Source organism: Panthera leo, chromosome A1 (assembly GCF_018350215.1).
Source record: "Panthera leo isolate Ple1 chromosome A1, P.leo_Ple1_pat1.1, whole genome shotgun sequence".
Classification (NCBI taxonomy): domain Eukaryota; kingdom Metazoa; phylum Chordata; class Mammalia; order Carnivora; family Felidae; genus Panthera; species Panthera leo.
The window spans coordinates 44190556-44262644 of NC_056679.1; the positions used below are offsets into that span (position 1 = coordinate 44190556).

At 33.8% G+C, this 72089-nt stretch overlaps 1 long non-coding RNA gene across 1 annotated transcript; it reads left to right on the plus strand.

Moving 5' to 3' along the window:
* Positions 1–18348: 18348 nt before the first annotated feature.
* On the plus strand, positions 18349–56151 carry LOC122213563. Its single transcript, XR_006199589.1, has 4 exons — positions 18349–18407; positions 44128–44195; positions 54602–54775; positions 56015–56151. It is a non-coding gene; the product is annotated as an uncharacterized LOC122213563 (long non-coding RNA).
* Positions 56152–72089: the final 15938 nt, after the last annotated feature.

Below are 72089 nucleotides of genomic sequence, written 5' to 3' on the forward strand. Positions count from 1 at the left end.
AAATTTTAAGTTGTTGCCAGAACATTTCTTATTGATTTTAATATGATTATAAAAGCTTATTTAAAAATACTGAATCTTTGATTTATAGCACATAATAGACTTGAGGATATTTTATATTAAATGTGTGCAATATTTTGTTTTCAATTAACTAAATATAAATATGAATGCTCTAAACACAGAAAAAGTTGAAGTTTATAAGTTAAAATTTCTTGAATTGTCACTGTTCTTATTTTAATTGTATTTTTCACATAACGTGAATTCCCATCATCTACTCCCTGCCAGGCACATCCATGGCACCTTCTCTAATGTATTTAACGCACACATCTAAATTATGCTAATTGGGTCTTTTAAAATGTCTTTTAAAGATTATATAGATTTGTTTTGAAATCTGTGTTTTCATTCTTGGAAACAGTATTGTCCTATAAACTATATTATATTCTTTTTCCATTCATCATTAGTTTTTTGGGATACATCAAGCTCTTATACAATAAAATAGAATTCATTCTATTCAATATATTCATTTATCATATCACCAAATAGATAGATCTCACAATATAAATCCACCTCTCCAGTAATGGACTTGTAATCTGCCTATATCTCTATGCTACCCAAAACTACGACATTGTGATGACTATCTTTATTAATCTACAAGTCCCTGTAGACTTGTCAGAAAGATTTTGGGGAATATTTACTCTGCTGTGATAGTAATTGCTAGATGTGGGGTATTTGCAAATATGTTTTTACCAGATGTTACTAAATATCTCCAGAATGCCTTGAACAAGTTTATATTCCCATCAGCAATGCTTAAAGTTTCCAATTTCCCCACATTCTTACATTTCAGTGTAGTGCCTTTACATGTTTTGCCAATCTGCTCCTTGCAAGAGGGTATGCAATTTTTGTTTTAATCTGTATTTCCACATTTACTGGTTAAGCTGACTGTGAATATATCAGCTATGTGGGTATTTCCTCAAAGGAAATGTAACAAACCTATAAAGAACACAAATCTTGGACCAAGACAGCTTGAGGGCAAATCATGCCTCCATCACTTACATGGACAAATATAAACTTGGATATATATTATTTACCTTTCTATGCCTCAGTTTATTCATCTCATATCCTCATATGGTAATGAGGATAACCACAACTCTGTGAATGTTAAATAAATTAATATATATATAATGCTTAGCACAGGGTCTAGTACACAATAATTGCTATACATTAACTATTATTTTTTATTCATGTCTTCAGCACATTTTTGCAAATATTTCCTTTGGTGTTGAGCTAAATTATTTCCTTCATAATATAGACATTAATCATTTGCGTGCATTTCACATTGCATATATCATCTCCAGTCTGTTATACAGCAGTTAACTTTGCCTATAATGAAGCTATTTAATTAAAGATCTTTCACTTTTACTTAACCAAAGTAAAAATTATTTGCACATTGTTTATAATATAAGGGTTTGTTTAAAAATAATCTTCCTAACCCTCTGGTCACAAAAATACTCTATTTTTTATGTCATTAACTTTAATTTTACTTTTAACATTTGGGCATTTGATCCATGTAAAGCTATTTTTTAATCCAACTCTGTAATCCAACTTTTAAAGTCCATATACTGAATCAAATTTCCATATACCATCGACTAAAAAAATGAGGATTTTCTCATAGTTGAACATACTACCTACCTTTTATTAAATATGAAGCAATCACATGTTCATGGATTTGTTTCTAGGCTTTCTCTGGTCTATTTGTCAGTTCTTAATCAAAAACTACATTTTTTTACTGTCAAATCTTTGTTGGGTGTCTTAATGTCTAACAGTGATATATATGATATATATATGTATATATATATCATATATATTATATATATAAATATATATTAAACTTTTCCTTTTAGAATTATAATGGATATCCTTACATTTATCTTGAGATATAAATTATATAATAGGCTTAATTTCTCAAAAGTTTCTCTTAGAAATCTGTTGGGATTTCATTGCATGTATAGATAAATTTAAGTGGAATTGACACATCTAAAACTAAGTTTGCCCATCCATGAACATGTTTTGCCTTTTATTGAGGTTCTCTTTATAAGATTTTTCTATAACACAAAGGATCGAATTCTCAAATCTGACTCGCTATAATTATAGTTTTTCTTATACAAATTATAGATTTTTTACCAGTAATTTAAAGGGTCCAGGAAATCAGAAAGCACAGATAAAACATGGCTATGTCTGAGAATTCTTCAGCTCCCTGGGTCCTTTCTTAATATACCAGAATGCACCATATTTTAGAATTCACATGTGAGATTTCAAATGATTAAAACAGAACATAACTTGCAAAAAGTGAGATAAATCAATTGTGAAATATCTTCCTCGTATATTCCCATAAAATATATTCCTCATATATTCCAGGGTGTGAAGTTCCATAATTCATAATTCTGGCTTTATTTACAGTAAACATACTGCAAGACAAGATACATCCTGCTGAAATATCATACAGTTTAGGACTCTCCATTATCTTTCCACTAATTGCTTCTAATTGCAATCTTTCCCTATTGCTCCTTCTTACTTAATAAGTTCTTTATATTTTGAGCAAAAAGTTGTTATGCATTCTTGTTAGAGTAATTCTTAGGCAATATTTTTGTATTTGGCAGCTTACCTGAACTTTTGTAGTAATTCTAATTGTTGTATACTGCTTCTGTATCAATTATCATACTATGTCTACATGAAGGCAATTTTGTCTCCTCTTCCAATTTTTTAGATCTCTAATTTTGTTTTTAATCAAATGTCACTGGCCAGGACTTCCAGTAAAATAGGAACAGTACTGTTAACAGAGATTCTTTTTTTTATCCATGTCATTAATGAGAAAGCATCTAAAATTTATCTATTAAATATGATGTTAGATTTTGTAAATATCACTTATTAAACTATAAGAAAGTTACTTTCTAGTCCTAGTTTCTTGAGTTTTGAAAATAACAAAGTGTTCAATACTTTATTGGGCCAAGTAGACTGTTTAAGAAAGAAAAAAGAGAAGACACAAGTTACTAATACCAGCAGTGAAAGATAGGACATCACTACAGATTCCATGAACATTGAAAAAAAAAAAGATTATTATAAACACCTCCATGCCCACAAATCTGATAATCTAGATGAATTGGACCTATTCTTTTAAATATATAATCTAGAAGACTCATACAAGGAGAAATAGAAAATTTGACTAGACCTATATCTAATAAAGAAATTGAATCAATAATTAACAACCTTTCAAAAAAGAAAGCACATGGCCTAGATGGTTCACTAGAAAATTCGACTAAACAAGAATGAAATTATACCAGTTCTCCACAATCTTTTTCAGATATAAAGAGCAGAGGGAATACTTCCTAAATAATTCTGTGGGCCCGCATTACCCTAATACCAAACCCAGGCAAAAATATTACAAGAAAAAAAAATGTAGACCAATATCTCTTACAAACATAGATGTAAAACCCTTCAACAAAATATTCGCAAATTCAATACAACAATTTATGAAGAGTATTATACAACATGACCAATTCAACTTTTGAAGTTGAACCAAATTGAAGACCAATTCAACTTTCAAAATAATATAATCCATCAGATGTATAGGCTAAAGAAGAAGAATCACTTTATCATATCAATAGATGTAAAAAAGCATTTACAAAATCCAACACCCATTCATGATAAAATCTGAGCAAACTAGGAATAGAAGAGGATGTCTTTAACATGATAAAGACTACCCATAAAAGCCTACAGCTAACATTATACTTAATAGTAAGAAACTGGAAGCTGTCTTGGGAAGATCAGGAAAAAGGCAAGGATGTCCCCTTTCACTACTCATTTTCAACATTGTACTGTAACTACTAGCTAATTATATAAGAAATGGAAGTGTAAGGTATACAGATTGGGAAGGATGTAATTAAATTTTGTTCCCAGATAACATTATTGTCCAGGTAAAAATTCCAAAAGAATTGACAAAAAACCTCTAGGAACTATTAAGCTATTGTACTTAAGGTTGTGAGATACAAGGTTTATATTAAAAAAATCAATTGATTTTCTATATATCAGTAATAAGCAGGCACATGATTTTTAGAGCAGTGAAACTTTTCTGTAAGATACGATAATGGTGGATACTGTCATTATACATTTGTTAAAACCTATAGAATGTACACCAATTATGGAATCCAAATGTAAACTATGTGCTTTGGGTGATTATGATGTATCAATAAAGGTTCATTAATTATATTTATTTTTTTAACATTTATTCATTTTTGAGAGACACAGAGAGACAGAGCATGAGTTGGGGAGGGGCAGAGAGAGAGAGGGAGACACAGAATCCGAAGAAGGCATGGGGCTCGAACCCAGGAAGCACAAGATCGGAACCTGAGCCGAAGTCTGATGCTCAACCAACTGGGCCACCCAGGAGCCCGGAAGGTTCATTAACTATAAAAAATGTTACCACTCTGGTGGGGAGTGTTGATAATGGAGAGGATCATTCATATGCAGGGGCAGGAGATATTTGGGAAATCTCTACCTTCTACTCAACTTTTGCTATGAACCTAAAACTGCTCTAAAAGATAAAGTTTGTTTTTATTTTATTTTTTTCTATATTTAATAAAAACTAATAAATTGTTAAAATTTATAGAAAAATTTATATTGAAGGTAGTATTAACTTATTCATTATGATTCATTGCATACCAACCTCCAGATAAAGGTTTTATTTTGCCCTCCTGAAAGAATCAAGGAAAACAACTACAATCCACTGCTTAAAATAATAAATTTTGTTAACCATAGGCTTTGACTCTCCCTGCCCATTCATGCATTGTAAAAGCCTTATAACTTAAGCACTGAAGTTTTTCTCCTGGAACATGATATCCAGCCCTCTTGTTTTCTACTGCAGAATGGACAAAGAGGAACCATACAACGGCAACTACTATGGCTTTCATAAGTTTTTAGTAGCTTATGAAATGAAATATAAAGTAATACAATTATTAAACGATGACCAAACAGGTCCAGTTTGTGTGCTATTTGACCATTTACTCTCATTTGTGTAATATAGTTAATAAATGTTTGATAATAAAACAATTTTGCATTTTGGGCATAAGCGTCACTTGACCATAGCTAGTTTTAATTTCCCATCAGATTAAGGGACATGTTGCATTTACATATTTTGCATCTTTGTCAATATATGAAATTAGCTTATAACTATCTTTCCTTGGTTTGCCTTTACCTTATTTTACTAAAATATACTATAATGTTTTCTTTTCCCACAATTTTGAAAATTTCTATAAAATAGTAATTATCCGATGCATAGTAGAACTCCCATATAAAAGCCCATAGAATTGAATTATGGGGGTTGATTTTCTCTAACATTTCATTTATGTAAACAGGTATCCTTCCTTTCAAGTTTTCTATTACTTCAACTGCCAATTTTAGTATTTTACAATTGAAGAAATGTGTCTACATTAACTTTGTTTCCAAACTTATAGACATAGATCAAATAATATTACTGAACAGTTCTTTTAAAAACCTCTGTAGCTATTAGTATCATGACACACCTGAATTCCACTTAACTATCACCTGTCTTTACCTTTGAAAAAGAAAACTTTCTGAAGGATCCCAGAAAAGTGCCATATGATTGAGAATGAAGACATAAAAATCACTTAATTTCCATGAATAATAAAAGTAAAAAAAAAAAAAAAGTGAATTTTCCAATCTAGGGAACACACAGTAGTAAATGTTTTGAAGAATAAAGATAATTTTAGACACAACTGAGTGAAACTATTACACCAAAAACAATGTGAAATTTTGTTGAAGGAGCATCACTGAAAACTGGCCGTCAAATTTGGAAGCACAGAAGCAACTGGTAAATTTATACATTTATTAAAATAATAGCAACTATACTTTAAAAATAAGCAAAGGATATAATTTTGACACTCAGAATAGGCAGAAGTAGTGGTCTTATTTGTTTATAGTAGGTATAATAGCAGGACGGGTCACTATACAATTTTGCAGCACTTCTAATGTAAGGGACATTAGAATGTCAGGATTAGAGGAAAGGGAGGTGGACTTATTGAAAACATTTTGTTCCATGAGCTGTTACGTAGTGATTTTTACATAAAGATTCCTTGTGTAAACTCAGTAAATACTTTCCATAAATCTCAAAACAACTAGTTTTCATGTTTGATATGAATTACCAGGCTGTATGTGATTGTGGGGAAATATGTATTTGTAATCTTTGGAAGTATATCATATGAATGCATTTTATGTATAAATAACTAGAAAATTAGAATATATACTTCAATAAAAACATCTGGTATGTTACACGGAAAAAAGTCTAAAGTTCCAGTATATGCAAAGATAGAGAGTATAATTTGGGGATATGCTATATCTAAAGGACTAACATAAAGATAACAGCTGACGGCAAAAGAAGGTGAAACAAGTGGCAACATGCATATTGACAAGAAATGTAGAAATTTATGACAAATGAAAGGAGATAGAAAAAGGGAATTGTGGAGATAAAAGTTATCATTATCAAATACCACACAGTCCCATTAAAATATATATATATTCTCGGGGAACCTGGGTGGCTCAGTCGGTTGAGCATCCAACTTCGGCTTAGGTCATGATCTCACATCCCGTGAGTTCGAGCCCCGTGTCAGGCTCTGTGCTAACAGCTCAGAGCCTGGAGCCTGCTTCAGATTCTGTGCCTCCCTCCTCTCTCTCTGCCCCAACCCACTCGCATTCTGTGTCTGCCTCTCTCAAAAATAAACAAACATTAAAAAAAATTATATTCAATGACCTTCCCTAGAAAAAAGTAGTTGGGCCTGAAATCTATACTCTTGATTTCCATGTTACAATGTTTTAATTCTAGACCTCTATTAGGAGAGACTTTTCAGGGCTACTTCACAGATCAGTTGTATTATAGAGGTTGTGTGTGCCATTAACACTCTTGGATAGAAAATGGTAGAGAAAAAGAAAGCAGTCTCTAGGGAAGAAAAGCAGACAGTGGGATAGATAAAAATAGGCTACCAGAAGGCCAATCTTACTCTCTTATCTGGTATCATTGCCAAACTCACTTATCTTCTGTTTCCTTGAGTTTCAGCTGCCTGAGGCTTGAAAGTCACTTATCTGAGGCACCATAGCCCCCAATCTAGACAGAAAAAAAAAAAAAACAAAAAAAAACAAAAAACTGGAATCCTACTCTCCCTGGAAGCTGTTTGCCCTCAAAGTGTCATATGCAAAGTCACTTGTCATTGCTGCCAAATCACTCTTGTGCACAATGCTACAACTCAAGAAAAATAAGTATTCATTTCTACCCTTTGGCATGTTTTTGGAATTTGTACTCACCCTGTTAATTTAAAGTTTGTGAACCACCTTAAAATCCTTGAACTTGACACACACATTGTAAAAATAGAAACTACATAATATAACAAGGAGATTGTTAAGGAATACCTTAGGTAACTGGCATTCTCTGGAGGATACCTATCAATGACAAAGTTGACCCAGAGAATACATAGGGGTCATGCTGAAGACCTCCAACAAATTAATCTGTGTTCTTAATTCAAACACATATAGTTCTTTACAAAAAGAGATCTTTAAAGTTTAGTAGCAAATATTAATTTTTGAGTTGTGCTGCTGTTTTGAATTTTTCCTGCTTCTCTATGTAGAGGTTGTTTACCATAATTCCCCAAATTACATTATTTAGTTTAGGTAGATTTTATTTTAATTATTGATACAATATTTATTTACTTATCAAGTAATTAGAGAGATTAAAATGTAATGACAACTATAATATTTTAATTTTTACTTAAAAATCAAGGAGGGTCTGGCACCTGGGTGGCTCAGTCAGTTAACCATCCGACTTCGGCTCAGGTCATGATCTTGCAGTTTGTGAGTTTGAGCCCTGGGTTGGGCTCTGTTCTGACAGCTCAGAGCCTGGAGCCTGCTTCAGATTCTGTGTGTGTGTGTGTGCGTGTGTGTGTGTGTGTGTGTGTCTCCGCCCCTCCCCTGATCACACTCTGTCTCGCTCTCAAAAATAAATAAACATTAAAAATTTAAGAAAAAAACAAGGAGGGTTACATGAAGGGTATATAACCACATAAAGGTATTTTTATGATGTTTCTTTATAGAGAAGGATATAGTGTTAGCCTATATCAAGATGTGGTGTATGATGTGTAAGTCTATCAACAGAATATTTCAATTCTAATTTTCATATATTAAAAACTGGTAATTATTTATTTAGACATTTCAATTTTATATCGGGTCATTAGCAGCTATTAGTAAATAAAAATGATGAAATGCTCAAAAGATTTCAATTTGATTTATAACATAGTGTTGCCTTTACAATTCAGTTCTAAATTAAAGTACTTCTAATATAAAATTATTAAAACATTTAAAACAAAGTGGTGCATTAATAGAAAATTGCAATATATTATGAGTAATCGACATCGATAACAGATTATATCATTTAAAACTTCGCACCTTAGGGGATTTGAAATTAGGAAGAACGTACTAATTAACACTGCATATAGTTGCCATCATTATATATGAATCAGTCTTTTATTCTATCTTAATGACTGATTCCCTTACTAGCTGTATTTTTACTCCAAAGAAAGATACCATGTAAGTGTTGAATCACTAAATTGTACACCTGAGATGAACATTACATGTACGTTAACGAACTGGAATGAAAATTAAAACTTAAGAAAAAGAAAGGTAGAAAACTAATATAATGATTTCTCTTAAAAACACAAACCAGCAATCAACCATAATATTCCCGTAGGTACTCTGGTTTTAGATCATGTTCTCCTACATTGGTATAACATAGTTAAAATGATTACCATTCCCTAACCTGTGATTTTCATGTTGCTGGAGGGAGACAAACATCACTAGGAAAGGTAGGACACTATTCTGCATGGAGGAGATGACCATCATCTTCCTCTTCCTTATTTGTGTACTCGTTCTCAGTCCTCAGAAAATGAGGAGGCATGGTGGCACACCCAAAATCCATGTATCTTTATATGCTGATCATTCAATGGTACAGCTGAGGACTATGCCACCAATATTCACAATAACTTAGTGTTTTTGTTCTATATCACTGCAGAAAGCTCTCTTTCTAAAAGAAGGGAAAGAACACAACGGAACATTTCTAAGTTGCAGAAATGAAGATATATACAAACATATTGATCTTTCCCTCTTTGTTACCCTTCTATTTTCTCCTCCTCCTTTCGGTTTATTCTCCATCATCCTTTTTATCTTTCTGCTCTTTAACTGAAACTTCTTATTATTTCCCTATTTTTCACATGTCCCTTCATTGGCTATTCAGCTTTGTTAGTACAGTGCTTCTGGAGTGGTTGGATAAAGAAATTTTATTTGCAATCTCCCCACCAAGAACGGACAATTTTTTTCTCTACCTACTATACATAACACTATTATACTACCTATTATAGTATATCTAGTACTTTCAAAATAATGTAAAATACATAATATATATGTATATGTATATATAGATATATATATATATAGATATATATATATATATCTATATATACTAACATCTCATAAGGCATTGATCTTAGGCAAATAATTAAATTATTTTAATTTTAATAATTAAAATCAGCATTTAGGAATGAACTGGGTTCATTGATTGTGTCTTCACCTTCAGATATCTATATATTTACCTGTCTTTACCTTCAAATATGTACATAACAATTAAAGTTAGGAGCATAAAATCAGCATTCACTACTTTATTTAAATATATTTAAAGTAATATAGAATTCCATATCCCAATGCTTAAAATAGAGTGTGATAATTTACAATGCCATCCTAGTTCTTAGAGTGTTAGAACCACCTTAAATATATTTGTTAGTGCATAAAGAAATTGCAATCATACCACTTCCCTGTGTCTATTTGAAACAATGCACAAACCATCCCACTTCCCTTTGCTCATTCCTGAAACACGACATAAATATACATACATACACCCACTCCTAACAAAGCAGCCAAATGAACCAGGCAACAGATGGGAAACTGAGAGTCCATGTGTTCACATTCCTACTATGCCAATAACTTGCTGGGTGATCTCAGGCAAGCCACATATCTTCAGCTAATTGCCTTCTCTATAAAAGAACAGAGCCATAGGGCCTGAATATTAGCTCTCAGAAGCCAGTAATGAATTTGTCCCATCATCCTTCTTAATGCGGAAAACATATTCAAATAATAAAGAGCTAGAATTGATCTTATTATTATTGCATAATCTCACCAGGTCTTCCCTGCTGTTCTGAAGGCTATAACCAAATGCTTTGCAAAACCCACTTAAATAAAAAAGAAATTTCTTCACCACTACTACTGTAAAAATAATTTTTTTACTAACACAAGCAACAAAAGAAAAATAGGTATACATACATCTAATTTGTTCAAAGAAGATATACAAATAAGCAATACAAGCATGAAATAAACCTCAACCATTAGGGAAACGGAAATCAAAATCACAATGAGATTTCATTTCACAGCCACTAGGATAACTATTTAAAACAAAACAAAACAAATATATATTATTAAGTATATATAGATATATATAGATACACACACACACACGTATAAAATAACAATAATTGGTAAGGATGTTGAAAAGCTAGAATGTTCATACACTGATATTATGATTGTAAATGTTACAGCCACTTTAAAAAACCTTGAATGTTCTTCAAAATGCTAAATGTAGAGTTAGCAGAAATTTCACTATTAGTATATATCTAGGAGCACTGAAAATACTTGTCCACATAAAAACATATAAACAAATGCACACAGCAACAATATTAATAATCACAAAATTTAAAAATCCAAATGTCTATCAACTGATAAATGGATAAATGAAATGTAGTATATTCATATAATGGAATATTATTCAGCCATAAAGAGCAATGACATACTGAAACATGCTACAGCATAGATGATCCTTGAAAGCATGCTAAATGAAAGAAGCCAGCCATAAAATGCCACATATTATATAATATCACTTATATACATGTTCAGAATAGGCATATCAACAGAGAAAGAAATTAGATTAGCAGTTGCCAGAGACTGGCTGGCTCAACATTGCTCAACATCACCTCAATTTACCCCCATAGACTTTAATAACTGACTTTCAGGAAGATATTGGGATGTCCCAGGCTGCTTTCTTTATTTTTTTTTTTTTCAACGTTTTTTATTTATTTTTGGGACAGAGAGAGACAGAGCATGAACGGGGGAGGGGCAGAGAGAGAGGGAGATACAGAATCGGAAACAGGCTCCAGGCTCCGAGCCATCAGCCCAGAGCCCGACGCGGGGCTCGAACTCACGGACCGCGAGATCGTGACCTGGCTGAAGTCGGACGCTTAACCGACTGCGCCACCCAGGCGCCCCAGGCTGCTTTCTTTAGATAGCAGAGCCTAAGAAAACATTTTTGTGCAGGTTGCATTTGGGCAACACGCTGGGCAACTACCGCCCAATCCTGGGCGGGAGGGAGCACATGCAACCCTCCACAGTCCCTGTAATGATCTATGTAAAATGCAACTCAAGGTATCTGTTGAAGGGATAAAAGAACATAATTGACCTGCAAATAACCATTGACCATTGGTCAACTGAGGCTTTAAAGAAGCACCTACTCAGAAGCAAGTCATATAGGCTATAGCTGAGATTAGGCACTGTCAAGTTACACATGTTTGAAACATTATGCAGCATTGGCTAAAGAAAAAATAAATTGAAAGGCTATATATCATGCCAAGCACAAGGAACTTGTAATACCGAGTTTCCACCTACAGAGTTCTTTCTTAATTTAACCCAAATATGTGTAGTGGTGTATTAGAGCTGTGTGTACCAACTCGTGAGAGTTCACTGTGTACATCACTTGCTAACTCTGCATTCAGCAGCATCCTTTTGGTAGCTTGATATTGACCATGATGGGAGTATTTGCACAATAGAAATGGGCAAACACTAAAATTCAGCTTTTAGAGGGACATTAACCATTTACCAGCGTATCTCCTATCCATTATTCTTCAAAGTTTCTTCTAACTAGACACTATGTTAGGGAAATCATATATTTATCTATCTGAGAGATAAGAAACTACCACTGGCCTCCTTCTTTGTTCTTATTGAGACAAAAGGTAAGGAATATGAGGGGAGGAAGACAATGGCAGTATATATTAACAGCAACAAAGATGTTGACAAATCTGACGTATGCATTTATATATCATGGATATTTAAGACATGTATGTCACTATTTAAAAGTAAATAATATCTATAGAACACTTAATATATACAAAGCACTGTACTAGATTTTTTTTGTTTTACTTAAGCTATTTTTTGTTGTCCTCATGATGACCCTATGCGATAGGTAGTTTTATTATCCCCATTTTGCCAACAAAGAAACTACGAATAAGAGAGACAGAACAATTTACACAAGGTGACAGAGTTAGAAGTTATTTCACAACAATTTCAGATTCCGAATGTCAGCAATTTTCCTACTATACCTCAGACTTCACTTTTATAACATATGATTATCAAGAATTAAGGTAGTGTTTTATTAAAGGAATTATTCTTGTATCTTTTGCTAAACAATCATAAAGATATTTGCCTATTTTTTTCCTTGTATGTGATGAACTCCATGGATAAGTTTAATTATCAATTTCACTGATACGTATGAATTATTTTTGGGTCTGCAAGAATAAATTTTTAGGAGAGCAAGGTGGTTACTTTCTGTTCCCTTTCCTCATGAGGAAGAACAAACATTGTTATCCATACTCTGTGCTGCTCTTACTGCCTTATCTACATTTTATTTATTTATTTATTTTAAGCTACTGTCAAGTTCGGAACTAAGTATACCAGGATCAGAGGTCAGACAACTTACACCCAAAGTGGGGGAAAATATGGTTTTCTTGCTATATATTTGTAACTGGGGCTGCACATAAGGCTGGCCTTCTCATTCATTGCAGTGGTATAAATTTACCTTCAGTTTGGGGAGTTAAAAATGCAGGGATTCATGGCACCTGGGTGGCTCAGTCGGTTAAGCATCTGATTCTAGATTTCATCTCAGGTCATGACCTCATGGCTCATGGGTTCGAGCCCTCAAGTCAGGCTCAGTGCTGACAGTGTAGAACCTGTCTGAGATATTCTCTCTCTCTCTCTCTCTCTCTCTCTCCCTCTCTCTCTTTCTCTGGACCTCCTGGTCTAAATTAATTAATTAATTAATTAATTAAAAAAACAAACTTTTTTTTAAAATGCAGGGATTCAATGAGTGAAAATAAGTCTTCCTACAGGCCAATGGGCAACTCAATCCACAGAATCCTGAAACTAGGGGATTGGGGCAGGGAGGGGAATACAGAGGGAAAAAAGATCAAAGGTTTGCCAAGCCATTTAAAAAATCAGCCTTTGTTCTCCTCTTGACAAGGAAGAAAGAAAATAATGAAGAATATATTCCATCTGAACCATTTATATATCACAGGTTGATTTGAAACCATATGAGTGCATTTAAAAAGAAACTTTGAAGCAAAAGTTTGTGAGAAGAGCCTGAAGATCTTCAAGTGGCAGAGGTGATACCATAAACATGTCTGTTGCTGCATTATTGATGAAAATATTTCCATGCCAGTAAGGTTCATCTCAGAAAAGGCAAATATAGGCAGATTCTGTGACAGTCATAAGTAGAAAAATTTGTTTTTTGTCTTGTTTTGTTTTTCTTGCTAACTCTGTTTTAATTTTTCTCATTCAGGTATGCAAAATGAGACTTTAAAAAAATAAAAAATTTTAAAAAAGCAATGAGTACTCATACATGACTTTAGGGATATGTAAAGATTAAGACATTGATCTATAGCAGCATGGGGTGAGGCCTGCTACACAGTTTTCCTCTATATTTTGAACAACATTCAAGGCCCAGGAAAGCATTGTCTTAAATTAAATCTCTGTGGCACTCCTAGAAGTTCTTGTAGTTACCTCCCTCCTGGTTTTCAAACCAGCTCTGACATCCACCCAGATTACAATTGTAGATTTCAGGAAACCACAGTCTGTGGATAAATCAACATCACAGTGGGATGGATTTGTTCAGTGAACAGAAAATGCACATGAAGATTTGATACCATGAGATATCATACTACTAAGATGAGATCGAGAAAAAAAATCATTGTAATTATTATAAACTTATGGGTTAAGTGATAATTTAAAACTGTTCTCATAACACTTTGTCAGTTGGATTTAAGAGTGTACAGAGACATAGTGAAGAATGAAATGAGTTTAAAAACCAATTTGTTTGTTTTTAGTCAGAATTGGAACTGTGTTGAAAATGAAAAAGAAAAGCAAAGGAAAGCATGTTGATTTAGCAAAAGAAGAGATTTGCTTAGAAAAATGTGAAGGTCTTAAACAAATCTATAAATTAGGGAAAAATAAAGATAATATGCCATACTTAACTACTTTTGAAATTAAAACTAGGAAAGTTGAAGCTACACTTGCTTTCTGGATGAGGATTCAAAGAGATATCATATATAATAAAGAGTCAAGATGTTAGAAACAATAAGAAAAAAGGTGAAGACTTCCATAAGAAGGTTGGGAGGCATAAAAGTATAGAGTTGTATCCTCTAACTGTTCATTACTAATTGGAACAATTGCACTAGTTTATTAGGTAAGATGTGGACACATTTCAGAAAGAGACCATCGGGGCACCTGGGTGGCTTAGTCAGTTAAGTGTCCAACTCTTGATTTTGGCTCAGGTCATGATCTCACAATTTACTGAGTTTGAGCCCCACGTCAGGCTTTGCGCTGACAGCGTGAAGCCTAGTTGAGATTCTCCCTCTCTCTCTGCCCCTCCCCTACTTGCACTCTCTCTCAAAAACATAAATAAATAATACATTTAAACTTTTTAAAAAGATAAAAAAAAATTTGAGAATATCAGCATGAAATTCAAGCATTTGTTGAGTTTCTTGATTAAAATAACAGAATCCTAAGTGAAGTAAAATAAAAATAGAATACTAAGTAGGAAAGCAGGTAATTCTTATACTGTAAGAGACTCTAAATGGGACTTGATGGATGATGAGATGCTAAAGTTAAGCAAAATATAAAAATAAATTAAATCCAGCTTTTTGGAATTCTGAACAAGTAGTTGGTAATCTTTTCAGTGGAATTACCCTATTTGGGGAAGCAAGAAATTTTTTGAAATAAGTGGATGCTTTTGTAGTCAAAATACATATAATAAAGAATCATGAAATATATTAGCAAAACAAATATCTGGATTCAAAGCGAATTGAAAAAGAAGGAAAAGATAATCCTTCAATAGCAAATAGTGTTTTTCCTTCATCAGGTAGAGAAGGATGAAACTAAGGTTGAAAGCAAGTTAATTATTAAACATTTTGCCAGGTCTTGCTTGAAAGGTATAGGAAACTAACAGAAAGTAAATAAAACACACAGAGCATTCACTTGTAGGTGTAAATGTGTCCTGCAGCTACTATAACAAAGCACTACAAACTCAGTGGCTTACACAACACAATTGTGTGTGTGTGTGTGTGTGTGTGTGTGTGTGTATTACAGTTTTGGTGACAATTAAAAGTCTGAAATGAAGGTGTCAGTAGGATTGGTTTCTCCTAGGGCTGTGATGGAGAATCTGCTCCATGACTCTCCTATCTTCTAGTAGCCACAAGCATCCTTATGAATGGCATTCTCCCTCTGTCTGCATATAGTCTTCCCTCCACTCATGTCCATCTCTGTGTCCAAATTTCCCCTTGGTATAAGGACATCAGTCACACTGTATTAGAATCCAACCTAATGATCTCATCTTAACTTGATCATTTGCAAAGAACCTATTTCCAAATAAACTTGCATTCATAGGTACTGGATGTTAGGGTGGGCAATTTTTGAGAAAACACAAATCAATCTGTAATGCCAGGAAAGGATGTAATAGACGGGAATGTTTCTGATGTCTTTGAAACAGCTCAAATTACTCAAGTCTTGTCAACTTATTTATTTTTATTTTTTTACGTGTATTTATTTTTGAGAGACAGACAGAGACAGAGTGCAAATGGGGGAAAGGCAGAGAGAGAAGGAGACACAGAATCCGAAGCAGACTCCAGGCTCTGAGCAAGCTGTCAGCACAGAGCCCGATGCAAGGCTCAAACCCGCGAACCATGAGATCATGACCTGAGCCGAAGTAGGACATTCAACCAACTGAGCCACACAGGTGCCCCATTATGTCTTGTCAATTTAAAAAGAAAATACTGAGGAAAAGAAAGATTTTGCTGTACATATTACAGTACAGCCTATAGAGGTTCTCATTAGAACTTTGCTTCTTCAAGCTTCTGAAGCCAAGCAGTTTTAATTAAGAACAGTGTTGAGGGCGATTCTGAAATACAGAAACGAAACGATTAGGAAGAAAATATCTTAGGAAGCAGAATTATGGACTGAGAATTATCTTTTTGGAATCTGCAGCAGACTTGTTAACACTGAGACAAAACAAGAGTGCTATGGAATGCTTCCAGAGAAGGAAATACAGAAAACCCTAGATATGAGAGGTCATTGGGACTTAAAGGAGTACTACAGTTTTATGTTTCATAGTGGGGCATCTTGGTAGTAGAATTAAATACAGTCTGTTTCCCTATAAAATCCTCACACATATTTCAACTGTGCAGTGCCTTAAATTCACGGACTATTTCAAAGTACAGGTTTGTAAATACATGAGGTGAGAACCAAGAGAATGCAGGAGCCTCAGGGGAGCACAGGAGACAAGCATAGTGTCCCTTTATAAGTTCACATTTGGGCAAAAACAATCACTTCAAATGCTAAGAGAGAATCGAGTTATGGATGGATGCACAACTTTTTAAACAAGATGTCATAATTGACATTTTGATGGGTGATTTTCCCAAGTATAGTATAAATTCTAAACAGTGGGCTGGCATCTTGTAAAAGCTGAAGCCTAAATAATTGTTTTCTTCTTTCTTATGCTTTTTGTCTATACCCACTTTTGAATAACACTGTGTCATCGCTTTTTCTTTGAAATATATTATAGTGGTTGCACTGAGGTTAACTTTGGAAGAATGGTGTTGTCGTCTTAGAATTTTTGGAGTGTGAGAGATGTGAAGAACTTGAAGTTGGTTTAATTCAAATTTTGAGGTGTTATTCTTAGAAAGACAAAAGCTGGAGAAAGTACCCAGAAATCTCACAAGCACTGAAATGAGACCTCTGTGACTGCCTCATGAAGTGAAGCAAAACAAAACAAAAAAATAAGAAAAAACTTTTTGAAGTCTTAATTGCATTAAAAAGAAAGTTTGAGTTAGGAAATATTGGGAATCAACTAAAATGGGAATTTAACTTTGACATTTTCTACTCATGTAACATAGGGGAAGGCAGTTATACGTTTAAAGCATTTTAATTGTTTTGTTATATTCACTGGAAAATTTCAAATGATCTATATTGAGAAAGTTATCTTCTTAGAATATGACATGGGAAGCAGAATCGACTAATCCTTGGCAAAAAGTTAAGGTACTGTCCAATTTGGAACCATTTCAGATTCTTATGAGAAACAGGTGAAATATTTGCTACCATATATCTGGATAATAAACCTACAGTGCTGAGGAAAGAAGTTGAGTATTATTACAAAGGTATTTATTTTTAATTTTTTTAATCCAGACACTATCTTTTTAGTATACTTACATAATACAGTATGTGCACACACAGCAGTCTACAAACCTATTCTAACCTAAAGACATTTTGGTATCTTTTATTTAGTCTTGTAACTATCTGATTTCATCTATTTTGACAAATTATAAACAATAATCTATTATAATACTTTATTAGAGAAATTTATAGAGGTCTAGGGAAATACCTTACCACTTATGCCAAAGTTAAAGAAAGTTGAAGTTTGCATACTGAGTTTTTTTTTTTTTTAACTTTTTTAAAGTTTATTTATTCTTGAGAGAGACAGAGACAGTGTGAGTGGGGGAGGGCAGAGAAAGGAAGAGAGACAGAATACCAAGCTGGCCCCATGCTGCCACCACAGAGCCCCATGTGGGGCTTGAACCCACAAAACCATGATATCATGACCTGAGCCAAAACCAAGAGTTGGACAAGAGTTAACCGACTTGAGCCACCCAGGCACCCCAGCATATTGAGTTTTAATTAGACTATTTGCTTTGACTGTTTTCACCCCCAAAATCATAAAATATTTCATGTATTAGTCAACTATTGCCGTATAACAAATGACCCCAGAAATTATTGGTCTACAATTAGAAGTTTTGGGTTTTTTTTCTGAAAAGTTTATAAGTTAGCTGTGATAATTCTGCTTCAGGCTACAGATCAGCTGTTTTTGACTTCAATTTTCAGATCAGATCCATGTCAGCTCTGCATGCCTCCATATTCTTCTGGCTCTGGCTGCTACCCAGGTATATTTTCTTTATGGCAAATCTCATGAGAACCAGAGCACAATATAAACCAAATAAGCATATGTCAAGACATTGCCCTCCCCCACCAGCTAAAGTAATTTATAAGACCAAGCCTAAAGTCAGTGGGACAGAGATGTATGTCACCTATTGCAACATTATAAAACTCTGTAAAACAAAGTTTTATTTGTGACTAACATCATTTTATTATTTTCAAAATTATAATTTTCTCACCTTAATTCCAGGTTTATCTCCACAGGTTATTTTTTATTTTCAATTACATATATAATAACCAATTTGTTTTACAATCTTTAAAACTTTACTACCCATAAATTGCTTCTCACTGCTTTAATTTGTGCTTTTATAGGTACCACTATTTTATGGTTCACATAGACCCACATCCCATGTTTTTGAGTTTCTATCTTCTGTAATCAAATGCTCTGACTCAAGTTCCCGCCCCCCCCCACCCCAAGTATTTCTCATTTGTACCTTTTGGTCATCTTGCTTCTGCTTTTTTTTTTTTTAATGCTCATTTATTTTTGAGAGAGTATGTGTGGAGGGGAAGAGACAGAGGGATACAGAGGATCTATCTGTGGGCTCTGTGCTGATAGCAGACAGCCCAAGATGGGGCTTGAACTCACCAGCCATGAGATCGTGACCCGAGCTGAAGTCGGACGCTTAATCTACTGAGCCATCCAGGAGCCCCTCATCCTGCTTCTTTTAATTTGAATATCCTTCCCATCATTCCAGAATCCTTGCTCATATGAATTCTATTCACCCATTAAAATCTACCTCATCAAACCTTCTAACAAGAAATGGTGTCTTCCTCTTTGGTGGTGAACTCCCACTACACATGTTTTTCATTTTTTTTTTACACTTTACTGATTATATTTTGCTTCAAAGCATAATACAGGAAAGTTAATTGAGTCTGGGAGTTATGCCATTAATGACCAAAAAATCATAATGAATAAGAATTATTAACAATTGTTAACAAGAAGTCATAACAATTATTCATTGTTATATTATAACAAGCCTTACCAATTAAAATAGTATTCACCACATTTTTATTATAAGATATGCAATATTAAATAACTCCGACTATAATCAAGAGACAGATATTTGCATTAGTTGGTTTAACAGCAAGAATTTACTACAAAGGATTCTAGATACTGAAAAACTGAAAAGGCAAAAGGGATCACTGAGATATAACAAAAGTAGCAAATTCCAGAAGCAGATACTGCTCCTAGGGTTGGAAAATAGAGGGAAGAATTTTTGATGATTATTAAAATTTAGAGGCCTATACAAAGGATACAGTGGAGCTTCAACTCATACTTTGAAGAAAGTAGTGTTGCTGAACTATACCAGTGCCTCTGAGCTGAGAAGATGGCGCCATGGGGTTAGACCAAACATTGGAAAACGGGACACTAGCCACCTGGTGCTGATTTCTCTCAGAGGGCACAACAAGACTAGTTCTGTGAGAGGTGGTAAACTGCTCAGTGTAACAAACTACTGGTTTAGGGATGAAAAGGCAGGACTGGTGACATTCACAGGAACAGGAAGCACAAACAGAAAATTCCAATGGAAAGTAACCTATCAATCTCTCCTCCAGCCTTGCAGACTTCCTTCCAGAACACCTTACTGGAAGAGCCTAACTGGGAACAAAGTGACAAAGCAGAAATATAGGTTTTTCAGCTATAGGTCCTGTGCCACAAAGCCAACTTTAGAAGGGAAGATTTTGGAATCATCATTTTTTCCATCTATAGACATATTCAAATATGAAGAAAAGGGCTTAAAATTTGTTTTACCTTGGGGTGCCTGGGTGGCTCAGTCGGTTTAGTGTCTGACTTCGGCTCAGGTCATGATCTCATGGTTTGTGTGTTCAAGCCCCACATCGGGATCTGTGCTGACAGCTCAAAGCCTGGAGCCTGCTTCGGATTCTGTGTCTCCCTCTCAATCTGCCTCTCCCCTGCTTGCATTCTGTATCTCTCTCTCTCAAAAATAAATAAATATTTTAAAAATACTTAAAAAATTGTTTTATCTGATTTTACATTTTCCAGAAAATATGTAGTCTTCATCACTGTAGATATTTGAAAGCTATCAACATTTATTAATATTAATGTGATTAACAGTAATCATTTACTAACACTGTGCTTAAACAGTATAATAATTTACTTATATTTAGGGATAAAGAATACCATTCTATCAAGAAGTTGCTGAATCTGTTGAGATATGAGTCCTCCATATCTCTTAGCCTTCTATAATTTATTGTTTTTTGTTAGTTTTCTAACAAGATATAAAGAACAAATAACATTTTCTTTTGTCTAGCTTACCTTCTTGTAAGAACACAGAATATAATACACAAAACATGCAAAATATGTGTTAATTAACTTTTATGTTATTTGTAAGGCTTCTGGTCAACAGTAGGCAATTATTAGTTACGTTTTTGGGAAGTTGATAGTTATACAATGTCGCTAATTCCCACATTGTTCTAGAGTCAAATCTACATTATAAATATTGAAGCACAAATTTGAAAAATGAAGCAAACAGCAGGGTGATATTGAGAAATGTGTTCATAAATGTAGAAACTGATGGTCAGGTTAGAGATATAGAAGTAAGAGACAGAAATAGTATTCTATATTCTTCAAGGTTTTGCTGTTTATTTTATAAGTTTCAAAATGGGAGACACAATTCTTTTAAAATTATTTTAATTCACCATCTCTTATACAGTGTGCACAAACTTATCTTAGATTCCAAAGAAAAGTTCATTCAATTGTTTATCATATATAATTTACTAATTATGGGAAAAATACTTTATTTTTAAATAAATGAAGAATGCCATGAGTTACTGGTTGTACTATTCTTTTCCCACCAAAATTAGATCACTTTAGGCTCAAAAAAAATTGAAGATATGTTTTATCTCTTAAAGTCCTTATATGAGTGACAAACAGATGAATATAAGGTAAGGGAAACAAAAATAATATAAAAACAGGGAGGCGGACAAAACAGAAGAGACTCATAAATATGGAAAACAAACTGAGGGTTACTGGAGGGATTGTGGGAGGGGGGATGGGCTAAATGGGTAAGGGGCACTAAGGAATCTACTCCTGAAATAATTGTTGCACTATATGCTAACTAATTTGGATGTAAATAAAAAAATAAAAAATAAAAAATAAAACAAGTTAATAATAAAAAAATTGAAGATATATGTATAGGTTTTTTGAGATCATCATTATTAATTTAAGAAGACTGAGAGTCATATTTATCAGCATTCAGTTATATAGACAATATGTACCTACTTATCAATGTGAAACACTTAATGCTATGGTACCCACCTTGGTACATTACATTTCAAGTACTTACTTAACTGGCAGAAATTATAACATTTAAAAGTGATGGAATGAGTACAAAATATATAAAGGACAATGAATGATAAAATTTTGGACCAAGTCAACATATAAAAAAAATTATAAGATATATTAATTATTAATGTTTTCAAGAAAAGTTATAAAACAAACCTGCTGACATCCTAAGACTTTTAGAGTTAAAAGATTTTTTTTTATAATTTTCTACTTATACACTACACCAAATATTCAATATTGGTTGAACTAATTAATGGTTCAAATTATGGATGAGTTGCTATAATAACCTCAATCCTTCAGAGCTGAGAAATAGTATGTTTTAAAACTAGAATATTTATAAATCTAAAAGTCTTGAATTCACTATAACCCTATAAGCAAATTCTAAAAGTACAACAAAAATTCATAAGAACATGTACAATTCCAGAAGAAGCTAACTGACTCTGCATTCATTTGAAGGTCAGTTCTCTCTTACTGATTAAGTCTTGTTGCTGATTCTGGCCCCATGAAAACATTCTTTCACACAAGTAAATATTTACAATATGTTTGGATAAATATTTCAATTCTAACCTACTAACCAAAATTATTTAGTTCAAATAATAACCCTTTCAACTCTTTCATACTCTTCCTTCAACTGTGAAAAATTCAATAAAAAACATGAATCAGTTTTAAATTAATTTATAAAATTATTGATTTTCTAAATAGTTTTGATGGTTATTTTCTTCATGAAACATCACAAGGGATTAAGTATAGTGTGCACAATGAGTAAGAGAAGAAAGTATTTACAAACTTGGAAAACTTGGGAATGGAAGAAAGGGATTGAGACCATAGCCAGTTAAAGGATTTAGTATTTTCTTACCACAAATTAGAATGTATGGTTAGGCACTTGTAGCTTTCCTCTCAATATATTCTGCCATTTGTCTTTAGTAAAAGAACTCGTATGTTAAACTTAGCACTCTAAAACCTGGCTAAATCATTGCACCACACAATCCCCTATAGCTAGATGTGGCCTTGTGCTCAAGTCATCCCAAATGAGATGCTATTGTTGAGTGATATTTGTATCTCTGTCACATCTTAAGAAGATGGGAGTGTCTTCTCTTCTCTTTCTCTGCCATACTTCCTGGAATGTGAATGGAATATCTCAAACAGCATCATGAACATAATGTGACCTCGGGAAAAGAAGCCATACACAGAACACCAAAAAGAAAAAAGGAGCCTGAGTTCCAGACATAATAGAGTAGGTTTGATAGTTATCTATGACTGCCTAACTACAATTTTTGTTTCTGTTTGTTTTGTTTTTGTTTTTTTTAGAATTTTGGCTTATTGAAGTCTCTACTTTGAGGTCAGTGTTATTTGCAGCAATCCTAATCCTAAAAATAATTGTGTATCTTTCGACCAAAATAAAGTGAGAGAGAGAGAATCAGAAATGCAAATAATACACCAAAAACAGGGATAATAAAAATCAATAGTATCAGGAATATATATGCCATATCTTGGATGGTGAAGAAAAACACTAGTTATTAAAAGAAAGATTAAAAAAAATGAAGCAAGAAGAAACAGAAATAAAGGCCAGTGGCTTAGAATCATCACTATATTAAAGATTCATTTGGGAAATTAACTGAAAGAATGAAAATCATTTAGAATAGTTAATGAGGGGGATGCAATATAGAGAGTTAACAGAGGATGAATAAATGGATAGCAATGGAGCAGTGTGGTCTAAATTCCTCCTCTTATGACTCTGTTGACCTTGTCATTTTCACACCACCTTACCTTTTTTGTTTTTTAAAGTGCTTAAATAACCCTTCCTATGCAAAAACCTTTCTCTGTAAAATAAAAGAAGATGTACATGCACATTTGGCTCCAATAACTGACTGTCCAGTCCTTCAAGAATATATTATCCTCCTTGTACCATGTTACCATTGAAACAGTAAGTCTAAAAATTGATTTTTATTTCAACAGAATGTTTCCATGTGTCTCTGTGCAGGACACACACACACACACACACACACACACACACACATATAAACTTTATATAGTTTAAAACTATCTAATTTGAAGTTAAAATGGCTTTATTTGGAAACACAGATCAGCCATTTTTAGGTCTGTGATTACAGACAAATTTTCAAAATAATGTATTCTCAATCTTCTTATCTGTATAAAATAGGAGAGTAAGAATCATTTTGAAGGTATGTTGTTATCAGAGTTAATGAACCCATTTGTTTGAATGTGTACAGTCTTGTATGTAATATAACATCTCCTTATAAAGTATGAACTTAGAACACCCACATAAGAATAATCTGTAGCATTAATTAAAGAATGAAGGTCTTAAATCTTGGTTGGGCACAAGAAATCTGGAATTTTTTAAAAGTCAGTTGTTTTTCACAGACTATAGTAAATGGTGCATAATAGATACTCAATAAGTGATTACTACTGTGTTTTTTGAATCTTTTTTTTTCTTTAAAGTTGATTTATTATGAGAACTGATATGAGGTTTCAAAATGTCTAGATAGATATGGATATAGATATGGATAGCCATAGCTATATATTTAAACATGGATATTAAGATTTATATCATCATTAAGCAAACTAGCACAGAACTTAATTTTACATTAAACTTTTACATTGGCCATAAATTTTTTACACTGATTTAAATTTCACTTCTTTCCTATAACTAGCAAATGATATTAATCATGTAAACATTAAACAATGTTGTAATTCAATTATCCCAGTTTATACAGTATTATCCCAAACCAGAAAATTATATGACAGAGAAGAAACATGAAAAGAAAGTGATATACCATTGACAATTCTGTTATATACTGTTCCTCTTCTAAAATGCTTTTCATTGTGTATCAGATTCAAAATAATAATGTATAGATAATTTCCATAGATACACAAATACCATCTGTCAATTTTAGTACACATATTAAAAATAATGAATGTAGAAAATTAAAATGTGTCATTAACAATAAAATTTTATAAACATGCACAAAATGGCAGATCGTAGAATTTAAATAACATTATGCCAAATGGTTAGCTACATTATAGCTACCACTATTACTTATAAATCTAAAATAAGTTATACTGTCAATGACAAAATATTTCAAAATATAATTGAGCAAGTTAAAAAATGATACCTTCTATGTATTGTCTGAAGTACAATAAATTGAGAATTGAGGCAGTTTTGACAAAAAGTATAGAAAATAAACCACTCAAATAATGATCACATAAAAAGAGAAAACAGAAAGTAAGAAGTATAGAAAGTGGCAATGAGAACAAAGAGTTAGTACAATCATCATCCTGAGGGAAATTCACTGTGCTCATTTTTTTTTAACCTCACAAAGATAAGGAACATTATTATGTTCATTAAGGAAGTCATTGGTTTTCATTTTTTCTTTTGCTCTTTTCTTCTTCATCCTGTAAATGGCAATAATCGTTTATATCTCTAGTTAGACTCTGCTACATTAGAGCTCTAAAAGTTGTTTTAAAAAAAAGTGTGTTGTTTTCTATTATCTGTTTTTTTTAATTGTTTCAATGTGCTTGCATGCATACTTTGACATTTAATAGGAACTATGGTCAAATTAGCTACCTTGTTCTGATCATCTAGCAGACGAACAAGAATAAATGGGCTCCTTCAAAGTCTGATGATTAGTAGGTAGTAAATCAGGATTGAAACAGAAGTGTTTTCACTCAGACCATTTCTCTTTCCACTGAAACTCAGCACATTTTATTAGTGGTAAGACAAGAGCTGGTAGGACCACATAGTCTTGAGGAAAAAAAATTATTTGGGGATTCTAGTGAATCCATACTGAAAAAAAGTGAGTTTGAGAAATAAAACAATCACTAATAAAGGTGAATTAAAAATGTCTTCCTAAATCAATTCTCTATAAACTAAGAGTGAGCAATTAACTATTAAGATATTCCTGATCTAAAAACTATTGAAGGGAATTTATTAATGAAATATACTTCTCTCTCACTTGATACACATTTAATCTCTTGCTATTTCATCTTGGAAAGCTACCCAGTTATCATATAGTTACCAATCCCAAGGTTAACACTCATACACACACACACACACACACACACACACACACACACACACACACACTGACAATGAGGCTTTTCTTTGCAGAACAATTGTCACATACCTTAACTTTCCACCTAGGAAGTATGTCCTACATTAGAAAAGCACAGGTTTTGATTTTCAGCTTATGTATGAGATAAGCGAAGAAGTACGTTATGTCATGTTGTTGCTCTATACTTGTGTAGCTAATTAGATCACCCCTTCTTCCCAACTGATTGCAACATTAGGTCATAATTACAAATAATGAATGATTTATTCCCAGTACTGATGCTACTGTGAATCCAGCTGAACTCCACAGTCACCTCCCAGATTTGTAGTTACTAGAGGACAAAATTACAAAGCTTATTACCAAAACTAGCCAAGAGGAAAGGAGCAAGGACCATTTAGAAAGCAGAATTTACTTCAACAAATTATAAAATTATGGGGTGCCTGAGTGGCCCAGTTAGTTAAGCATCCGACTTCAACTCCAGTCATGACCTTGTGGGTTGTGAGGTCGAGCCTCGCAAAGGGCTCCAAGTTGTCAGCACAGAGCTGTGCTGAGAGCTCAGAGCCTGGAACCTGCTTCAGATTCTGTGTCTCCCTCTCTCTCTGCCCCTCTCCTGCTCACACTCTATCTCTCTGTCCCTCTCTCAAAAATAAATACACATTAAAAGAATTTTTTAGTAAAAATAAATAAAATTAAGGTATACACACAGGTGCATGCTCTCTCCCTTAAGCACACACAAAAGTTTACAGGTCACCAGACTCTGGAATTGACATACATATGTTTTCCATCCAGGAGAAACTGTGCTGGCCTTTGGGATGTAATTAACATGACTGGCAGACATACCTTCAAAAGAATATTTCTTAAGTAAAAAAAAAAAAAAGCCAATCATCATCGTATTTTCTAATAACGTCTGTGGAATCTGCATGATAATATTTGTTTTAAAAAGAGAGAGATAGCACTTATTATGCTTTGAAGGACAACAGTGTGGTTAACTTTATTCTAGCAACACTAAATAGAGGTAGCGGCACAGCTCCATGAAATTGAGTCATTAAAAAAAAAAAATCTTTAAAATGCCTGTAAGCTAATGGGGCGCCTGGGTGGCTCAGTCGGTTAAGCGGCCGACTTTGGCTCAGGTCATGATCTTGCAGTCCGTGAGTTCAAGCCCCGTGTCGGGCTCTGTGCTGACAGCTCAGAGCCTGGAGCCCGTTTCAGATTCTGTGTCTCCCTCGCTCTGACCCTCCCCCGTTCATGCTCTGTCTCTCTGTCTCAAAAATAAATAAACGTTAAAAAAATAAATAAAATGCCTGTAAGCTAAGAAAGTCCATTTAAAATTTTTTTTCATGTTTATTTTTGAGAGAGAGACAGAGTGTGAGCAGGGTAGGAGCAGAGAGAGAGAGGGAGACACAGAATCTGAAGCAGGCTCCACGCTCTAGCTATCAGCACAGAGCCCAATGATGGGCTCAAACTCACGAAATGCAGAGATCATGACCTGAGCCAAAGTCAGATGCTTAACTGACTAAGTCAACCAGGTACCCAAAGAAAGTCCATTTTTAAAAAGGAAAGTAAAGTAACATTGCATCTTTTCTTCCACAGTGGATGATGAAGTCTCTGCTACCCTTCTACATTTACATTGTTCTTTTCTTCTTTTCCTCTATAAGCTGGACAAAGAGGGGTAACTCCCAGTTTACAGACTGGCATTCATCATTTTCTCATGGGGACCCATTTTGATCGATAAGCAAATTTTGTGCAAATGTAAGGCAGCTGCAAGAAACAGGGGAGATAATATCATGAAATTATAGATGAAAATTCTAATTATATTGATTATGAAACAAACTCGATTTAAAGCACTTTGAAAACCTCTGTATCACCCCCTAACTTAAAAAATTAAATGCCCAAGGCACCTGGGTTGCTCAATCTGTTGAACGTCTGATTTAGGGTCTGGTCATAATCTCGCAGTTTATGGGTTCAAGCCCCACATCGGGATCTCTGCTGTCAGCACAGAGCCCACTTCAGATCCTCTGCCCCCTTCTATCTGCCCCTCACACTCTCTGCCCCTTGCACTGTCTCTCTCAAAAAATAAATTAAAAAAAAAACATAAAAAAATTAAACGCGGGGCAACTACATGGCTCTCAGTTGGTTAAGCATCCAACCCTTGGTTTCAACTCAGGTCATGATCTCAAATTTCATGGTTTGAGAGTTTGAGTACCACAAAGGGCTCCAAGCTTGGGATTCTCTCTCTCTCCCCCTATCTCTCTGCCCCTCCCCTGCTTGCTCACTCTCTCTCTCAAAATAAATAAACTTAAAAACAATTAAATGCAAAGTGGAGTTAGAATTCTCTACTTCTCAGGATGATGTCTAATATCCTGATTAGGTGGTTCATCAATCTCACTTATGCTTTTATACTTTCATTACATACATATCAACCCCTACCCAATGTATACCGCTGTTTTACCTATAGTAACATTACATCAATAGTATCCTACTGCATATTCCGGTTCCCTCCCTCTCTCTCCACCAAAGAGAGAAATGGATTTTAGTTAGGTTACCACATTTGATATCAAAAATATTCACTCTTATATTTTATATTTCTGTTCTGTATTCTGGTGAAGTTTTCTACAGAAATAAATACTTGATGTTTTAATAATACTTATGGTTTTACCTTGAAAACTAAATGTATGGCATTGGAAATAAGGGGATCCCTTTACATTCAACGATATTCAGAGATAGAAAAATGCATAAATTATTTTAGAGGAAGTTTACAAAATGTTTAAATGATGTACAGATGTGTATTTTAGGATGATTCAGTAAAGACTACATTAAATTGGAGGAAAGAAAGCCTATTGTTAACTTCTAAGAGCTTCATGAGGAAGATCTCAATGCATTGCTTCTCTGTAGAGAAGGCTGAAATTTGGTAGGTAGGAGGCAAGGCCACACAGATTCCAGAACTACACAAACTCCCACCAGTATTTCATTTACAGATTCTGAAAACAGGTTCCTACACTGGGAACTCAAAGGATTCCAGTACCACAAACAAATAAAGATCTGCAGGGGCGCCTGGGTGGCGCAGTCGGTTAAGCGGCCGACTTCAGCCAGGTCACGATCTCGCGGTCCGTGAGTTCGAGCCCCGCATCAGGCTCTGGGCTGATGGCTCGGAGCCTGGAGCCTGTTTCTGATTCTGTGGCTCCCTCTCTCTCTGCCCCTCCCCCCGTTCATGCTCTGTCTCTCTCTGTCCCAAAAATAAATTAAAAACGTTGAAAAAAAAATTAAAAAAAAAAAAAAAAGATCTGCAGGTTTCTCTAGTGGGTGAGTATAAAGAAGTTTTGCCATGGCAAGTATTGATATTCTTTATCTGAAGTTCCAGGCATTAATTTGAGAGTAAAAAGAACGCAGCATGCTATTTCTGAAATAAAGGTCCAATAAGGGCTGGATCTAATAATTCAGGCAAATAAATGTATCATTAAACTTGCTAAATGTATTCATATATGTAGGGCAACTGAACTTATATTTGGTCATAATATCAGTAATTTTTCACAAGGTTATCTTTACAAAACAAAGAAACATACATTTTGGTAGTACCTATGGAAATTAACTGGTGGAAGTCAAAACAAAAGAAATGCCAATTCCTAAGTAATATGAATTGACTGTAAAAAAGATTAATAATAATCAGTGACAAACTTCTCCTCATATCATGTCATAAATTCATCAAGTGAAGCCTCCAGGTGGTACAATCAATACCCCATCTGTGATTGTTTTCACATATTCTGACACCATCAAAAGGGGCAAAGACGAATGGCTTAACATTGTAATATGAATATATATGTATACGTATACGTATGTATGTGACAGAGAGGTAAAGACAGATACAGAAAGAGAATGTATACTATAGTCCAAACATATGTTCAAATAGTTGTATGTGTATGTATATTTGAGCTAGTTATCATATATTGAATTAGTTTCACTGATTAATAACGTTATAATTGCCCTTCTTTTTATACTATTGTGCCAGCTTTAGATATGTTTTTATAGAGAATTAATTATATAAAGGATTAAAATTTAAATAAATTAATTTAAAGGAAATAAAAATATCCCCCTATAAATAAGACCAATAGCATTTATTAGTAGTTTTATTTTTAATATTTTAAGAGTTTATCATTAATAAAAGTACTAATACAAATAATGCTCTGTCTATAAAAGTTAGGATAAAGTATATTGGTATGCTCCATTTTCCCAAGAAGTATTCTGCAAAATGAAATAATATCATTATAGAAAGCATTAACTTCTGAAACTTTAATCTTTTTTTTTTTTTTTTTTTTTTTTTTTACTATCTAGGTAAAAATCAAACAATTCTTTTAAACTTGTACTACAAATATTTTTACAAGATCTCCCTCTTCTGGCTACAACAATTATTTCATTTGTTTTTATCCACAGTGGTCAAAGTCAGCTGCAAAGTTTGAGCAAAGCTAATTTATACTAATCTGGCATCAAAGAGATAAATAGACGGACACTCCTAAAAATGAAAAACAGGAACTTCTTTTCAATATCTCTAATATACATACTGTTCTATTAAAGTCTGTTTATCTAATTTCATTTAAGTTTTCTGCCTCACTGATAGTCTGAGGATTCTTATGCCAAGCTTCGTAATAAGTTAATAAATGAATTGAATGCTTGAAGTGTTCCAGATGGACTTAAATTGCAAATGCTGTCATTCACAAAAGGGACTGAGCTCACAGAGCAAGGATGCAAGTTTCCAAATGCAGACTCACCTATGCACCTTAAAATAGAGATGAAAATGTACACTCCATTTAAATGTCCTTTCAAAATGTAACTTTTGCTCTCAAATTTACAAACCTGATTGCAACAATAAAATAAATCTGAGAAATATTAATAAATGAAAGACAATGTTTACCATGCAACTTACAAAACAATGTTATATGAAAATTATTTTAAAAGGATGTGCTTTAGTCACTATCATATATTCATTAGTCTACTTCAATCATTACATTTAATTGTGTAAAATTTCAGAAAACCACGCATGAAAAGTTTGGGGAGAGCTATTGTTCCTAAATAACATATTGTGTTAATGTACTAATATTCCCCAGTAGTCATCACTTGATAAGCTCTTCCATTTCTTCAAAAAACATTCATTTTAAAATGTCATTTCAAAATAAATAAAATATACTCAGTACTCTCAAGAAATGCATATTTGTAAATGACATACCTGATAAAGGGTTAGTATCCAACATATACACAGAACTTATAAACTCAACAGCCAAAAAATAAATAATCCAATTAAAAAATGGGCAGAAGACATAACTAGAAATTTCTCCAAAGAAGACATGCAGATGGTCAACAGATACATAATAAGGTGCTCAACATCACTGATTATCAGGGAAATACAAATCAGAACTGGAAGATTGATCACCTCACAGCTATCAGAATTCAGAATAGCTACAATAAAAAATGCAAGAAACAACACGTGTTGGGAAGGATATAAAGAAAAAGGAACGCTTTTACACTGTTGGCGGGATGGCAAACTGGTGCAGCCACTCTGGAAAACAGTATGGAGGTTCCTCAAAAAGTTAAAAATAGAACTACCCTGGAGTGTCTAGGTGGCTCAGTTGGTTAAGTGTCCAGCTCTTGATTTTGGTTCAGGTCATGATCTCATAACTGGAGCCCTGCATCGGGCTCTGTGCTGGAAGCGTAGAGCTTACTTGGGATTCTCTCTCTCTCTCTCTCTCTGCCCCTTCTCCGCTTGCATGCACACATGCATTATCTCTCTCTCACTCTCCCTCCCTCTCTCTCAAAAAAAAAAAAATATATATATATATAAAAATATATAAAATATATATATATATATATATATATATATATATATATATATATATATATATAACTACACTATGATCCAGCAATTGCCTTACTGGGTATTTACCCAAATAATAAAAAATAATAATTCAAAGAGATACATGCAACTTGATGTTTATAGCAGCATTATCTACAATAGCCAAACATCTCCCATTATGGAAGCAGCCCAAGTGTCCATCGACTGATGAATGCATAAAGAAGAGATAGTATATATAGTGGAATATTACTCGGTCATTACTCAGCCGTCAAAAAGAATAAAATCCTGCAATTTGCAATAACATGGATGGAGCTAGAGAGTATTACACTAAGCAAAATAAGTCAGTCAGAGAAAGACAAATACTATATGATTTCACTCATATGTTAAACTTAAGACACAAAACAAATGAGCCAAGGGAAAAAAGAAAGAGAGAGAGAGAGAGCAAGAAACCAAGAAACAGATTCTTAACCACAGACAACAAACTGATGGTTACCAGAAGGTAGGTGGGTGGGGTGATGGGTTAAATAGGTGATGGGATTAAGAAGTGCACATGTTGTGATGAGCACTGGGTGTTATGCAGAAGTGTTGAATCACTATACTGTACACCTGAAACTAATATTATACTGTATATTAACTAACTGGAATTAAATAAAAACTATAAAAAGTATTATCAAAAAAAGAAATGCATGATATGCCATTGGATCACATTAACCATTGGATATGCCATTGGATCACCTTGGATTGCATTAACAAGTCTCAACAAATGTGGAATTCCTTCAAATTACACTCAACTTGTTATGGTACACATATTCCCCTTTTAGGAAAGGGGGTTTATTTACAGCTTTCATAAGATGCTCAAATATGTCAATGACTCCAAAAATTTAGGAACTGAGTGAGATAAACAAATAATTACAAACTCCATAACACTTGATATTTTAAAATACCAGTGTAAACAAAAGTTCAAATAATAACAAAATCTACAGAGGAGAATCAAGGAACGTTCCTGGGAAATGGTATCAGTATACCCTGAATTTTGAAACTCAAGGAAGTTTGTCAGGAAGAGAAGAAAGAGAAGACTTGAGAACACCTCTAGAATATACAGAAAGGCAATGTTGACTGCTAGAGCCTTGGTATAGTCATTGGAGAGAAGTGGGACTAAAGGATGTACATAGGGAAGTTTTTCCATTGCATCCATTGTTGTTTCTTACATTTAGGAAAGTACTTGGTACATACTATGAAGGCCTATAGATGTTTGTTTAAGGAGAAATAGGAATAGGTTTAAATGATAGGATATTGACAGATAATGAAATTTCTTGAAGTGATAGGGATTAGGAAGTGTACATGTTGTGATGAGCACAGGGTGTTATACAGAAGTATAGTGAGGGTCTCAGTAAGAACTTTGGCCTTAACAATTTGGCACAAAAGTGACATTAAATGTTGGTTGATGAATACAGCCAAAATTTTCTAGTGTCAAATGCCATTAGATGAGGTGAATTTTGGATTTTATTCTCATATTATATACATGAGAAAAAAAACAGGGGAGATCACAGAAAGTTCACTCTATTTTCTGTTTTCTGATGTGTTAGAAAGATTTCTTAGACTATCTCCAGCCAGTTACAAAATATTAGAAATGTTACCATCAGAGAATTACTACTTTTCTTAAATCCTTTGTAAAAATGCAGATTATATTTGGTCCTTTCTAACAGGTAGTATGGCTTCATTTTTAGATGTTTTTTTCTCATAGAAGGAATGGATCACTTTGGTGATCCTGAGCCACAGGTTCGTCATTTATGCTTTTGCCTCCTAATAGAGTTTAATGAGATGATAAAGAGATAAAGATTACACTGTCTAGCATATAATTTTAGATATCAGATAAGTAAATCTCCATACTTCAATTATGTGTTGATACATTTCAGTTTCATATATACAAGAATATTTATTTATTTATTTATTTATTTATTTATTTATTTATTAAAGAAAGAGAAAGCACGGGGGGGGGGGGGGGGAGGAGGGTGAGAGAGAGAGAATCTTAAACAGTATCCACACTCAGCTCAGCGCCTGATGCAGGATTCAATCCCATGACCCCGGGATCATGACCTGAGCCAAAATCAAGAGTTGGATGCTCAACCAACTGAGCTATCCAGGCGCTCCAACAAGCGTATTTATTGAATTGGTTATCAAGTAGTTTATTATTAGATCTCTGTGAACCATGTGAACTATTAGTTTACTAAAAATTGTTTTAGAAGTTATGTTACATTCGCCTCACTTGAAAAATAACATAAATAATAGATGATAATTGAGCCTACTTTTGGTTCATTGTAAATGTAATATTAAAATGTTCAGTTAGCTTTCTGTGAGAAACAATATTTATACCTTGTGCTGACATAGCCAAATCACAACAACTTGAATAATTAGGATTGTGGAGTCATGTTAACAATTTATTTTTCTGCAATTGATCAAATTAACTACATTACATTTCAAAGAGCCAGAAAGAAAGAAAGAAAGAAAGAAAGAAAGAAAGAAAGAAAGAAAGAAAGAAAGAAAAGAAAAGAAAGAAAACCTAAAATTTCGTTCTTTTTATTATGTAGCTTCCACATAAAATTGATAATTCTGTTGCAGGAATTGGACATGAGAAAGGTGACACCAGAGCAGAACTATATTAATTCAATAATATCTATTTAGAATTCTTAAGCAGGGATCAATTAGGGGAGAAGACAAACACAATAACGTTTCAAGGGGATGCAGAATAATAAAATATGCTGAAGTGCTATTTCTAGGGGATCCACTAAGCCAGTTGGCCATATTCATCAAGAACAGCACATTTCCCCAACCCATTTTCCAAGAGAAAGTATCTGACCCACCTTGCCACTTTCCCTGGGTTTATATCTCTATTTTGTAGCATGCAAAACCAACTTGTTCAAAACAACCTCCCTCTTCGGCATAGCAATAGAAGTTTTAGACGTTTATTTTGGCCTTTCTATGGCATTGACTTTCTATGGCCACTGTCTGCATATCACCTTATGTTTCCATTTGCAATTTCACATCCCAGTACTTGCAGCAGAATTTTATTTTAATACTAACCTTAAGGGGGTGAGAGAATTCAAATGGTCCTACTCCAATAAGGCATTATCAATATCAAAGCAGTTCCTGCCTATTATTAAAAACAAGAAAACTGGCCCAAAAAGGAGTCACTTATGCTTTTATTTTTTTTAACACTAATAACTCTGAATCAGGTAGTAACTTACAGGAATATGTGCTTCAGGACGATAAAAATGTTTAATTTTCAATGTAAGGCTGCTGAAAAGGAACCACTCTTGAGGTCCCAAAACAGTTTTCTTCATATGACCACTGTAATGTAAAGTATTGATAGACAATTTAATTGGGTTAAGCCCCAAACACCCTGGATAAGGAAAGATTACTTTTAGGGAAAATAATGTCTTTGGTAAACTGTATCTGGAAATGACTGCATTGATGTTGATATTAATCTTTAAGTAACAGCCAAAAGTTCTAAATAGCTATACAAATATGTGTCTCATTAATACAGCTGTTAAACCTTGAAATTTCAAACTGTATGGATAATTCGAGAGTATCTCCCCCTCAAGTAAGAAAGCAATATATTTTTTCTTAAATGGTATTATACCTATTTTTGCCTAGGAAAACTGTGTTTAATAATCAAAATGACCATAAAAAATGTTTAATGACCAAAAAAGTTTTTATGTGTAATTATACCTATTTTTCAAAGTATGTATCATATTCAAAAACAGTTCTCATTAAGATTATTTACACATGTTCTAGGACATAAAATCAGTATCTCCATACTTAAAAAGTGTCTAGAAAAATAATTAAAATAAATGTTAGCATTTTTTATTAGTAAATTCTATGGATGTTGATGTCAGTCTAGATATAATCTACTTCTGGTTATCCACACAAATAATACCAAACAACAGGTAAATAATAAGAATAGCTTAATTTTATACTATTATTTTATTATTGTCCATTTTTTTCTCTAAATCTTATTGTTTTAGGGTTTCAGACTTTCCTTAAATCTCTGTTGATACTCATTTCTCTTTAATTATTTTATAAATGCAATCTAGAGGAATATTAAAAATAATTTTGAGAAGAAAGAATTGGAGGTATTACATAAAATCCAAATTTTTATGGGGGTAACTAGGTCACTCTAGTATATAATAATAATAATAATAATAATAATAATCATTATTAATGAGGTTTCTTCAAGTTAATGTTTTCATTCTAAATTCCCAAAATATAAATAGATACATGCAAATGTCCTATATGCCAAGCAAGGTATTCGGTGAGTTTGTAATATATGTCCCACTTTCTGACCTAAGTTTGCTATTTATAAGCCACTGGGTCTTAATTAAGTTTTAAAATATCTTTAAATTTTGGTTCAATACTCAAAGTTAAAATGAATATACTGATTAGTATGTAAATCCCTATTATTTCTGAGTAGTTAGTAAATATTAAGTGCCTATTGACATCTACATGTCTATACATCCTGCCACTCCAGTCATATAACAAGCATAATAACCACATGAACCATTTCTTATTCCATGCACAAAACCTTTGGTAACTTTTGGTTTTATTAATAGCCTCAGTCTTATACTCAACATTCCACAGAATCTTATTATTAGGCAGGAAAAATCCTATGTATAAGTCTAGGACATAGAAAAATTAATACAAATATTTTAAGGACTACCAACATTGAACATCTAACTATTCCCTGAGTTTATATACCAGAATTTTAAATCCCAACATCAAGATATATTCTTTGGGTTAAGATAATCTGGGAGAGAGAAACTATACAAAGATGAATGTACTATTTCATACATTTGTCACAATAAATCCATAGTACTCTGGTTGCTATGAATATAGTAGTGAACAAAATACAAAAAATCCAAGTTTTATGGAATGTATAGCCTGACAAACTCAGGGGGATGCATAAATAAGTAAAATTGACTATTTAATAGTATCAGGCAGGCTGCATTAAGCTATGAACAAAATAAAACAAAGAAAAAAATGTGACAAAAGTTGGTAAAGACTCTTGATAAGGTAAAATTTGAGCAAAAAAAAAAAAAGTAAGTGAAGGAGCAAGTCATTCAGGTGTGGGAGAGTAATATTCCATGCATACAAACAGTAAGGTCCTTAAAAATTGGGGCACAGATACTTTTTATGTGTTTTTAGAGAGAGAGAGAGAGAGTGCAAGCAGAGGGGAGGAGAAGGGTAGAGGGAGGGAGAGAGAATCTTAAGCAGACAGCAGGCTACATGCTCAGCACACAGCCTGACGTGGGGCACAATCCCACAACCCTAGAATCATGACCTGAGCCAAAACCAAGAGTCGGATGCACGACTGACTGAGCTAACCCCCTGAAGTACAGAGATTCTTAAGGCATACAAGTTAAGTGTAGTATGGAGCTGGTGAAGGGTTTTAAGCAGGAAGTAGCACAATCACATTGATATTTTAAATATATACACAATAAATCATTACCATCTATAATGTAATATTATTTTTATTTATTTATTTTTTATTTTTATGGGAAAATTGACAGCCTGTCTTGCATAGAGCACTATATACCAGACACCCCCATCCTCACAGATTTTATAGTGTATTAGAAATGGAAATGGGGGTGGGGGCATGAGGATGCAGATAAAGGCTCGTTATGATGCATGATGAAAGGTCAAAGGTAGTAATACACAGATGGTACGAGGAAATTACAAAAGAGAAACCCCAGCCATGAACATGTAATGCAGATAATATGTATATGATACTAAAGGCAATTTAGTGTTATTGGAGTGTAAAATGCAAATATTGGTCTACAAAACATTCATATGATTAAGGAGACTGGGATGTATCCAATAAAAATGGAGAGCCATCGAAGTATTTAGATAATTACTTAAAGTTTCCTTTGATACACCACTCTGTCATAAGTAAGAGCTCAGATGTAAAAAGGAACCAAAAAAGGAGGCAATAGTTGTTATTTTTTTTCAGTTATGACAGAATTGGGATCTGTAAGAGGGCAAAAGTAGTTAAGGATAGAGGATATGAATTGACTGCAAAAATACATGAAGAATAAAACCAGGGAAACTGATGATTAACCACAAGAGAAGATAGAGAAAAAAATAAGAAGTCAAGAATGACTCCTAGGTCTTAGGTTGTGTTAATAGATCAAACACAGTGCTGCCAGTAGAGAGAGAAAATACAGAAGAAATAGGCCCTGGGAGGAAGAATATTTGTTCAATTTTGACATTTTTGAAGCTCCTCTGTGTTGCCTATGTTTGTACAGCAAGCAAACAGTTTGATTAATTAATCCTAGACTGCAAAGAGAGGTCTAGAAGGACAAATACATTTGGAAAAAAGAGGCATATAATTAGTAGTTGAAACAATGTAAATCAATGAAATCACTGAAAGGTAGTATATGAAGAAAGAAAAGCAGTGTTCAAGGAACCAAATTTTAGAATGAATAAAGAGATCCTTGAGAGAGAAAGAGAGAGAACAGAGAGATAAGAACATTATGAACTTGAAAAACTGGAAGAATGAAGAGTTCTCACCATCAGGAAAGCTGAAGGAGTGTAAAATGTTAAGGGAGAGAGATCCTCCAAATTCCATAGTGAGCTTCTTAAGGGCAAGAGTTAATGCCTTTACTTCTGTTCTCTCAGGTCCTAGCATATACCCTGGAAAATAATGAACTCTAAGTACAAAGTTGATAGAATGAATAATAAGAAAAGAAATAAAAGTAAAGATATACATTTAAATTTTTTTTCAAATACAAGGACCACTAGATGGCTGACAAACATGTAGATTCCAGTAGTGCTTCCTAACAGGGAAGCTAGGAGAATTACGAGCACTTATCTATCCTGTGACCACTCCATCTACTTTACAACTACCTCTACCACCCTACCAGATTTGTACACCAGAGAAAGGAAACATTTTTGAGGAAAATATGCAAAATTAAAAATTTTTAAAGATAAAAGCTCATCCAAGTATTTATCATTCTCACAGTTAGAAATAAGTTGAGTCAAAAAGAGTAACATTTAAAATCAAGGAAACAAACAGAAGAGTTCAAATTCAGCAACCTTAAAATAGGAAGCCATCATGACAAGCTTCACAGGTTGGAGGAGTATAGTACTTCAGAATTATTCCTTTGTAGAATGGGGAGGGGTCGTTCAGCATTTAAGGGTCTGGATTATTATGATTATTATCTAGCCTTGAGACTGATACATTCTTACCATGCCACAGTGCCAAAACTCAGTTGCACAACATTTTTTAAGCATATTAGGTTTAGCAGCTACTTTTTGGGTTTGGGGCCCGCCTGAGATCTTCATGCAGCAGTACTAGCCATTTAAAAACAAAGTGCTTTGAGGCCCTGGGTGGCTCACTCGGTTAAATGTCTGACTTCAGCTCAGGTTATGATCTCACAGTTCATGGGTTCGAGTCCTACATTGGGCTCTGTGCTGACAGTTCAGAGCCTGGAGCTTCTTCATATTGTGCCTCTTGTCCCACCCCCTTCTCATCCTCTCTCTCTCTCAAAAATAAACACACACACACACACACACACACACACACACAAAAGTGCTTGCTTTGTATAACCTACCTCTTCAAAGGTAAAAAAATAAAAATTAAAAAAAAAAAAAGGATACCCTTGCTTCTGGAATATTTCACTTTACTGAAACTCCAGTTTCCATTTTCTTACCACCTCTCAAGATTTTCCTAATTTAATAAACACTGCTAAACATGTAGCACCTCCATTTTGCCAGTCAATTCTTCTACCTAAACATGTTTTGAACCAGTAATAATTTTAGTTATCCATAGATATAGAATACAATTTGTATAAATGCCATTAACACAATGCATCAAAAGTATACAAATCATGATGTTTTTGTTTTTTTAATATTATTTTTTTATTTTAGAGAGAGGGAATGCAAGGTGGGGATAGGGTGAGAGGGAGGGAGACAGAGAGAGAGAGAGAGAGAGAGAGAGAGAGAGAGAGAGAGAGAGAATCTTAAGCAGGCTCCATGTTCAGCACAGAGGCCAATGCAGGGCTCAATCCCATTATCCTGGAATCATGACCTGAGCCAAAATCGAGAATAAGATGCTTAAGCAACTGAGCCACCCAAGCACCCCTATACAAAACATGATGTTAGACACTATATACATACAATGGGATAAAAATAATTTTCTATACATGCCACAAACTGAAAACACAGTTCAGAATAAGTTTTTTAAAAGTCTGATGAAACTGTTTCCATTTTTCCTATACTTAGATTCTCAAGAAAGAAAAGACAAAATAATAAGTTTTACTATCTTTCTAAATTTAACTAGAACTTTATTCTTATTATTGTACATTTTATTTATTTCCCTTGACTTTACATTAGAAATACTATACTGAATATCCACCAGATGTCAGTATATGCATGCAAATGTTTTACTATGAAAAAACAAGTGCTAGCAAAGATAAGCCAAATCTTTTATTAAAATGTACTCTTACAAGAAATATAAAGTAGGGGTGCCTGGGTGGCTCAGTTGGTTAACTGTCCAAGTTCAGCTCAGGTCATGATCTCACAGTCTGTGGGTTTGAGCCCCACATTGAGCTCTGTGCTGACAGCTCAGAGCCTAGAGTCTACTTTGGATTCTGTGTCTCCCTCTTTTTCCATCTCTCTAATGCTCATGCTCTGTCTCCCTCTCTCTCAAAAATAAATAAACATTAAAACAATTTTAAAAATATAAAGTAAATGCCTTTTCTTTGAAAACTTAAAATTCTTTAATTATCTATACTCTATTCATATATCATTGAAAATCATCTTTGAAGTTTTATTCTAGCCAAATATAATACATTTGTTAATTTGAAATTTTTTTCTGGTGTCTTATGAAATATTTACATTTAAGAAACATAATAATACATTTCATAAAATAATATTTAAGAAACTTAGCTAGACAATTATCATTTGAAATTCTTTACAGAAATGAATGCAAAAAACTTTTAGTTAATAAAGCTTTACACCTGGAAAATTACAGAAAATTATTTGAAAATCCAGTCAAACAATAAGGTTACCATATAAAATAACCAAGTACAAAATTATGGGATAAAAATATCTTAATTTTCCTATATCCAAGTTAAAAACAGAAAATGCCAGAAAGAAAACATTTCATTGTACATAGGGGAAAAAAGCGTATGTAAGAGGAAAAAGAGAAGTGTATTGTACCCATCTGAGGAGTAATTGAAAACTACTTGAAAACATTAAGCAGTACTAAAAAAATAATTGTGAGAAAGGATTAGTCACTGTGGGAAAAAATGTTGTTCTTCCTACATTAAACTGTGTCTCTAATGACATACCAATTAAAATGTCATTAGATATTATGAGTATTGTTAAAATTTCACTAAAATTATATTAAATTCTACTTTAAGAAAAGTTTAACCCTACAATTACTAGAAATTCTTTTTTAATTTTTTAAATGTTTTTATTTATTTTTGAGAGGGAGAGAGACAGAACATGAGCAGGGGAGGGGCAGAGAGAGAGGGAGACACAGAATCTGAAGCAGGCTCCAGGCTCCAAGCCGTCAGCACAGAGCCCAAGACAGGGCTCGAACTCACGGACTGTGAGATCATGACCTTAGCCGAAGTCTGACACTTAACCGACTGAGCCACCCAGGCACCCCAACAATTACTACAAATTCTTATAAAGCTGTAATTATTTTTGAAAAATAAGCTTTGAGGAAGAAGCCTCTGAATGGAAGTAAGTAGAATCCATAAATTTACCCAAAATGAAAATTCTGGTAATTGGATGATAAAAGTGGTGTGTCAGTGAAGAAAATATCTGTTATTCAATAAATATTCTTAAGATAACTGGCCTGCCGTAAAAATAAGTAAATAAACAACTAAGCTTCATAAGAGTAAATATAAATATAGATACCTGAATTTACATTCTGGAAATATATTCAGGAAAAGTATTGCAATGTTGATTTCTGAAAAATTTTTTATGCTTATTTATTTTTGAGAGAGAGAAAGAACATTAGTGGAGGAGGGGCAGAGAGAGAGGGAGACAAAGAATCCGAAGCAGGCTCCAGGCTCTGAGATGTCAGCACAGAGCCCGACACCAGGCTTGAACTCACGAATCACAAGATCATGACCTGAACCAAAGTCAGAAGCTTAACCCACTGACCCACCCACGCACCCTGCAATGTTGATTATCTAGAGGCTTTTTATCATTTTTCATTTTTATGTATTAGTTTTATAGGCTTAAAATGCAAAGAATTAAAAATGTTATGTTGTCCTGTTTTAGTGAAAACAGAAGTTAGCAAAATATGAAGGGATAAATACAATTTTTAAATAATAAATTATAAGATAATATGATAAATATATATGTTAACATAACATTGAGCAAAGAAGTTAATAAACTGGAAGAATGTGAAGAGATCAAGAAAATGAAACCATAGTTATGGGGGAAATAAGAATAGATAATTGAACAAGGGAATACATTGTCATAATCATAGGGAAAAAAAGTTATCCTTTCTGGATTTTAGTAGTCAGTTTTGACAAGGTTCAGGCACCATTCCAAAAGCAATAAGATTTTAAGACACTGGAATTTTTCTAACTGAAACTTTTACTACTCACTGTGCAGTAATACCTTAATATACAGTGTGTGATTCAGTCAGTTTTTCATTCAAATTCATATGCTGAGTTCCCACTATGTGTCAAGAATTGTACGAGAAAGTCTGTAAATACTTGAGCACAGAAATAGGCATTTCTGCCTTGGGACTGATAGCATTTATACATGATGTATTCAGACTGAGGAAGTTGTACAGAGAACCAATAACTAAAGCTTTCCTATTCAGAACTTAAACGTTTTTCCAACCTAGGTATTTAACATATTTAAAGCCGTATTTCATAAAATATTTTCCCTAGTCTCCAGTCTTCTGACCACCACCCTGTAATGTGCATATGACTTAACCTAGAGTTTTGCAATATTGCATATCCTCTGTGTTTTTTTTTACTACCACTTCCTTCTCCATCCACACTCTATATTCCTCTATTGTCTCTTCCTTATCCTCTAGGTCAGGAAGAATATGCTTTTTTGCTAAAGCCGCCATTTTCTCACGTATCATAGATTCTAACTTCTCTTAACACTTCTGAAAAACTGTTCAGTCTGTTATACCCTAGTCCTTTCATTTTCTGTATCTCTCAACATAAAATAAATCTTCACAAGGGAGAAAAGTACAATAAATTTTCCAATTTAAACACCCATAGGGGCACTTGGGTGACTTAGTTAGTTAATCGTCTGACTTTGGCTCAGGTCATGATTTCACTGTTCCCAAGTTCGAGCCTCGCATTGGGCTCTGTGCTAACAGCTCAGCGCCTGGAGCCTGCTTCAGATTCTGTCTCCCTCTCTCTCTCTGCCCCTCCCCCACTCATGCTCGCTCTCTCTCTCTCTCTCCCTCTCTCAAAAATAAATAAACATTAAAAAAATTTAAACATCCATAAACACACATGCATACACATACATCACTATCCTAGATATACTTTGGAATTAATATATTTTCCTTTTTTCCTTTTATAATAGCTCCATAATCTTCATCTTATTACCCACTATTAATTTCTTAGTCTCTTTCTCCAGTTTTTATGTGATAAACATTTTACATAAAAATTAATCTATTGAATATGACATTCCACATATGTATATATATGTATGTATCTATATATATACATATATAGATATATATGTATATATCTATATACGTATATACATATATAGAATGTATGTATACACATACACACATATGCTATTTTTTTCTGAGTGAACAGGTATTTCCATACTCTTGAAAAATGTTTATTACATCAAGAAAGACTGAGGATAAAAATGTCATTGAGATTTCCATTAAACAGAAAATCATTGTTTTTAAAAAGTTAAAGATTAACTGGATTTATCTTAATGTAGTTATTATTTAATCATTCCTAAATTTACTGAAGGTTGTTTTTTTGTGGCAAGGTTTCTCCACTGTAAAATTACTGTTTTTCCATTTATGATTAACGAAGACTTGGTTTGAAGGAGATATTTTGAAACTCTAAATATCCTGTTGCTCTTTATATTTGAACACTAGTTTTAGCATCCATCTGGGGATCGTGCCCATAGCAAATGTTCTTCTTATGGTGTTCCAATGGTGACTTTTTATTTTATTCATTCTTTATATATTCATCACTTTGAATTCTTCTGTACAAAAGAGATATCCTTTCTCCCACATATATTTTTATTGAATTATTTTTATATCAGTATGGATTCATAGATATTTTCTTAGTTGATTATAATCCAATACTATTATTATTTACTTTGTGGCTCAAATTGTTTCAGCTATGGCTATTGGGACCTTTTAATTTGCTCCTGTGTCTCTTCAATGTAACCCAACTTTCAATTTTTTTTAAAGCACTTTTTTTCTGTCACTGCAGGATTCTCTGGACTTATCTTGCATTCTGTGTTCCTTGGCAGGAATCATCCATTTCTCCAAGTAGTCCAGGTACACACTTTTGCTGAGTAGTATTAGAAATAAAGATCTGGATGCCATATGTGCTCATCATTACTGGGGTGTCACCAAATCTAAGCTCTTTCAGTTGGTAGAGCTAAGAAACACATGTATGTATGCTAACCCCACGTACACACATCTGTATTTCTATATCTAATGTATATTAAAAGAGCAACAGTACATTAAAGCATGAGTTCACACTGATATCTGACTGTAATCCAGCATCACAGAGCTCATTCTACACTCTCTGCCCGCCCACCTACCCCAGTCCCCTCCACTCCTTATTTATAACTTGTTTCTCCAACAATGAGAAACCTGGAGCCCATTACCTACAATATATTTACTGATTTGTTAAACCTTCTATATTTATTGATTTTACAGAAGCAATTAGACTATGAAAAAAGACTTTTAATAGAGGAGATCTGTGTTGGCTGAATATGTTATTGTTTCCAATGAAGTGGAGGCCACATGATTTAAGTTATCCAATGTTAGTTATAAAATTTTCTGGGCAAGACAAACATTAATTTTGCAACTGTAAGTGAACCTACTTTTGAGGAGAACAATTTAGGTACTTTGTTAGAAATTATTTGGATAATATTTCAATCTCATAAATAATTTAGTTTTTGTTTTGTTTTGTTTTGTTTTGTTTTGTTTTTTGTTAGAAAGAGCCAGCAATGAAGAGCCTCAGGTGACTGAATTTGGAGAGAAATGATTTGTCTGTCTGTCTGGATGGTTACATTTTTAAGTTGTCATAAGACAAGAAAAAAAGTCCACATAAATTATACAGAAAGGCCACTAATATTAAAGGGAAATTTTATCAAATATTTTTGGAGAAGAACTAAGAGAAGAGTGTGATAAAGCTTTGCCTCTGGGCTATAGAGTCTTCCAATCAAACATAATCTAATTAAGTAATGAAATCCCTCCTTATCCATGGGGAATACCTTCCAAGACCCTTAGTGGATATTTAAAACAATGGATACCGTTGAACCCTATACATACTATGCTTTTGTCCTATGGTACCTTTTACATACATACCTACAGTAAAGTTTAATTTATAAGTTAGGCATAGTAAGAGATTAACAATAATAACTAACAACAAAACATAACACCTATAACAATATATGGTAATAGAAGTCATATGAATGTGATCTCTTTCTCAAAATATCTTATTATACTACATTTACCCCTCTTATTCTTGTGATGATGTGATATGATAAAAAGCCTACATGATAAGATGAAGCGAGGTGAATAACAGAAGCATTGTGATGTAGGTTAGGTTATCATTCACCTTCTGACCTTTCCAGATCATAGTTGACCACAGGTAACTGAAATTGTGGAAAGTGAAACCACAGATAAGGGGTTATCTACTGTAAATCTTCTAGTCTCTCTTCCTAATGTCTTCTCAATATTTTCCCTTTGTTATTTGTTTTTATTAACCTCTCAGTAAAATTAAACACATCATGTTACTTTTTTTTTCTCAAAAATACAACATAGATAGTAAATTACATCACAGAACGGCTGGCTCTATGTTGTCTTTCATCATTCATGAAAGTCAACTTATTTGTATTAAAAATGTTTTCTTATACCATAAGCTTTTCCTTTTAAAACTTTAGATATATTATACTAATGCACAATGACATTGATGCTACAGAATAGAACAATAATGAAGAATATGTGGTGGTGGTTTTATAGATAGCTACATTTTTGTTAGGCTATCTTGGTGATGGATTGCCTTGCTCAAGAGTAAGGTCTTCAAGTTGAAAGAGGTCTATATTTAATTTCATTGTATGTTTCAATTTTTAGTTTTCTAATCTTTTAAAGAAAGATAATTAAATATATACATATATCATCAGAATTGAATGAATAATATAAAGTGCACGGTATAATCCATACAGTATTTAACCAATAATTTAATACATGTTATAAACAGAATTTTTAATACACAGTAATACATATTTGTTTATACACATTAATCAGTATGTAAAACAACTGTTTATTCTGGAAAAGTATTTATTATATATGCATAGTCACATTACATTTTGCATTGAGAAATTTCTCCATTTATACCTTTAGATAATGTTGTTCTATAAATTTTCTCACCCTCACCTTCACTATTCACTCACACACACACACCCCCACACACGTACATGTTTAGGAATAAGAATTATCCATTAATTGAATCTGTATTTTCTTTTCTCTAGATTTATCATCATCTCCATCACAATTTTAATCTCTTTGTAATTTTTTCTTCAAACTTTAAAAGAATGCTTTAGGTTGTTCTTTATATTCTGATGTAATTTTCCACATTATCAAATCTGTTCTTTATAATTCAAATGAGAATGTTCACTGTTACTGCATTTTCATTCCTTTTAGTTCATTTTCTTGAAGATTTTACCATTTACCCTTATATGTAATCAATTATCTCCTTAAAATTTACTATTCATCTTTTTTCATGAAAACACTACTTTATCCTATAGGGAATGCTCAAAAATACTGTCTAGAAATACATATATACTTATGCATTTGTGTATATATGCTTATATATACATATACCTGTACACAGACATGCGCGCACACGCTTATGTGTATCATGCTAAGAGTAAGTCCTTACATGTATTAAGGGACACTAGTATGATATCTTGTAGTTGCATCATTAGTGCAGTTCTGCTCATCTGAAATGGGAAACCCGCTTTGTTACAACTTTGCATCTGATATTCTGAACTGATACTATACTTCTATGACTACAACCCCTGGCACACAGCTTTGTCCTGTCTGCAGTCTTGCCTAGAGTGCTCTGATTTGTAATCTGTGCTTATGTGAATGTAGAATGTCTTCTGTACTATTTCCTGTTCCCTGCACAGTTGCTTTATGAGAGTAGTATTTAAGTGATGGCAGAATACGGCACCCCAAAATATGTTACATCAGTAAAGGGTTATTTTGAGCTAAAGACACTTGAAAAACAACAAATGTAAGAAGCATTCTTATCTCCCCTTTGTTCTCAAAGATAGATAAAATTCCATGTGAAATATGTCCTCCATATATCAGAAGGAAATTAATTTTTAGTAAGGATGAGAAGTTGAGACCAAGAGAATTCTTCTCAAAAAGACCTTGTTAAAATGGTTCTTATCTTCCTTTATCCTCACCATATTTCCAGTTATTCCAGGTTTAACCACTTCTTTTGGTCATTTCCTTTGGAGGGCTCCCTGTCATGTAAAATTTATATTTGTACACTTTTCTCATGCCTTTTGTTATGAATACCTAAAATGCGTAGAGAAAAAAATTTTCCTCCCCTACATTATTCTTCAAGTACATGGAGAAACAAGATGCTTATGACTGAGATACACAATATCCTGGTGTGATGGGCTGAATAATGACCTCCCAAAGATACCTACATCTTGACCCACAGAACCTCTGAATATATTCCCTTAACATGGCAAAGGAATTTATTTGATGCGACTGAATTAAGGATCTTAAAATGGGGAGATTATTTTGGGTTGTCCAAGAAGGCCCAATACAATCAAAAGATTCCTCATAATGGAAAGAGGGAGGCAGGAGAGTGAGAGAGAAATAAATGTTACCACAAAAGCAGAGTTTGAAGTAACATGTAAACACAATTCAAGGAATGCAGGCAGTCTCTATACACTGAAAAAAGTAAAGAAATTGATTCTCCTTTCAAGCTTCCAGAAGGTACTTCCTACCTATTTTAGACTTCTGAGTTCCAGAACTATAATAGTTCGATACTGTTTTAAACCACTAACTTGGTTTCTAATTTGTTACAGCAGTAATAGGAAAGTAATACAGGTGCCTTCATATAGAGTAAAGAAAACTTTTTTAAGTTGTTTCTCATCTAGCCTGGTTTTACAGTGCTAAAGAAGCTAGCAAACACTGGGATAGATATGAAATACCTGTGAGTGAATTTTTAGGTGTGGAGAATCACCATGCAGCTTCTGAGCATTGTTAGTCCCTTTTACTGTTTCAAAACAGCTGCATTAGCCTGCTAGTTAATAAAAATTGTTTACCAACAATTTAAATGTCAATACTCCAAACGAAATTGTGTTTTTTGTTTTCTACAGAAGTTTCATCATAGTGTTTATAGCACTCATTTGTGGTTTTTTGTATATTGTTAAAGACCTGTCAGTCTTTTTTTTTTTTTTTTAGTTTGATGATATTTTAAATCAAAGGTATAAAAATTATTGATCTCATCATTTAGGTACCAATATATTATATTAAATAGCAACTGGATTAAAACAATCATTGCACCTGACCTCATGGAGTTTACAGTCTTAGTAAACCACTGAACAAGTAAACCATTATACAGCCATTGAACAAGTATCTATAATTAATTAACATTTCAAAAGAGGAAATGATTCTCTGAGACTATAGGATAGGGAGAAATTACCTAGTCTAGAAAGGTTCTTAAGAAAGTGAGATTGCTACAGTTTCCTACATGGAATTAGATACAAAGTGTTCCAGCAATAAAACCAAAAGTTTCTGAATGTAAGAGATTAACTCCTTGGAGCAATGGGAAGTTATTGAAAAATTTATAGCAGCAAACTAGCGTAATCAATCCTCATCTTTGAAGAAATTATTCTGCTTGCAATTTGAAAAATTAATTAAGGAATCAGAGTGCTTTCTTAATGTGCTGCTTTAGTAAACACAAAATATTTAACACAATTCAAGTACTCTTGTGCTTTAGGATTGTTATAATTGATGCAACATTTGTGGTTTTCTTTACCACAACTCGATTAGATGTTAAAGTAAATATTTCTTCTTAAGACTGTTCATGTCTCACTATTTATATGTCTCACAAACCCAACCCTCCTTCTCAGTTGCTAACTTTTATCCAGAAAGGCACCATGTGATAAGAATGGGAGCCAGAAAATCAAACTTCTTTAAAATAAAAAGGAAACACTGAAGAGTAAAGCATATGTGCTTTATGAGACCTACTGCAACTTTTTGCTCAAACATTATATATATATATATATATTTTTTTTTTAATTATTTATTTATTTATTTATTTATTTATTTATTTATTTTGAGAGAGAGATTGTGTGAGAGAGAGAGCTGAGAAGGGACAGAGAGAGAGGGAGACAGAGAATTCCAAGCAGGCTCTGCACTGTCAGTGCAGAGACCGACATGGGACTCAAACTCACGAACTGAGAGATCATGGCCTGAGTCGAAAACAAGTCAGATACTTAACTGACTGAGCCACCCAGACATCCCTCAAAGATTATATTTTTATTCTCTGTATTATGCTTTTGGTTTTTGAAGGTGTCAAATATTCCACTACATGATGAGTCAAATATTATTGTATATGAGACTGTATATTTTTTCACACCTACCTTAAAAGAATAAATTGCTTGCTATTTTACTCTGAAACATTAATAGGGAAATAACAATAAAACATTAATATTTTACATATTATTTTCTTCCCATGCAAATGACAAGTCAGCTTTTGGGGCTGGGTAGATACGAAACGCTAGGTTTCATTATGGAATGCCAAGTTCTACCTCAAAGGTAGACTAACACCAAGAAAAAAAATTCCAACAAATGGGTAATGCTAATGCATAAAATTCACAATGGCTTTGAAGATTAAAATAAACAGTCTTTAGAGGCATCTGGCTGGCTCAGCGGGTGGCGCATGCCACTCTTGACTTTGAGTTTGTGACTTGGAGCCCCAGGTTGGGTGTGTAGATTCCGTAAAAGTGAAAATCTTAAAGAAGACAAAATTAAAAAAAAAATAAAAGTATCTCATATAAAAGAGTACACAAATGAGATTTTTATATCAGGTATAATGAAATTTCTCAGTATTTGTACATTTCTAGGAGAAAGTGAATGGATACATTTTCATTTGCTGCTAATATTTAAGATTTAATACTTTACATCTTTTTAGTGTAAAGTCCAAATAAAGTCAATTTTCTGTCTCATGCTATTTTCTCTTCTGATATTAAAGAAATGTGAATTACTGGTTATACCTCTGGTTGTTCCTTCTATAAGATATCTGTGAAGTAAAAAAAACACTTTTCTCTTTCCAGAAATATGGGATTCAAAGGGCTTTTGATTATTTAAATTTCCTAGAGTCTTTGATTCCTCTAGTTTCCTTCCTGGAAAATATTTTTTCTCATTAATCTACCCAGGAAAATCCTCTCATAGTCTGTGACTCTATCCAAGTTACACTGTATTTTAAAAGTCACCCGTGAAACAATATTCTCAAACACAAATTGTTCCTATTGTCTTTTCTGCCTGTAGCATATCCTTATACAGATTATACCACAGCACGTATAAAAGATTTTATTGCATTTGTTTTCATGCCTTTTTCCCTCTATTTCTCATGAAGCTTCTTCAAAGGTGTATCTATGTATCTAATTGTTTTTGCAGCCCTCAAACATGTGGGGCACATGTAAGTCATTAAGCAACATTTAGAGCTTGAGTCTACAGTACACACTGAAAGTAAACCACGTTGGGGCACCTGGGTGGCTCAGTCAGTTCAACGTTCGACTTCAGCTCTGGCCATAATCTTGCAATTCATGAGTTCAAGCCCAGCATCAGGCTCTGTACTGACAGCGCAGAGCCTGGAGCCTGCTTCGGATTTTGTGTCTCCCTCTCTCTCTACCCCTCGCCCACTCACACTCTGTCCACTCTGTCTCTGTCTCTCTCTCCCAAAAATAAATACACATTAAAAAAACAAAAGAAAAGTAAACCATGTTGGTCCCAGTCTAGATTAGGCAAATCTTCAGTGCACATAAAATATTGTAAAAATACAGTTGATGAACAGAAGAATAACACAAACAATATTTACCAGTACAAAATAATGTTGTACATCTGAAAACTTTTATACTTTTATCCATAATTATATAATAAACCAGTGTATAGCATAAGAAACCTACAATTTAGAGAGTATCATTGTCAACCTTCTCCATCCACATAAATGCCAATAATTTTATATACATATATATTAAATACTTACATTAAATATGTGTATTTATATTGGGGGATATATGAATATTATATACTCACATAAAAATATTATGAGTCATTATATATGTATTATATACTTATATATATGATAGTGGGGGTATATATGAGTATTATAAGTATTTATGTATTTGTGTGCATGTATATCTGTGTACAACTTTGTTATGAACATCCTCACATTGTATAGGGAGTGTGCACTTTTAACTTTATAAGATAATGATAAATAATTTTTCAAAATGGTTCTAGGTATTTATGCTATCAACAATAAAATGTAAGACTGACTTTAGCTCCACACCTTTAATAACCCTATCCAAGGAAGAGTGCCATCGTCTGTAAAGCAGGCTGGGAAAATGACCATACCATTCAATGGGTCCAAAGGTCTAAGAGTGATAATGAAGGAAACATTAAAAAGATCACTTTGGTCTCAGGAACAAGCTGCAGTCTCCTATAATGACATACCACAACGCGAAAAAAAAACAACACATCATGCATATTTTTATCTCTATCTCATTCTAAATTGACTTCCTAATTGTTTCAAAAAGTGGATTATAGGAGTATATGCAAAATCATTACCTTCACACTCTAACACATGGGGCCCTGGCAAGGAAACCTTGAGAAACTGGCAAGTGGAGTCCTATTTGGGGACCAAAATACTCTGTGGTAAGAACCAGCCTCTTGATGCAGCTGTCACAGCAGGTGTGTGCAGGCAGGTGAATGTTTATGACAGGTGCAAGTTTGAGCAATGCAAGCTGCACGAGTCGGGTGAACAGATTGCGCAGACCTTTGTGTCCAACAAACCTCAGCACTTGGCCACAGCTGGTTCTGCAGGATGGGGGATAGATAAGGCAGCATTTTCATAATTAGAGAAAGAGTCTTTAATGCAAGACAGGCTCACTTTAAAAGTGACAGTTTCAGTGTATGGGAATTTCAAGCATTGGTGGGTTGAACAATTTTTACTTATTTCTTTTTATTTGTTTAGCCAGGGCAGCAGTCTTGGGTTAACACCACAAAGGTGTCAGAGGTGGTACAGGCTACAATTCTTATGTCACATTCTGGCCTTTAAATTATGTGTTCCAGACACAGATAATTAACACAAATCATCTCCTTCAATTTCTATTTTCTATTTCTTTTCATTGTATTTTTAATGTTTTTGTTTTAATACATGGGCGACAAAAAGAACACATGTATTATACATGTAAGTTATAGCACATGATAATAAAATGGACACCTTTAAATTCACCACACACTTGGGGCACCTGGGTGGCTCAGCTGGTTAAAGACTGACTCTTGGGGCGCCTGGGTGGCTCAGTCGGTTAAGCGTCCGACTTCGGCTCAGGTCACGATCCCGCGGTCTGTGAGTTCCAGCCCCGCGTCGGGCTCTGTGCTGACGGCTCAGAGCCTGGAGCCTGCTTCGGATTCTGTGTCTCCCTCTCTCTCTGCCTCTCCCCTGTTCATGCTCTGTCTCTCTCGGTCTCAAAAATGAATAAACGTTAAAAAAAATTTAACAAAAAAGATTGACTCTTGATTTTGGCTCAGGTCATGATTTCACGGTTCATGATTTGCAGCTCCACACTGGGCTCTGCGCTGACAGTGCAGGGCCTGTTTGGCATTCTCTCACTCCCTCTCTCTCTGCCCCTCTCCCACACGCTTTCTCAAAGTAAATAAACTTTAAATATATATGCATTCTATTGATTACTAAGGAAATTGAGATTTTTTTTAAACTTTAAATACAGAATTGTGTTTCCTTATGTATGAAATGTTTATATTTTTTTCCACTATTTGTATACTGGATCTTATTACATTTAATTCTGTTCATCTAGTTGACTTTGATGTCATTTTAGACTCTATTCATGAATTTTAAAGTTTATTTTATTATTATTATTATTATATTACTACTATTATTATTTATTTTAGAGAGAGAGCACATGAGTAGGGGAGAGGGGCAGAGGGAGAAAGAGAAAATCTCAAGCACGTTTCAGTGAGGAGCCCACCATGGGGCTCAATCCCACAACCCTGGGATCATGCATGACCTGAGCCAAAATCAAGAGTCCCCCAGGCGCCCTTGTCTATGAATTTTTTTTTTTTTAAGAGTAGCATTAATCTGTAAATTTTTCATTTTTATCTTGTTCTCTTTTGTTAAATAAAGTGTTTTTTTAATGTTTATTTATTTACTCTGAAAGAGAAAGAACAGAGGAGCAGCAGAGAGAGTGGGTGAGAGAATCCCTAGCAGGCCCCTTGGAGTCAGTAAAGAGCCTGACATGGGGCTCGATCTCCAGATCATGAAATCATGACCTGAGCTGAAACCTAGAGTCAGACATTAACCAACTGAGCCACCCAGGTGCCCCACAAAAGTGTTTTCATTTTAATGAAGTCTAATTTTCAGTCTTTTCCAATATTATAGTGATATTTTTCTCTACTTATTTATTTTTAACTTTTGCCATTATTTTTTGTCAAGAACTAATTTTTGTGAATGTGAATGTTAAGATAAGTAGCCACATTCTTTCTTCTCCCCACTTTTCCACTTGTGTTGATCTTACATTTTCTTACTTTAGTGATCTTCAATATAGCTTCCATCATATATCATGTTTCCCTAATCATGTGCTCTTTTGAGGCTCCTTGATCCAGATAATTAGATTCAATTTGTACATTCTTGTTTGGTTTGTTTGTTGCTTTTTGCTAATTTATACATCCCTATAAGTCACTGTAACTTTATAATAAACAATAAAAATACTCTACTTCTTCTTGTAAGGAGTAATTGAGATTCTTTTGCAGCGTTTCATTTTCTATGTAGCATGAGCTTATCAAGTTATCTCAAAAATTTCTTTGAAATTATGGTTGGAATGATACTGAATATATAGATAATTGTCTGAAATAATATTTAAAATTATATTTCTAAAATAAACATGAAATTTTCTCCAATTCTTCACATTTGGAGAAATCACATCTATGCTATCACTGGAATTAGTGTTTTGTATTAATTAACTTTTCTCTGGCTGCTGGATCACAAAAGTCATACTGATTTTTGTTCAATGATACTTTACCTAGCAATGTTTATAAACTCTCTTATAAACCATAATAAAGGATCTACAGATTATTTTCTGTTTTCTATGCAGCAAATTTTATACAACAAAGACAATGACAGAGTTATGGACTGAATATTTGTGCTCCCGCTAAAATGTATATATTGAAGCCCCAACCAAGTATGGCTATACTTGAAGATGGAGCCCCCCCAAAAAAAAACAACTAATTAAGATTAAGTGAGATCATAAAAGTTAGGCCAAGATCCATTAGAATTAGTGTGTTTATAAAAAGAGACACCAGAGGCTGAACGAACCAACTCTCTCTCTCTCTCCCTCCCTCCTCTCTCTCTCCCCCCTCTACCCCCTTTCATCCTATCCCCATCTCCAACATGTGCACACGCCAAGAAAATGTCATGTGAGGACAAAGCAAGAAAGCAGTTATTAGCAAGCAAGGAAGACGTCCTCAACAGAAACTGACACCATCAGACTTAATATGGGACTTCTAGCCCCCACAGCTAGAAAATAAATTTGTGTTTAAGCCACTCAATCTACTATATTTCATTATGATGACAGCCCTAGGTAGGTTTATTCCTTTCTTTTACTTAATCATTGTCTTGTTTTTAGTAAGGACCAACAGTACAATAATAAATATAACCTCACAATTGGCCATCGTTTTCTTGTTAAGAGTGCTTTTATAATGTTCTCACCATTCTACAGACTAGAATGTGGAGGATAAAAATATCTAGTCTACTAATACTAGAACAGACTTCTCTGTATTTCCATTAAATCAATCTTGTGTATTGTGTTAAAACGTATTTTGAATGATATTATTTTTATTTGCTTTATCTGTTAATACTAAGGAGAGGCGTATACTGAAATATTTTAATGCTACAGTGTAGTAGTCACATTCTATAATTTCACCTATTTTATCAGGTGCATATGAGTTTACTTCTTTTATTTTCTTCCTTCCTTCCTTCCTTCCTTCCTTCCTTCCTTCTTTTTCTTTCCCTTTTTTTTGTATTGTTCTCATGAGTATTATAAGGACAAGTACAAATTAAATATAATAAGATATTTCCTTTTCCTGTATTCCAGAGCATTTACTTTAGAAACTTTTAATTCTAAGTACTTTCTCCTCTCTTTTAAATGTTTATAAATCCCTTTGAAGAAAAGTTAGACCTTTTGTCATATGTATAATCCAGGAATGTCTTTCTTAATGACTTTCGAGACATCTCTTAACTGTAAATATTGAGGGAAAGAGAACCCTTTTTTCTCACTTTCTGTGGGAGGGCTGAGGCCTAACTTCCATGAATGCCTTGCTCCAAATTGCAAAACTACTCCCTGTCATAAGGTATGTCAGTTTGTTTTTCCTCTGAATAAAGGCAGTTCATGTACACAGATGGCTGCCAATTATCAGGTAAAGTTAAGATGATCTATATGTAACAAATAGTACCTCTCTCTTGAGGACTGGTTACCATTTACCTTGAGAACATGTTTATAATGGGTCAACTATTTCCTTCTCATTTCTTCCTTTAATGTTTACCTTTGAAATTCTACTATTTTGACTTCAGAATCTAGTGTAATTAAATGCACTCTGTTCTTTACAAATGTAAATACTTTAGAGAAATTTAATGCTAATAAATCTCATGTTGATTTACATGCTAATATTATCTGGAGTTTTCTATTCCTTTAAATTATATATTACTATTAAAAATACATTATTATCATCATATTTTTAAAAATTTTATATGGATAATTTTTGCCTTTTTTCCCCCTTTATGTCACTAATGTTTATGCCCACCATTTCTTCTTGTATTTCAGGTTTTTCTTCTGTGATATTTTCATCTTTTCCTGAAGTGAAATTATGTTGTTGATAAAACCTCAACCTTTGTTTTTGTAAAAATGTCTTCAAATTTCCATTGTTCTCAAATATCCACATATGGTAGAAAAGAAAAGTGACCAACTAAAATAAAGATTAAAATATTGAAATATTCAACTGAATGAATCTGAATAGCGCAGGAGGAACTTGAAGAGGATCACGATAGAAATCCTTGTCTATCTTGCTCACTGATGAACCCCAATTGCCTAAAGTGTGCATGAACATACTATTTGCTTAGTAATTACTCAATGATGTAATGTATGATCATATGGAATTGGAAACTTTGAATAATATTCTATCACAAAAGGAAAAGAATGACTGGAAGGAAGCACAGGGGCTACCATTAAAATATCAAAGTTATGCGAGGACAGAAAAATTCCAAAGCTGGGGAAAGGAATGCCTGGGAGAAAATTAAATGAAGTTATTGGTCCTCCCCAGGACTTGTGAGCATTGCCTCTATAAACATAAGTAATTACTTGAATATAGGAATCAGTGATGATTCTCTAATGAAAACAAATATGGGAATATTAGAGAAATTTTTATTCAAACCCATTTAATAATTAAAGAAATTCCGTATCAACAAGCTCTGACAGCAACCAATACGATGCATAAATAAAATGTGTCAAGGACATGTTGGATACGAGACAGGCCCTCCACGGAATGCAAGTTTTCTTGGAGGATACCTTAAGGCAGATATGTGGTGCTTGGTTCACAAAAGAGAAAGGACGTTTTCCCAAAATGAAACTCATAATCAGTTCAGAACGTGGTGTCAAGGAAGGTTGAGGGATAGTGGAAATTATATGGGTTTAAATATGTTGGATGAAGAAGGAAACAGCTTCAAGTCATGAAGACTTAGGCCCATCAGAGTAAGTTTCTAAATTTAGGAAGTAGATAAGGATATCTAAAATACCCCTTTCAGTATATGGTAGTGGATAACACCCTCTCTCCTCTTGACACCATAATCACTTAACTGATGGAAGATTACTCTTAATTCAGTTTTAATTCTGGAAGAATTACATCCATTGCGATGGTTAATTTTATGTGTTAATATTGCTGGGCCACAGAGCCCAGATAATGTAGTATAATATCATTCTAGATGCTTCTATGAGGGTGTTTTAGAAAAGGTTAATATTAAGTCCATGGATTGGCCTTTCAAAGACTCAGTTATGGTGCCGAATAGATGGCAATACCTTGCAGGACTGAGGTAAGGTTATCTAAGAGGTTTTATATGCTCCAAATCAGTGTCAAATATGTGGTGCTTTTTCAGATATCCACGTATGGGAATGGAAGGGTGGAAAAGGGAGGTGTATCACTCACTTTACATCAAATGACCCAGTAGCAAGATGTTTGCTCCCTATCCCTGCAACTTTATACTCCACTGGCCCAAGGATTTAGTTCCAGAGGGAGGAATATGTCCACCAGGAGACACAACAAAGATTCCATTGAACTAGAAGTTAAGGCCACCCAGCCACTTTAAACTCTTCATGACTCTGAATAAAAAAGCACAAAAGGAGTTATTGTGTCGGCTAGGATGAATAATCCTGATGACCAAGGATACTGCTCCTCTACCACAGAGATAAAAAAAGAATATGTCTGAAATACAGGTGATCCTCGAGGGTATCTCTTAGTATTACCATGTCCTGTGATAAAGTCAGTGGAAGACTGTAGCAGTCCAATCCAGACATTTAAACTAATAACCCAGATCCTTAAGGTTTGGGTCATCTCAACAGATAAAGAACCATTACCAGAAGAGGGGCTTGCTGAAGACATAGGGAATGCAGAATTGGTAGTGAAAGAAGGTAATTATAAATACCAGCTATGATCACTTGAGCAGTCCTAGAACTTAGTACTCTAATTTTCATATTTCTTCTTTACTTTGTATACATATGTGTGTGAGTGATCTACATATATATATTATATATACATATATGATACATATCTTTGTTTTTTTCTCTCTCTTATCCTCTTATCATGTAATCATGTAACATTAGATGCATTGACTTTACATTATAGTATTTAAATTATGGACTAACAAGAACAGTAAACATTACTCAAGGACTTTTCATCCTCTGCTGGACAAAGAATATGTTTTCTGCTGCATGCAGCATAGTTGTATCACGTTAGAGGAGTTATGACATAGACATTGTCTTTATCAGGAAAATAAATATTGCTTAAAAAGAGGCATTTGGATGGCAAGTTAACAGAGGATGCTAGGCTCTGGTGCCCAAATATGTAGTAAAACATTATTCTGGATGTTCTTGGATGTGATTAACATTTAACTTGGTAGACTTTGAGTGAAACAGATAGATCTGCAAAATGTGAGTAGGTGTCGTGTCATCACTTGAAGATCTGAGTAGAAAAAAAGACTGACCTCTCCTGACAAGGATGGAATTCTGCAAGCAGATGGCCTTTGGACTTGAACCACAACATCAGCTCTTCTCTGTGTCTTCAGCCTGACTGCATTTGGATTTGAACTCTAGCATTAGCTCTGTCCTGGTGTATAGCCTGCCCAGCCCACCCTGCAGATTTTGAACTCGCCAGCCTTCACAATAGCATAAGCCAATTTCTTAAAATAGATCCTTTTATTCACACACACGCAAACACACACACACACACACACACACACACACACACACACACACGTGGAGAACACTAATACATCCATTGTGGCAGAATACAGTCCAATTTGCTTGTACTGAGTAAATCTCAAATTCCAGCACACAATATTTTGTGAATGTCAACTTTTTGTTATTGTTTTACAAACATACTTTATTATTAATGATGCAGGAACATCTATAAACCAGCAGCTCTTAAGTCTGAGTGAAGAGCTAAGTTTAGAAAGAGAGACAATGAGCTAGAGAAAGACACAGAGACAGTGATTTAAAAAGAAGGCATACAAGCATATAAGAATGTGACACTAGTAGCTTAGAGCCTGGATCAGAGGACAAATTCAATAAATGTAGCCTCTATTATCATAACCATTATCAACTGCAGTTGTTATTGAATACAGAAAAGAATCATACCAAAAGGGGAAAATTAGACACCCTGTGGCTATGTTGATTAAAAAATGCTCAACCATGAGAAAGCTGAATTAAAGTTGCACCTTTCTTTCCTGCTTTATTATTCATCATAATGAATGTGGGGGAAAAAATTATTCCTCTAAAAGTTGATTGGATTATGCTTCCACTGATTATTATCCCATATACAGAAATAGACCAAAATTGAAATTCTTTCTACTTTATAAAACAGAAGATGCTATAAGCATGGACAGAAATTTCAAAATGAAAATATTAATGCTATAATTTGATTCAAAATTTATTTTACTTCATATATATTCAACCTTGAATGACCTAAAAAATAACCAAGGACCACATATACCATATTACATTTTATTATAATTCTTATAGTTGTTTTCTGTAATCTCTTGGTCTGTTTAAATTAAACTGAAGTATGTAAACAATTGCAACTCCAACACTCCATCAATTACTGCATGTAGCTCAAAGCCAGGAAACTCTAAATAATGAATAGTTCTCTTCACCAAGCCTGGATTTGGCACAAAGATGGCATAACACGTATAGAAAATTATATCAAAATTTCAGATGTTAATTCTACCTTATTAGAAATTATATTAAATATAAAGTAAAATGTGAGAAACTTACAGAACAGAGTATTTAAAACATATGATCCAAAATACATGCTGTCTATAAGAGACACATTTTACATTCAAAGGTTCAAGTAGATTGAAAGTGAAAGGATGGGGAGAAAATACCATGAAAACAGTAAACCAAAGAGAGTGGGACTGTTCAACTACAGCTAATGTTGCTATGTAGAAATGTGGAACTGGTATAGACAAAACTACTGATTCTGAAAGAAAAATCAGAAATGTATATTTTATTTGATGTATTTTAAAATCAAAAGACTCACCTTTTTATATTATGTAAGGCAAATAAGTGTATGGGCCATGTATGACCCCTTGGCTATGAATTTATGAGCAACTTATGACTTTAAAAAAATAACTCTTAATAATCCCCTCACCAAATGGAATGAAACTCTCTTAATGTTACTTGAGTTGGAGGAAGCTCATACTTGAGTTATATGAAGCTTACAGATGAGAAACAAGTCACTTAATTTCTCTATTATGTGAAGCTAGTAGATAAGAAACAAGTAATTTAATTTCTCTTTCTAGCTATTCTACCACAGACTTAAAACTTAAAATTTTACTTCTTTATCATAACAATTTTTTTTTACGTTTATTTATTATTGAGACAGAGAGAGACAGAGCATGAACGGGGGAGGGGCAGAGAGAGAAGGAGACACAGAATCAGAAGCAGGCTCCAGGCTCCGAGCCATCAGCCCAGAGCCCGACGCAGGGCTCGAACTCACGGACCTCGAGATCATGACCTGAGCTGAAGTCGGACGCTTAACCGACTGAGCCACCCAGGCGCCCCTCATCATAATTTTTTTAAGAAGCAACTTTTCACTGCTCCCTTGATAAAAGGAGGAGTTTACTGCCTAGCCATTAATGCATTTAGGATTTTTAGTTCTAGATTAGTACTATGACTTATATATGCCGTACAGATCTTTTATGTAACTTTATCGGAAAAGCTGTATTTCCAGGTCAGTGTCTAGCACAAAGTCAGTATATGCATGGTTCTTAGCCACACATATATCCCACTTTTTAGTGGCACTATTCTAGAGTCCAATATGAACACTCCCTAGGAAATGTTCAGGTCCTAGAAGGCATTCATCTAATGCAGGTCCCCTGAAACAAAGTATAGGATCATTCTGCTGCCAGATTCTCTCTATAGGCATGGTAGTGCCCAAAGATGATTTTACTGTTTTGTTTTGTTTACTAGTACAGTAAAAATCATCATCATCATCATCATCATCATCATCACCAGCTTTTGTTGCTCACTGTGATCATATTGACCTCACCTCCTATATGCTTCTTCACAAATAACTACTATACATAACATTACAGAATTGGCATTGTCCATTTCCCTCTATCCTCAGTCACATTATACACCCTTGTATTCTATGAATAGAGGCAGAAAAATAAGAGTTCAGTGAAGGTGAAAAATAAATGGCTGTCATAGGTCATACTCAGCAAAAGACTGAAACTGCATTAAAAGGAGCCAAAATTATACTGAGGAAACAATAAATAAAATATTCTTTATATCTTCCTTATAGTCATTAATCCTGCTTTCCGCAGCCCCCCACATGGCAAATTACAGAGGTCATAAATGACTTTCTCAACCATCACAAAGCCTGCCATTCTTAATTATTTTTTTTCTGAAATACACCATCTTATCATGTATCTCAGTGATCACTTTTTGTTTTTGTTTTTGTTTAACTCAATGGTGTTTAATTTGGAATTTTAGTGATACGCATTACCAATGCAACTACAAAGCATTTAAATGAATTTTAACGCAGAGAATTCAGTAAATATGGATTAAGAAAAGTCAACCAACCATAGGTTTGAGATGATAAAAATATAGTGACATTTCAGAAGAAAGTATGACAGATACTGGAGTTTGACTCACTCAACAAAAAATGGCTTTTTACCCTGCCTCCAAAAGAGAGGCCAGAAATCTTTTTTAATACTCCTACATTTATTTTAAACCTCTTTGAGCCAAAAAGTATTCATGTGACTCACTGCTGAACTGTGAAATGAAAAGGGAGGTCAACTGGCACTACCTTGATGGATTTTCCTTCTTCCTTTTCTAGAATACTGGTGATAACTGGGAATATAGTAGCACTGGTAAGGAAAGTGTAGCAAAAGATAGAAGGAGACCATTTCCTGTCATCATTGAGGAAGAATTTCAGTCTTATAGTATCACCAGTAGATTTATTTTTGCATGAGGTAAACAAATCCTTTTTGCTTGAGCTACTGTAATCAAGTCTCTTGTGAAACACAATCTTTAACTGATATATGGTAAAACAACAACAACAACAACAACAAAACAGAAACCAAAAAAAAAACAGACCTTCAAGGACAGAATGATCACAGAATCAAGGACACCGAGTCTATTTTCTCTAAATTCTGAGCCATGTCCAACATTATTTTGAAAATGTCAGCTAGATATATTGCTATCATTTAGAAACTCCAGATTATCGTACAATAATATTTTAGTAATATTTCAGCATTTAGCCCTTATTGCTTGTCATGCTGAGTTCTACTCACCCAAATTGTTAATAATCACTTATGACAGTAAACAAAACTTGTCAGTTCTGACTCAGTCCACTCACTGATGTGTGTTCAATTCTTGGTGAGCAAATAATCTGCTCTGACAACTTTTCCTGAAGTACTGGTACCTCTCACTAAGTACACCCCTACACATTATAAACACACACTCAAATTTTAAAAAAGATCTGGGTCTGGGTGTGATTACAAACCAGAAGTTAAGGAGCTTTCACATTTGTGAATTGAGAAAACACTAGAAACTTCAAACTCACCCTGGAAGATGACTCTCCTGAGAGAAAGGAGCTTCTGGTCCACATGACCTTGACCATCAATTCCTGAAAATCTCCATGGGAATTCCTTATTGCGTGCCAACACTACCCCAGCAATACACAGAGAATTAAGCATGGATAAAAACCATCCCTCTCTTCTTCCTTGAAGAGTTGAAAAGAAGGGGAAATTTTACAAAAGCTTTAGATGATGATGATGATGATGATAATAATAATAATAATAATAATACACATTACCAAGTGACGGATATAAAGCATTTAAAATGCTGGTTTTTAAAGAACAGCTATGTATCACAGCTAACATGTTTCTCACTTAAGAGATCAAGTTAAAAAAATAAAAATGTCCTAGCCTGGGTCCTTCTCTTTTTACCTCCCATACTATCTTTGATATCTTAGAGTCTACCAAGAGAAGCAGCCTTTATGATAATCTATCTAGGACATATTTATTCAATTCTAGTTCCTGGTAATAAGACACATATTGTTTTTGGTAGAAGGATTATATCATTTCAACATTTGGCAAGACGATCAGATCTATTAAAAAAATACTATTTTCCATTACAGAATGCAATTATAATATAAACTGATGAAACAAACATTTTTAGTAAAACGAAATGAAAGGTATCAAACAAGTTATAATATCACTCAAGCCAAGAGAAGTAAGAAAACTGCTTAGAAAGTCGTTTTTAAGTTTTTAAATTTATTTAAGTAATCTCAAAACCCAATGTGGGGCTCGTATTCATGACCCTGAGATCAAGAGTCAGATGCTCTTCCAACTGAGCCAGCCAGGTACCCCTGCTCAGAAAATCTTTGGACTTCACCTATTTTGTATGACTCTCATTCATTCATTAATTTTTAATCCAACACTATGTTATATATTAGCCAAAATGTGCTCAACAGTAAGCTTTGTGCTTCAGGGAAATAAAAATGAATAATTCACTGACAAATTTTACATTGTAGGAATTCCCAACCTATCAAAAAGAGTAAAAAATATTAATTAATTAATTAATTAATGCAATATAATATGTTAGATGGACTTTTAAAAGTTTACATATTTATTATGAGAGAGAGTGTGTGTGCATGAGCAGGGGAGGGGCAGAGAGAGAGGCAGACAGAGAATCCCAAGCGGGCTCCATGCTGTCAGCAAGGACCCCAAAATGGGGCTTGAATTCATCAGCCATGAGATCAAGACCCGGGCTAAAATCAAGCTAGTCCACTGGATGCCTAACCCACTGAGTCACACAGGCACCCCTATGTTAGATGGATTTTTAAGGTAACCATTTGGTATAGCAATAGCACATTAGAATATAGCATTTTCCCTCCGGATGGTAGAGGGAATTGGTATATAAAATTTGATATTGGAGGGGTATCTGGGTGGCTCAGTCAGTTGACTCTTGATTTTGGCTTAGGTCATGATCTTGAGGTTCATAGGATCGAGTCTTGTGTCAGGCTCTGGGCTGGCAGCCCAGAACCTGCTTGGGATTCACTCTCTCCCCCTACCTCTTTGCCTCTCCCCAACTTGCACTGTCTTTGTCTCTCTCCAGATAAAGAAATAAACTTTAATAAATGAAATTGGGTTTGTGTCTTAAAAATTGAATAAGAATGCAGTGTTAGAACAAGAAGAACATTCCAAGCAGAAAAGCACAATCCCATGCTCCCCATTCCAGAGCTAAACACACCATCAGAACTAATTGAAAGCATGATTATACCATTTTTTAATTAATGTTTTGGCTTGAAACATCACCCTAATCTGAAACAAAATCCAATTTTTGGACAAGAAGTAATTTCCATGAGAAATTTTTGGTACTGTAATAGATAAAGAATATCAAAAGAAGAAAATGCTCTGTAAGTTCTTGCAAGAGGTGGCAATTTCTTCCTACCTAAAAAGATGACATGTGTTGCATGGTAATTTTATCCAACAGTAATCTCCATGGACGTCTCAAGTTTTATTTGTTTTGTTCAATTCTGTATTCCCAGTGTTTAGGACAGCACAGTAAATAATGTCACATTTGATACAAAGCAATAAAACAGGGAAAACAGGGATCCAACTAATGAGAAAGCTACACCAACACTTCTAGAGAAACTCCAGTTACAACTGAGGAATGGAACATATGCAAAACACAACTAAATAGCTATCAGCGAAAATTCAGGATGTTCAAAATTAATGTATATAAACAAAATAGGTAAATGTGAAGGATATGAAAGATAAAGGCAATATTAAAATGGTATGGAGCTGGGGCACCTGGGTGGCTCAGTCAGTTAAGTGTCTGACTCTTGATTTAGGCTCAGGATGTGATCCCAGGGTTATGGGATAGAGCCTCACATGGAGCCCTGCCTAGAGCCCTGCATCAGGCATGGAGCCTGTCTGAGATTCTCTCTATCTCTCTCTCTCTCTTTTTCTCTCTACTTCTGCCTCTCTCTCCCACTCTTATGCATGCTCCCTCTCTCTAGAATGAAAAAAAAAAGTGGTATTGAGTGAAAACATAAAAGTTTTCCAAAGAGAGTAATATCTTCATTGAAAATTCAAAATAAATCAATTTAATTTGTTAGTGTATATTTATTTTTGATAGAGAGACAGAGCATGAGTGGGGAGGGACAGAAAGAGAGGGAGACACAGAATCTGAAGCAGCTCCAGGCTGAGCTGTCAGCACAGAACCCGACATGGGACTGGAACTCTCGAACCTTGAGATCATGACCTGAGCAGAAGTTGGACACTCAACCTACAGAGCCACCCAGGTGCTCCTCAGATTAAATCAATTTAAATCAGAAGTTCTGACTCTGTGATGGTTTAGGATAGTTCATATCTTTGATATAATTTTCTCTTGAACTGGAATCATTTGTGACGCAAGGATAAAATTGTAGAAGACTATACATAATTTTTTTAATATCTTACTTAATTTTTTCACTTCTGGGACAACAAAATTTTCATTACAATTCTTTAACAAGTGAAGATTGGATGGATAGATAGACAAATAAATGCGTGAAAAGATTATTATTAAAATGTTTGCAATGTACATACTTTGTAAGCAAACTTCAGCACATTCAGCTCTTTAGTACCACTGTGAGAAATACAGAGCCACACAGATATGTATAAATAATTCTTTTATAAAAAATTAGAGTTCTTCAGGGGCACCCAGATGGCTCAGTTGGTTGAATGTCTGACTTCGGCTCAGGTCATGATCTCACAGCTTTTGAGTTCAAGCCCCACATTGGGCTTGTTGCTGTCAGCACAGAGCCCTCTCTCTCTGACCCTTCCCCACTTGTGCTCTCTCTCTCTCTCAAAAATAAATAAATCTTTAAAAAAATTAGAGCCTGTCATATAAAGAAATACATACAGGGAAAGGCAGAGAAATAAGAAAAACTTATATATATATATATATATATATATATATATATATATATATATATGTATATATATATATATATATATATATATATATATATATATATATGTATAAATGTTGAATAAAATAGAGAAGCATTTTGTGTATTTATACTTACAAATGAAAGTAAAATGCCCAAAAAACAGAATTCAAGAAGGGAGTGAAAAACTGAGCCACCCAGTGTGAGAAAAGATTAACATGGCAGCTTTGGTTTTGCGGTCCTTGCATGTCTCTAGTCACTTGAAACCAAGACTCACTCTCGGTCAAACACTCAAAATATGATTTTGAGAAATATTTTTATGTTACTTATGTTTCATATACCCAGAAGAATGGGGCATGCCATACCAGATTTTCAGGACATATGAGAATAATTTTTATGCAAACATTAACGAAGATTAATAATGCACCTGCTTTCACTGTTAGGATCTTGAACTGCTATTACCATGCTGGTTGTACAGTAGAACATGTCTATGTTACCAGTTATCCATAAAAATTTGCACCCTGAGGTTCAAATGGGCTTCCTTGAATGGAGGCATGTTGCATGGGTCCCTACAGTTCACCACAGGAGAGAAAAATGTGTCCTCTGAGACTTAAAATGACTTGGAAGCCACCACCTGACCCCTGCGAACTCTACCCAATGCCTATTTTTTTTTCCATATTGATCTTGCTCTGTACCTTTTGATGTAACAAATTTTAGCTACTACTAAAACATGCAACTGAGTCCTATGAGTCATTCTAGCGAATCAATTAATTTGAAAGTGGTTTTGAGACACTAAAAACAAGTGCTGCTGTGGCTGATAAGGGAAGTATATGGCAAGGCTGCTATGAGACAGATGTTGGGTCTTTAAAATTAGTGTTTGTAGTGGAATGCCTACGCAGGAACAAAAGATGGATCCACATAAGCATTTAAGACAGAAGCTCCATTCATGTTGCAAAGGATAACACAGACCTTCTAAAATATGAGTAATTCAAAATTACAAAATACGTAAGGAAGCAATCAACCATAATTTAGAGTAATCAGATATAACAAAAATGATTAAACTGCCAAGGCCTTAAGCTAAAAAATATTATAATGTAAAAGGAAATATTTAAAAATGGGTATATACAAAATGATTAACAGCTTAAAGGATTAGAGATATAAAAAGGATGATACAATATGAAAAAGTATAAGTAGAGGTGAAATAGAACCAAAATTTTATTTCTATTATAGAAAAATGTAGACATTCAAATGTAAAACTCCTTGGGGCAGTTAATTTAAAAATATATGCAGAGAAAGAAAATTAATAAGCCAGAGGACAAAATGAGGATATTATAAAATGCAATACAAGGAACTGAAAAGATGAATGATAATTAAAAGGATTTAAATAACCTGGAAGCGAAATGTGTCAACATACGTACAAAAAGAGTTTTAAAAATTAGTAATAAGGATGATGAAGCAAATGCAATACTGAAAACAATATTTTGACAAGAAATTTCTAGAATTGGTAAAAGATATTAAATCAGAATGAAAGTCAGAAAATAAAATATAATTTTAAAATAATTAGGATTTAAAGCAAATTGCAATGCTACTGTTTTTGAGATCAATACTGGCAATATTGAGATCAAGACACATCCATATGTGAAAGGTGAAAGGTCTGAGATTTTACTGTACTTGCGGGTTAACAAATTAGTCTTCTAATTTCTTGAATAGTGGCAGAGATACAAGGCTCCTAGGTCAAAGACAAAGAACTTTATCACTCACAGCAAATGCAATAGCAGAGTATCAGCATTTTTATAAATTGCCCAAGCCTCGATTCACATAGGATGACAAGAAGTAGGCTTAGTGACACCTGCTTATGCAGCACCATGTTACAGGAAAAGAACACTATATAGTGGAAATCAAGAGATAAGAAAGTCAAAATCAAGGAGCTGCAGTTACTAGAAGTGTCCAAATACAACCGCCTCTTAACATTCAGAACACTAGAAAAGAGCACTTGAATAATACCATAGTAATTTTTTTAAAGTTATCTCTATGACCAACATGGGACTCAAACTCAGAACCCCAGATCAAGAGTCACATGCTCTACTGACTGAGCCTGTCAGATACCCCAAATAATACAGTAATAACTTTAACTAATATTTTCTTCATCTTGTACATTAGTAGAAAAAAACAAATGAACAGGTAGATGATCTTTACCTCTACCTTACAAATCTCTCATAACTATATCAAATATTGACACCTCAATTTCGTATAGAAGCTTTCAAAGATCTTTCTCTATCTTCCATGTGTGAGATGAGGGTGGGAATTCTAGGATGAGTAAGCCAACACATCATGTCATTTTCAGCCATCAAGTCATTATTACTAATCAAAGTGTAGAGACAAGTATCACACAAAGTTCTGATCTGGATAAATAAAAAGAAATAAATTTCTAGATATATGGTGTTGAAAGTGAAGAATATCAAAAACAAAGAGAAAATCTTAGAACCTACTGTAAATAAAAGATCCATTTCACAAAATGGATTAACAAGTTGACTCAAAGTGGGTATTTTTGGAGAAACAGACATCAAATATAAATAATATATTCAATATGATGATATAAAATAAATATATTATTACCTTCAAAGTATTCCTCAAGATTAATAATTAAGAATTGATATTTAACCAAAAACTTCAAAACCTTGTATGAAAGAATTATTTAAAAATGTGCTTCCAAATTAAATTAAATCCAAAAGTAAAGATGAGGCTGCAAGGAACAAGGACACCACATGGTTTTTCATTGGAAATATGTTATTTGTTGGAAAATTTTGTAATTTTGAAAAACATTATCAAATAGACTAGCTCAATATCAAAATTATTATATCTTGAATCCATATGATCTAGTAATTGAGAATTTGAGCAAGTTGTAAGTCTTATATAAGGAAAGAAAATGGAAGTTTATTTCATTCATACCATGTAGCTGTCTACTTCCAAAGTCTTAAAACAAACAGAATTAAGGATTTATACCATCTGTTCTAATGTCAGTCACATAAAGAACTTTAGCATTCTTTTCTTCACTTTTAAGAGAAAAGCCATTGATTGATTTATTTTTATTTTTTTACACAATAGATTGCAAAAATAATTCCTTTTAAACATTTCTTATATTCTATTTGGCAGATTGGTAGAAAAAGCAAGGAGCGTAATATATAAAATACACACTCTTCTGTTTCTTGCAGATGAAAAATGTTTTGTCAGATATTCAGTTAATACCTATCCTTCTCTAACTCTTGCTGAAAGTTGAAGGAAAAGCTTCCAAACTCATTTTATAAGACCAGTATTACCCCGATAGCAAAACCAACAAGGCCCCCACAAAAAAAAAGAAAATTACAGCCAATTTCCCTGATTAATATAGATGCAAAAATCCTCAACAAATTAGCACACTGAATTAAACAGAACATTAAAAGGATTATACACCATGATCAAGTGGGATTTATTCCAGGGATGCAAGGACAGTTCAACATCTGCAAATTAATCAAAGTGATACATCATATTAACAAAATAAAAGATAAAAATCATATGATCATATCAATAGATCCAGAAAAAAAAAAAAAAACATTTGCCAAAGTTCAATACCAATTTATGATAAAAACTCTCAATAAAGTGGTTATAGAGAGAATGTACCTCAACATAATAAAGGTCTTATATGAAAAACTTACAACTAATTTCATATTCAATAGTGTAAAGCTGAAAACTTTTCCTCTAAGATCAAGAACAAAACAAAGATACCCACTATCCCTACTTTTATTAAATATAGTATTGAATATTATAACAAGAGCAATTAGGCAGGAAAAGAAACTTTTAAAAAAACATACAAATTAAAAAGAAGTAAAACTGTCAGTATTTGTATTACACATGATACTATATATAAAAAGCCCTAAAGACTCCATCATAACACTGTTAGAACTGATAAATGGATTCAATAAAGTCACAGGATAAAAAATGAATATCCAAAAATCTGGTGTGTTTATTTTTCTACACACTAATAAGGAACCATCAAAGAGAGAAATAAAAAAAATCCCATTTGCAATCACACCAAAAAGAATCAAATACCTTAAAATAAATTTAACAAAGGAGGTAAAAGATTTGTATATTGAAAACTATAAGACACTGATAGAAGAAATTGAAAAAGATACAAATAAATGGGAAGATATCCCATGCTCACGGATTGTAAAGATTAATACTGTTAAAATGCCCATATTGCCCGAAGCAATCTACAGATTCAATACAATTCCTATCAAAATTCCAATGACATTTTTCACTGACTATAGCAAATAATTCTAAAATTTGTATGGAGACACTAAAGACCTCAAATAGCCAAAACAGTCTGGAGAAAGAAGAACAAAGCCAGAGGCATCATACTCCCTGATTTCAAACACTACTACAAAGCTATAATAATCAAAACAGTATGGTACCGGCTTAAAACAGACACATTGATCAATGGAAAAGAATTTAAATAAACCTACATGTATATGGTCAAGTAAATTACAACATAGGAGGCAAGAATATATAATGGGGAAAAGACAGTCTCCTCAATAAATGTTGCTAGTAAAACTGGAAAGCTCTATGGAAAAGAATGAAACTTGACCACTATCTTATACCATATATAAAAATCAACTCAAAATGGACTAAAGACTTGAATGTAAAAGCTAAAATTATAAAAATCCTAGAAGAGGGGCACCCAGCTGGCTCAGTCACTAAAACATGTGACTCTTGATCTTGGGGTGGTGAATTCGAGCCCCACATTCGGCCTAGAGCTCAGTTAAAGAAGATCCTAGAAGAAAACATGTCTAGGCAGTTCCATGACATCAGTCTTAGAGATATTATTCTGGATCTGACTCCAAAGGCAAAGACAACAAAAGCAAAAATCAATAACTGGGCGTACATCAAACCAAAACACTTCTGCCAAGTGAAGGAAACCCTCAACAACAACAACAAAAGAGGCAACCTACTGAATGGTAGAGAAGATATCTGCATATCCAAAAAGGGGTTAATATCCTAAATATATAAAGAATTCACACAACTCAATTACAAAAACAAACAAAAAAACAATCCAATAAAAAATGGGGAAAGGATGTGAATAGACATTTTTCCAAAGACACATAGATGGCCAAGAGGCACATGAAAAGATGCTCAACATCACTAAATCATTAGAGAAATGCAAATCAAAACCACAATAAGATATCACCTTACATTTGACAGAATGGCTATTATCAAAAAGAGAAGAAATAACAAGTGTTGGTGAGGATGTGGAAAAAGAGGAATAATAATGCAGTGTTGGTGGGAATGTAAAATGGGGTAGCCACTATGGCAACAGTATGGTGGTTCCTCAAATAAAAAAAAAAAAAAAAAAGAGCTACCATATGGTCCAGAAATCCCACTACAGGGTATCTATCCAAATAAAATAAAAGAACTAATTTGAAAAGATATGTGAACCCCTATGTTCATTGTTGCATTATTTACAATAGCCAAGATATGGAAACAACCTAATTTCCCATCAACATATACATGCATAAAAAAGATGTGGTATATGAGCAAAGGAATACTACTCAGACATAAAAAAAAAAAGAACAAAATCTTGCCATTTGCAAGAACATGGATGGACTCTGAGGATATGCTACATGAAACAGGTCAGACAGAGAAAAATAAATACTACACAACTTTGGTTAAATGTGGAATCTAAGAAAACAAACCAAACCAAACCAACCCAGACTCATAGACACAGAGAACAGACTAGTAAGTGCCAGAGTGGAGGGAGGTTGGAAGGGGGGCAAAATAGGTGAAGGAGATTAAGAAGTACAAACTTCTACTTATAAAGTAAGTAAGTCATGGGCACGTGGTGTATGGCATAGGAAATATAGTCAATAACATTACGCTAACTTTGTAAGATTACAGATTGTAACTAGACTTGTGGTGACCATTTGGCAGTGGATACAAATGTCAAAACACTATGCTGTACCTAAAACTACTATAGTATTGTATGCCAATTATTTCTTAATTTAAAAACAAATAAATTCGTAAAACTAGAGGTACTCTCCTCAAGTACTTTACATCCTGGTGGAGGAGACAAAGACAAAACGTTGCTGATTTCTGTGTAATATAATATATGTAAAAAGGCAAATATTCAAAGTGCTTAAAAGAGCAGAAAGGAAC